Here is a 60,948-nt window from a genome sequence, read left to right on the forward strand (position 1 = left end):
CCTTCCCTCCCTTCCAGTTTCTCTCGGTTCTGGCTCTGAGTCAGTTTTTGACCGTCTGGGTAGACCTGGTCTCCGCCTGTCTCTCTCACCTGCCTGTCTGCCCTGGGGGACCCAGCGGGGAGCCTGGACACATCCCTCCCTCAGGGGCTCCCTGTCAGGTTGCGGGGACAACTGTGCGAACAGACACACAATAAGACAGCGTGCCGACGTTTGCGGGACACGGCCGGGGCTCTGGAAGGCGGGACCATTCCAGCAGGGTCCGCAGAGCAGCCGCTTGGCCCAGCTTGGGTGGGAGGCAGAGGCCTTTGCTGTCATCTTGATCTTGCCTCTGTCTCTGGCTGGCTGAGTTCTAATCCCCGGCACCAAGGACCCCCACCTCTCTGCAGACGAGGACCTGGAGTCGGGAGGCGTGGGACCTACCCGCGGGCTGCGGCCTCACTCCCTGCCAGGGGAGGGCCCTGCCTCTCGCTCCCTCTGCAGCTGACCTGTGCTTGCCGTGGGGCTGCTGGTGCCCCAGCCAAGCACCCAGCTTCCTCTGGGAGGAGTCGTGGCTCTGATGAGTAGAAGTGGGTGCCGCTGGGTGGCCTCCCTCCTCACCACTGAGCACACCGGCCAGCGGGGGGCGGGGGGCGGCGGGGACCGTGGCCTTCCTGGCAGCCCTGCGCAGGCTGAGGGCGCCTGAGGGGGCGGTGGGTGCCGCAGGACCCCTCTGAGCACCCCCGCCCCCCAGGTCGTGTATTTCACCGCTACATTCCCCTACGTGGTCCTTGTCGTGCTGCTGGTGCGTGGGGTGCTGCTGCCTGGAGCCTTGGACGGCATCATCTACTATCTCAAGCCTGACTGGTCGAAGCTGGCGTCCCCTCAGGTGAGGCAGAGGTCGGGCGGGGGGACACGGTGCGGGAGCAGGCCAGCCTAGCAGGGCTCCTCACACCTGCTCTCCCCTCGCTCACCTCCAGGTATGGATAGATGCCGGGACCCAGATTTTCTTTTCTTACGCCATTGGCCTGGGGGCCCTCACGGCCCTGGGCAGCTACAATCGCTTCAACAACAACTGCTACAAGTAGGCACTACAGCCCTGCCACCCCTGCCCTGCCTGCCCGTGGGCAGCAGGCAGTCTCACCAGCCCACACGGTCCCCTCTGCCCCCAGGGATGCCATCATCCTCGCACTCATCAACAGCGGGACCAGCTTCTTTGCTGGCTTCGTGGTCTTCTCCATCCTGGGCTTCATGGCCACAGAGCAGGGCGTGCATATCTCCAAGGTGGCGGAATCAGGTAAAGACCCCCAGGCCCCAGCCCGGCCTCCGGAGCAGCGGCAGCTGCTGTCGTAACGTGCCGCATACACGAACGCACACAGAGCGACGTTCTGAGACATGAGAGCAATTCAAACTCCATTTGTCACATCACCCTGGGCCAGGAGGCCTGGCTGAGCAGCTGCGAGGCACAGCTGCTCAGCCATCTCAGGCCAGGCCACGTGGAGCCCCGAGCCCCCATCCGTCTGTAGCCAGGGGCCTCGGGGTATGTCCTCACGCTTGCCTGAGTGTTGTAGAGGGAAAGGTCGGCCTTTTCTGGGTCAGTGGTGATCTGTGGCCACAGTAGCTGCTGGAACCCAGGTCCAGAAGGCTGAGCCAGACACGCCACTCTTATGGGTAGAGGTCTACCAAGGGCTCACGGGAACCTTCCAGCCCCTGGTATGGCATGCGCGCGCGTGCGCGCACACACACACACACACACACACACACACACGAGGGCTCGAGCGGCCCGGCAGTGTCCCGACACAAGTGGAAAGGCCCTTGGCCACAGGGTGCCCTGGCATCGTCCATTACGCTGGTACTGTGGTGCAGGGTGGAGGGGGACAGGATGTGGGTGGGGGGCTCCAGGTGTCCACACCTCGCCCCTTCCCCCTCAGGGCCTGGCCTGGCTTTCATCGCCTATCCCCGGGCCGTCACGCTGATGCCTGTGGCCCCGCTCTGGGCTGCCCTGTTCTTCTTCATGCTGCTGCTGCTCGGCCTCGACAGCCAGGTTTGCAAAAGGGGGGGCAGAATAGAGGGGGCTGGGAGGTGGGGGGGCGGGGGGCTGGTGCGCAGAGGGCACCCTGGGCGACGGGAGATGGCAGGTGGGGGGGGAGGGGCACGGCCTGAGTTGCCCGGCCACAGTTTGTAGGTGTGGAAGGCTTCATCACCGGCCTGCTGGACCTCCTCCCGGCCTCCTACTACTTCCGTTTCCAAAGAGAGATCTCCGTGGCCCTCTGCTGCGCCCTCTGCTTTATCATTGACCTCTCCATGGTGACCGATGTGAGTGGGGGCAGGGTGAGGGAGGCCCCTGGCCTCAGGCTGCCGGCTGCCACCTTCCCTGACCTGGCTCCATCCCCAGGGCGGGATGTACGTCTTCCAGCTGTTTGACTACTACTCAGCCAGCGGCACCACCCTGCTCTGGCAGGCCTTCTGGGAGTGCGTGGTGATCGCCTGGGTGTACGGTAGGTCTGGGCCGACAGGCAAGCCGGGGGTGCGGCGCGGTTGGCGGGGTGCGTCTCTAGCTCCGGCCCTCCGGCCTCACGTTACCCCAGGAGCCGACCGCTTCATGGACGACGTGGCCTGCATGATCGGGTACCGACCTTGCCCCTGGATGAAATGGTGCTGGTCTTTCTTCACCCCGCTGGTGTGCATGGTAAGGGCCGGGGGAGGCTGGGCAGGGCGAGGGACTCCAAGGGCCTGCGGCGGTGGCTGCCGGCTGAGCGCGAGGCTTCTCGCCCGCAGGGCATCTTCATCTTCAACACGGTGTACTACAAGCCGCTGGTCTACAACAACACCTACGTGTACCCATGGTGGGGCGAGGCCGTGGGCTGGGGCTTCGCGCTCTCCTCCATGCTGTGTGTGCCCCTCCACCTCCTGGGCTGCCTCCTCAAAGCCAAGGGGACCGTGGCTGAGGTCAGTTCCCCGCGCCCCGTCTCCCGCACACCATCCCTCCCTCCCGTTGGGTGTGGACATGACCTCCAGAGCGCCCTGCCCCTTCTCCCACCCACCCGCCGGGACAGACCCATTGTGCCCAGAGCCTCTGGGCCAGCTCGGAGGGGGGTGTACGGGAGGAGAGTTGGCCCTCCAGGGCCTCGCTCGGGTGGTGGCGGCGGAGGAGAGGCCTGTCCCTAGCCTCCGTTCTAGCAGCCACCCAGCCCTCCACTGAACCCTATTTCCCTAGCGTAGGGAGCGGGGCCTGGTCAGGAGGGGCGCGGCCCCGGGCCGCAAGTTGGTGGCAGGCGGCGGGAAGTGGAGAGAGGCCAGGGACAGGCAGGTGCCCCTCCCCAGGGACTCAACGTGTCCCTCTCTCCCGCAGCGCTGGCAGCACCTGACGCAGCCCGTATGGGGTCTCCACCACTTGGAGTACAGAGCTCAGGACTCGGATGTCAGGGGCCTGACCACCCTGACCCCAGTGTCTGAGAGCAGCAAGGTGGTGGTGGTGGAGAGCGTCATGTGACAGGTGCCCCGGCTCACATCACCAGCTCACCCTCTCGTAGCCATAGCAGCCCCTGCTCTAGCCCCCCACCCCCCCAGGGGGCTTGCCTTTCCCTGCCACCTACGGGGTCTGCCGGGGGTGGGGGGAGGGGAGGAAGCACCAGAGTGCTTATAACTAAAATAACTTTTTCCATTTTTAATAAAATGCCAAAAATATCACAACCCACCAAAAATAGATGCCTCCCCCACCCCCCTTAACCAAGCTGGTGCACACGCTGCTTCCCAGGCCCTGCCACCCGCCCTCCAGTGCCCGCTACAGTCACGTCTCACCTGACCCCACCAGGCCCTGCCTGCCTCTCTCCAGGCTCTGCCCAGCACACCCTTGGGTGGCCCCTCACCCCAGGGGCAGCAGTGGCAGCTCGGGAAACGGGGGGACTGGAGAGCGGAGGGGGCAGGTGAGGGAGGGGCAGCAGAACCAAGGCGAATGAGTACTTCAGCTGGGCTAGACCCCTCTCCCCATCCCTACTCTAGAAGCGTAGAGAGCCAGCCAGCAAGGGAACCTTCAGTTCCTGAGCCAGTTGCCACCAATATCAGTTGTGTGAGCTTGAGTGCATGTGTGCGTGAGTTCATAGGGTACAGACATAGACCTCTATTTCTCAGCCAAGGTGAATACCAGGTGTAAATCGTGCCTGTGGGCAAACGAGGCTTGTATTTTGCACATTTTATAAAAACTTGAGGAGATTTCTGCTTGTATATTTCTAAGAGAAACACCCCAACGTCCCTCTCCTTGCCGCGCCCCATCCCTTTCAGCCCCTCTTACACCTCTGCCCCAGCCAAGGAGTGTGAATTTAGATCTCATTTTCATAGGCAAAACAGAAGCTTCAAGCTGTCGAGTGTGTGAGTCTGTCGTGTGGGTATGCACGTGTAGTCCCTGGCCCCAGACTGGGGTGGAAAAGTGCATGGCGGGGACCTCAGTGGGTGTCCGCACACTCCCCGCTCTGCCCACAGGTCGGCAGGGTGAGCCGACGCAGGGCTCTGCGGGGGGATCCGGACCTGGGGCCGCTCACCCGGCATGCTCAGGCTGGCCCACACCCTGCGCCCTGGGCCGGGCGCTCCCGCGGCAGGGATCTGAGGTGGGCCTCCGTCCCCCGCCCCAGGGATCCTGCGCGCGGCTCCCACCTGCGAGCTTAAGGCTGACGCGCTTTCCACGTCTCAAGTCCTCCGCGTAGCAGCTTCACTTAACCCACGTCTGTGTCACGTCCGATCCCGAGACAGCCGAGGGGGCCCTAGAAAGGCTTCCCTCACACCCTGACGTGGGCTGGAGGGGTGGGGGGCGGGTGAGGGCGGCGGTCCAGCGGGGACACCCTTACTGTGCTCAAAAGCCGCTGCAAACATAGCAATAAAAACATGTCATTTTCCAAAGCTGGCTCCTGCTCCCCCTCTGTTTGTCAGGTGCCAGGGTTGCGGGTGGAGGCCTCCCCACCTCCAGCAGCTTCCTTGGGCAAGTATTCGCCCTGAGGGTCTCTGCACCCGGCACTGTTCTGGGAACTTGGAACAGAGCAGGGAAGGAAGCCGGCAGGAAGCCTTTTCCCCACGGAGCTGACATACTTGGGGGAGCAAGGATAACGGTGCGCTAAAGAGGAGCACGCCGAGCAGGGAAGGTGGGTGTGAAGTCCAGGCGCTGAGGTTTGCGAAGGCTGCCCAAACGCTGCACTGAACAGGTGCTCTTCCCAGGGCAGGCGAGGTAGAGGGCTGGGGAGGAGACTCCGCCAGAGCGCCCGGAAGGTGGAGATCACTGGGCGGGACCAGGGCACTAGCAGTGCAGGTGAGAAGTCTCCAGGTTAGGGACCTGTTTGCAAGGCTGGGATGCTGGGGACGATGGCAGTTGCCAGGCCCTGCACCAGGGAGACGAGGAAGTTTGGAGGGGACGGTGGTGTCAACTGAGTAGAAATGTCCAGTAGGCAGGTGGACAAGGAGTTTGAAGTTCTGGAAAGAGTCTGGGCTGGAGACAAATTTTGGAAGTTCTCATTACATAAAGATGGCCCCGAGAGCCCAGAGCCTGGATGAGCTCCCCAAGGGGGGGGGGGGGGGCGCCACGGGCACCTGGAGAGGGAGGTGTGGCCCAAGCACTGAGCCCTGGGACACTCAAGAGGTGGCAGAGAAGAGGGGGGACCGGCTGCAGAGTCTGAGGAGGCTCGAGAGGGGCCCCCGAGTGCCAGACGGGTCCTGGAACACGCGTGAGGACCCCCCCACCCCCACCCTGGGCGTCAGGGAGGAGGGAGCGATGGGCTCTGTCAGGTGCTGCCCATGGTTAAGGGAGGTGAGGCCCGAGATCGCCAGCTGCGTTTGGCGACAAGATCGCGGAGACCTGGATGAGAGAGCTCTGGTGTGGGAGGAAGGGCCAAAGCCTGATTGGAGTGGTATTTGGAAAGGAGTGGAAGCAACCCAAGTGTCCACCGACAGAGGAACAGACGAAAAAAATGTGATCCATCCACACGATGGAACAATATTCAGCCTTAAAAAGGAAGGAAATTCTGACACCTGCTACAACACGGATGCACCTCAGACATCACGCTCAGTGGAAGGGAAGAAGCCAATCACAAGAAGACATAGTGTGTGACTCCACTTCTATGACGGCCCTAGAAGAGTCAAATTCAGAGACAGAAAGAACGGTGGGTGCCAGCGGATGGGGGGAGAGGGAAGGGGAGTTAGTGTTTAATGGCGAGAGAGGCCACACACAGTGTAAATGTACTTAATGTCACTCAGCGGTAATCCTAAAAATGGTTAAAGCAGAAGTTTGAGATTACACACTTTAGCCCAGTTTAAGAGGAGGGGTGGGGAAGACCTGGAGAAAGTGAACCCATTCAGGTCCTTGGCTCCATCCCGAGTGATGGGAGGAGGGGCATGACGAGGCACGGACACGGGGTGGCCAGCACCAGCCCGGTCATCATCTGAGGCAGGCCTGGGGTGGGGGTCAAGGTTGGGAACCTGCTGCCCACTCTGAATGCCAGCCTGGGCAAAAGGGAGGGGGTGGCCCTTCAGAGAAAAGTGACAACTTGCTCCTCTTCAGTCCCTCCCAGGCCAGTCCCTCTCTTTAGCAAGGCACAGTCCCCTTAGAGAGGAGGGGGCTTTAGCCCTCAACCGTACAGCCGGAGATGGGCTCTGGCTTGTGACACGGCCATCAGCCCATGCTCTGATGGTCACCAAGAAGAACCCGGACAGAGCGCAGGTCACCGCAGAGCTTGGGAAGGAACGTCGGCCGAGCAGGCCCAACCCCAACTCGACCTGGGCCTTTAGAGCCTTTGCTGGCGCAGAAGTGCCTCGCCGGTGAGACGGTGGCCCAGGCCCTGCAGGCCCTGCAGTGCCAACACCTGATGACCGTTCTTCCGACCCAACCCCTGTCCCACCCTTCTCTTAAAAGACTTTTCACCCTACAAACCTCTGCTCTCACCACGCCCACAACTCCAAGAACCCCGTGTGCTGGCAGTTCCCCGAACCTGCAGCCTGGCTGTCCTGAGCAGGCCCCTCACACCGTGCCCAGCCCCCACCCTGCATCCGCTCATCCATCAACAGTCCCTGCCTCCCCTGCGGCCGGGCCTGCCGTCACCCCCAGGCCCTCGCCACTCCCCACCCTGACTCACACCGACTCCTTAATGTCTCCGTTCCCCCGACCACCGCCATGCCTTGGCTCAGGTCCTCATCACCTCTTACCAAATGGCCTCCAAGCCACCTGCCACAGGCCAAGACAGACTCAGAAAACATCAACAGCACAAAAAAGGGAACTTAGGGAATTCCCTGGCGGTCCAGTGGTTGGGACTCTGTGCTCCACCGCAGGGGGCCCGGGTTCGACCCCTGGTCGGGGAACTAGGATCCCACAAGCCATGCGGTACAGCCAGATAAATTAATTTTAAAAATTTAAAAAAAAACAAAAAAGGGAACTTGACAGAGGTCATGCTGCTTGGGCAGGGCCCTGAGAGCAGTGGGCTGGCCCCATTCACTTGGGAATCTGTCCCTCCAGTAGGGGCTGAGAACCCAGTGACCAGCAGCCTAATGGGGGAGACAGGCAAGGAAATGGAACAGCCCAGACCCGTGGAGCCCACGGTGTTACCAGAGCTGGAGGCAAGACGGGGGATACTGACAGGCACAGTCCCACTCGGAATGGAGGCTGCCGGAGGAAAACAGCCCTCAGGATGGGCCAGAGGGGGCCAGTTTCTGCAGGCGGCCCTCCAGTCTAGGCTGGGCGAGCACCTGGCTTTTCACCTTAAAGAGTCTGCTGCCCCTGTCACTGTCTCTTCCCGTCCCCAGCTAGATGGGGTGCTCCAAAAGTGGCCTTGTGCAGCTTTTTCCCCTCTGCCCAGCCCGGGGCCTGATGCCAAGGGGGTTCAGGGACCACCTGGGGCTGAACAGGGAAGAACCTAAAGGCACACTGTTTGGACTTTGGCCTGTAGAAGTTCAGAGAAGAGCAAGCTCAGGGAGGCCGAGGTAGTCAGAGAACACTTCCTGGAAAAGTGGGACTGGCCCTCAGCCTCTGCATAGCAACCAGAGGGCGTCTCCTGTGGGCTCCCTCCCCGGCAGACACCACCTAGAAGGCTGCCCAGAAAGGGGCGGCATTCCTCATGAGAACGTGGGGAAAAGGACAGCCCTGAAGGGAGCCACCAGCCTGAGCCTGGCAGGAGGAGCAGGTACGCGAGGCTGGGTGTCAGCACCAACGTTTTCAGGGGCCCCTTAATTCCAAGAGAAAACACCTCCGACCTTACCCCAATTCCCCTCGCCCAGCCCTCAGGGCCAGCAGAGGATGAGCACTAGGGCCTGCCCAATGGCGGCCACCTGCCAAAGCCAGCCCAGGGGGCCGCCAAGGGGGAGCCCGCTGCCAGAGCAGGCTCTCCGATCAGGGCGGTGCACCTACATGTTCACGGGCCGCAGGTGGCAGAGGGGCACTTTACCCGCCCGGAGGCCTTCCCCACTGCCTCGCTCTGCCCTGGGCCAGTCGCAGGTCACTGCCAAGGGCAAGTCTCCTCTCTCGCCAGCACTAGTCAGAGGTCGTCCTGCAAACCTTCGGGAGGGGGTGGGGCAGGGAGTGACTGGTGGCACTCTGCCATGCTCTATCTGTCCTAAATGTGATGAACAGGACCCAGAGGAGGCAGGCGAGTCTGCCACCCGGAAGCCCCAGCGGTTTACCTTGCCTCCCAAGCTTCCCCGGGCCCAGCAGCCAACCCCCAGGAAGACCGACAGGATGGACACGCCCCACGTGGCCATAAAGCGGGGCCTGGCCTGGGGAGCAGGAGGCAGAGGGGCAGAGAGGGCAAGTGTGAGCCTGCACCCAGCCTGGGATGAGGGAGCCTTTTAGGGGTTTGAACAAATGGAGACAAAATGTCTGGAAGGCCTCCAGGGCAAAGACTGGAGCGGGGGTCTCTGTCCGAGCTGCCTGCCGCCACCTTCCCAGCCACTCCAGGGAGAGGGATCACAAGGAGGTCTCCCTGCGGCCTCAGTTATACGCACGCACCACGGACACAACACAACAACGTTTATTGCCCCAAGAGAAACTCTACTCTTCCTGCTCCACCTGCCCTCCTGCAGGACCAGAGAAAAGGGGTCTTGGAGCCCCGAGCATCAACGCGCAACATGAAGGGGCTTAACCCAGCGGGAAGCAAGACCTGCCGCAGCCTTACTCATCCTGCGTGGGATCTGAGTCCCCTACAGAATGCTGGGAGAGCGTGGAACTGCAAGCGGCGTGAGGGAACGGAAGCGGAAGGGAGCGAGCCGAAGTACCGAGGGAGGCCGGGCTCTCGGGAAGCAGCCAGCCACGGGCGGGGAGCAGGGGCCCTCACTCCTCCTTCTTGTCCGTGGGGCCATCTACCGCCGCCTGCAAAGGGGACAGAAATTGCAAAGCAGTGGGTTGGCAGGCACACTCCTCCCCTTCGCCTTCCAGCCCCTCCACCCCAGAGGCCCGGTGGGGTGCCCCTTTCCCCAGATGCCAGGTGGTCAGATGAGCAAGGGACCCCCCCGCCCTCAGTAGCACCTCACAGTCTGCCAGGGTGGGAGTGGCCCCACTCCACGAGGGCTGTAACCCTAACTCCAGCCAGGCGGGGGCGTGGGGCGAGGGGGCGAGGGGAGACAAGCCTCTGCTGTCGCTCTTTTCTCAGAGCCCAAACCCTGCAGCACCACCTTCTCCTGGGCCTCACTCACCCCCACCCTCGTGCCCACGGCTGTCTCCGAACTTGAGTCCCTTCCAAGTCCCAGTTCAGGCTCTTCCCAACTCTGCACACCTTCCACAGGTCCTGCCAGTGAGCCCGCCCTGCACTGAAGCTGTTGGTCCCCCTTTGGGGGCCGGGCCCTCCTTCTCCACCTTCCACAGTGCCCAAACTCAGGCCGCCAAGCACTGAATCAAACCGTCAGAACTTAGGGGTGTTTACCTAGCCCTCATGCCCAATTTCCAGGCCACCTGAGCTTCCAAATGCAGGTAGCCTGGGGACTCAGACCGGGCCTGTGGGCGTAGGTGGTGGCAGTGACTCGGACCTACTGGGTGGGGGCTGGCTGTGATGTCCCCAGCTCTCGGCCTCACATCACCCCGCAGCCCCTACAGAGGGAAGGCCAGCAGCCAGCAGTGGAATTTCCCCTGCACGTCTCTGGCTGGTACTTGATGGGGCCCTTCAGTAAACCTAGACGAGAGTCAGGGGCCCCACACCATGGACCAGGGGGTACGCGTAAGGGAAGGAGCTCTTCTCAAGGGCACTGATGCTGGGCACGAGGCTGGGCAGGCCCACAGTGCAGAGGGCTGACCCGACTGCCCAGGCGACCTTAGTAAGTGGCTGCCATCTGCCAGGCCACACCCCTCCTGCTCCAGAAGGGGTTCCGGCTGTTGGGCCCACGCTGGCCCCAGACTCAGCGGCAACAAAGGAAAAAAGGGGGACTGGGAGAGAAAGCAGCCAGCTTGCTGCCGAGGCCTCTCGAAGGGGACAGGTTGGCCCTGAGGCTAAGGGAGTGGGAGGCCTGCTCTGCGCCTGCGCGGGGTGGGGGGGCTCGGTTACAACAGAGCAAGCTGAGCATGCTGACCTGCAACTTCGCGTGCTCCTCCAACAGGCGGTCATACTCCTTGGTCAGGCCCTCAGACTGCTTCCGCATGGCCAGAGCCTCATTTTCAGCTTTCTCCAGTTCTGGGGATGATGCACGTGGTGAAGGAAGGAAAATTACAAGATGAGGATTAGGGAGAAAAACGCCATTTGCTGTAGACAGCAGATGCAGCCGCCCCAAATCTGTCCCCAGTGAGGGTGTCTGGGAGACCACTCCTCTCAAGAAAGCTCCTCTGCCAGCTGCCTCGAAAGCCTCCAAAAGTGGGGAAGGGCTGGCCAACAAAGCTGGGACAAGCAGGAGAACACCGAGGATCGCCCCCCAACCCCTTTAATGGAGGGACCCTGCATGGCTCTCAGCAGGGGTGACTGCAGGGAGGCTGACAGCATGGGACAAACATTTTGAAAAGGTTGAGGGTGAGAGCAGGAGGCAAGGGAGCAGAACCCCAGCCTCAAAGCTGAGAACGAGAGGTGTGTCGAGAGAGGCCTTCAGGAAGGGAGCAGATGGGAACATCTCAACCAGCTCTGATGCAGCCTTTCCCTCCCCACCCACCAGGCCCCTGGTGACGAGGCACAGAGCGCCACTCGCCACGCCTGGCGCTGGATGAGATGCTCCGGAGTTAGCCCATGGGCCTCTGGGGTTCCTGGGCCCTCCTTGGTGGGACCCTGAGTGTACTGCTAAACCACTAAGCCCCACTGGCTGGGGCCGAGCCCGGCTGTGTTTGGGCTGGACGAGCAGGGAGCCATTTGTTTGTTTTCACGCAGCTCCTGAGCCTGCGTGTGAGTTTGTTATTAATACTTTGGCAAGAGAGGTGTGGCAGCCACCAGCAGAGGCTCCCGAGTTCTGGGGGCCGGGGGCAACCCGACGACAGTGCTCACTTTGCTTGTTGACAGCCAGCTTGTCCTTCAGACTCTGCAGATCAGCCTTCAGGCTCCTGTTCTCTTCCTCCACCTTCACTTCAGCATCCTTGCCATCCAACTTGACTCCACCAGCAGCTTCCTAGGAACAGTGCCAAGGGCCTGGGTTACTCAGGAGGGAGGAGGGAGGGAGGGAAGGAGGGAGGGAAGGAGTCCAGCTCCGTCCTCCCCACTGAGCTGTGATTCCTCAAGCTGCCCTGGGCACTTGCCCCTTCGGAAATGTCAGCACAGAACTGGGCCACTGCTTGTTCCCAGCCACCAGGCAAAGCCCGGGCCAGCAGGGCCACCTGCTACAGCTCCCAGGCCACACGCCCTGCCTGCCCTGGCCCCCAGCCCTGCCTCCTTTCTCGGCAGCTCCTCCAAGTTGACCAGTCCATCCAACGACTCCATTTGCTGTCATCTGGGGATTGCTGCCAGTGACCCCCAACTGACCAATGCCATCGCTTCCTCTCCCCAAGCTCCACAGCTCACTCCAGCCGAGGAGCCCCCAACTCACCCCTGCCCGTCCAACTCTATCCTGCCTATGAATCCAAGTCCATCTGTCTCCTTCCCAGCTTGGCTCACACCTCACCTCCTCTGACAAGCCTTCTAGGACTACCCCGCCTCGTCCCCAGTTGATAGCAATCCTCAGGGGACCAAGATTGGTCCTATCCTATCTTGTGTTCTTCTGTGCTAACTTGCCCAATGTTCACAGCACAGGGCTCGGCTCCTTAAGGAGTCAGTTCATCAGGGAAGAGTCTGGCCTGGATGCACAGCGGGTAGAGGCAAGAGAGCAGCAAGGGCGCCCCCTTTCCCATCGCGTCCCCCAGACCCCTCCAGTACCCCCCCCTTCATCCCTCCACCCAACTCCTCCGCTTTTCAGACAACAGCAGTGTTGCACGTTTCCCGGCCTGATAGGCTAACGGCAGCTGCTGTGGCCCATAAAGAATGTCACATGGGGGGGTCGGGAAGGCCGAACTCACCTTCTTTAGCTGGTCATTCTCTTCCATGTACTTCTTGGCCGCTTCACTAGCACTCTCTGCCTGCTTTTTAAAGGCTTCATTGGAGGCCAGCAGCGTGGCCTGCTGGGAGATAAGAGTCACCAGGCGTCTAAGCAGGCTGTAATTGTTTACAAAAAGAAGGGAGAAGTGAGCACAAGAAAGAGGGCACGATGGCTAGCATGAACTTTTTTTGTTTGCTCCCACCCCACACCTGCCTGCAGCCTAGACCTGTCCTTCTGGATTGCCAGGGCGGCGAAGCAAAACACACCGGCAACGTGAGGGGAAAGATAGAGCCAGGAGCTGTCCTCTGCCACCAGAATGATTACTAGTGCGCCCAAAAGGCCGCTCACAGCCCTGGGGCTCTCCTCCAGCCCAGAAGGCACAGGAAGCAGGAGCCTGACAGGACACAAGGGGCCATGCCTAGATACAGCCTAAAGGCCTAGAACCCGGCACTTTACAGGGCAGGGCCTAGACGTGCCAAAGCAGCCATGCTGCCACTTTCCTCGCTGCAAGGCTGGGCTCGCCTTGATAAACAAGAGCAGCCCAGGACTTCCCTGGTGGTCCAGCGGTTAAGACTCCGCGCTTCCAATGCAGGGGGCGTGGATTCGATCCCTGGTTGGGGAACTAAGATCCCACATGCCATGCGGCAAAACAAACAAACAAACACACCACACAAGAGCAGCCAGTGCTGCGGGGGCTTCCAAAGGGCCGGCCGAATCCTCCAGCCCACCTTGTGAGACAGTTGCTACTACTGCCCCTGTTTCACAGAGGGGAAACGGAGGCTCAGCATGCTGAAGCAATTGGTCAAGAGCCAGAAACGAATGTGGCTGGAATCTGCACTCCTGCCTGTCTGATCCCAAGGCCTGAGCTGCCAACCACTACATGTGCTCGATTTCCAGGGAACCACTACCCGGGCCAAACGAGAGAGATGGAAACAACTCTTCTCTCCTCACCCCCTTCCCAAATGCAGTCTACAGGCAGCTGCCAGACCACACCTGTTAGAAAGCATCACCACCTTGAGGTTTCCCCAGGCGAGGGGGACAGAAAATGAAAAATCAGGGCCCAGGCACACATCTCAGGTTCAGACCAGCCACGAGAGGCAAGCGCGTGGCAGCTGAGCACACGCTGCTCCGTTTCCCAACAGCTACCCTGCCCTGAGATGCTAGCTGGCAGGAGAGAGGACGGGAGGACTCAGAGTGGGGGGCGGCGGGGGCACTTCCCCACATGCCTGGGACGTGTCTGGCCAGCCACTGCCCCGAGGAGGGTGCAGAATGGGCAGGCCCCGGGGGCAAGGGGAGGACTCAGCATGTGCAGGGTGTTTCCACAACAAAGTGCTCGCTCAGAGGAGACAAAGCAGCCGAAGCTGCCTGCTCCGAGCCATCTTCTCTGGCCTTTGCAGGGCTCTTGTGGACACCTGCTGCTCATCAGGCCCAAGGGGACGAGGGGACTAGGGAGGGACGGGAGAGCAAACAAGTCACCCAGCTCTCCCTGGCCAGGCCCTGGCAGAGTCCCTGCTGGGAATGAGCCGTGAGGGGGAGCGGCTCGCAGGGGCTGTGAGGCACCCATCACACTTCCTGGTTTAGGGAGCGGCTCCAGGGGCCCCTGTCAGGACGGGGAGAGCCAGGCTACTGGTTCCTGGCAGGAAGGGAGAGTTTCCAGTGACATGTGCTCTCTAAAATTAGCGACCGGGACCTCGTGGCCCAGGGCTCAGGTTTCCCTGTCTCAGCCACAACTGCCCACCAGCCTGCCCCCCACCGGGCTGAAGCCCTGGAGGTGGAGGGAGCTCCCGAGTGCCCCAGGACCCAGAGAGAAGCAACGTGCCTGAGTCACACAGGCAAAGTGGCAGTCACCGGGGGAGCCCAGAAAGAAAGGCAAGTCTGACTAAGCCCCAAGCTCGCAAGCACAGGGTGCTCAGGCAGTTCTGAGCAGATCCTGGCGACGTGGAGGAGGCCGCTCCTCCCAGCCGGAGACTGGGTTGGGGGGAGGGCACATGTGCCACCTGGCGGACCCAGCCAGCAAAGATGGAGCAGGCAAGCCCAAAGGTGACGCTCCCCCTTCGCCTGCCCCCCCCCCGACGAGGCTGTGCAGGCGGCTGACATGGGGCGGGACTCCAGCAGCACTGTGAGCGACCACAGCTGTCGCCCCAGTTACCCAGGGAGGCCAGGCCCAGGATGGTGGTGGCAGTGAGGACCACGGCAGTACAGCAGGGGCCGAGCTCTCCTCGGCGCCGTCCCAGCCCATCCCCACTTATGGAGAACCAGGGTTGCCAACAAGAGCCCGGGCAAACACGCGGTACCCAGCGCAAGAGCTGTCCAGGGGGCCTCCCGCCACCTCAACCTGCTCAGCCCCCCGCCCGCCCTCAGGGCCTCCCCCTCAGCGCAGGGAAAGAGCCTCCAGGGTAGATGCCCCACCCCGACCACGTGTCTTTCACACCATCCATCCACGCCATCCATCCACGTCCTCTCCCTTCCTGTTAGACCTGTTCCTCCAACCCAGCCCCAGACGATTCTGGGTAATTCCTCCCTCCAGAACCTCACCCCTCGAGGCTCTGCCTCCCACCAGCCCAAGCCCCTCCTCTCTTCCTCCATTCCTCAACCGACACCAACCTATATCTTGCCCTGGCCACGCCACCAGCATGATCACCGGTGCCCTAACCGCCCAATCCAAGGAGCACCCTGGAGTCCTTGGGGCACCCACTCTGTAGCACTTGGCACAGCTGACGGGTCACCCCTTTCAACTCTCCCCTACCCTTGCCTCAAGCAACCCTCACCGCCCGCCAATCCCACCCCAGACAGGGGTTTATCTCAGCCAAATCCTGACACCCAGCTGCCTACTCACCGGTGGCTCCTGCATGTCCCCGAGACATGCCCGACTCAGCCCATCCATGACAGGCCAACTGCCCCTGCACCGCGCTGTGGTGGACGCCGTCACTGAGCTACCCAAGCTCTTGGGCCTGCACGCCACCTTGGGCCCCAGTCATCCTGTGGCCTCACTGCTTCTTTCCTGGGTGACTTTAATAGCTCTTAAGTGGCCTCCTCCCTACCCTCCACCATACAGCTTTGCAATCCATGCCCCCAAGGAAAGCCAGTGATCTTCCTCCAAGACAATCAGATCATGTCACTCCTCTGCTTCCATCCCTCTGACGCCTGCCCACTGTTCTGGCTGGCACACAGCCCTCTGCGAGCTGGCTCTTGTCCCCTCACCACCCGCATGGCCCTCTGCTCTACTAACACCAAACCACTGGCTGCTCTTGAACATGCCAGTCCTCACTTGCCTCATCTCCTGTCACTGCACGTCAGCCCACCAGTCTGCAGGGGTGTCTCCCCTTCTCTTTGAGAACTCTCGCTGATGACTCAAGACCCAGCTCCAGGGGACTTCCCTGGTGGCGCAATGGTTAAGAATCTGCCTGCCAGGGCTTCTCTGGTGGCGCAGTGGTTAAGAATCCGCCTGCCAATGCAGGGGACACGGGTTCGAGCCCTGGTCTGGGAAGAGGCCACATGCCGTGGAGCAACTAAGCCCGTGCGCCACAACTACTGAGCCTGTGCTCTAGAGCCCACGAGCCACAACTACTGAGCCCGCGTGCTACAACTACTGAAGCCCATGCGCCTAGAGCCTGTGCTCCACAACAAGAGAAGCCACCGCCATGAGAAGCCCGCGCACCATAACAAAGAGGAGTGCCCGCTCACCGCAACTAGAGAAAGCCCGCGTGCAACAACAAAGACCCAATGCAGCCAAAAATAAATTAAAAATAAATAAATAAAATTTAAAAATAAAAAAGGGGACATTTAAAAAAAATCCGCTTGCCAGTGCAGGGGACGTGGGTTTGATCCCTGGTCCGGGAAGATCCCACGTGCCGCGGAGCAACTAAGCCCGTGCACCACAACTACTGAAGCCCACGAGCCACAACTACTGAAGCCCACGAGCCACAACTACTGAAGCCCGCGAGCCACAACTACTGAAGCCCGCGAGCCACAACTACTGAAGCCCGCGCGCCTAGGGCCTGTGCTCCGCAACAAGAGAAGCCACCACAATGAGAAGCCCGCGCACCGCAACAAAGAGTAGCCCCCCGCTTGCCACAACTAGAGAAAAGCCCATGTGCAGCAACGATAGACCCAATGCAGCCAAAATAAAAAAAAAAAAAAAAAAAAAAAAGACCTAGCTCCATTACCACTCTCCCCTCAAAGCCTCTCCTGAACCTCCCAGGTCCCCCTTCCACATGTTCCCGCACCAGCCCCTGGGCCCCCTCATCTGATTGCATGGTTCTTGCTCTCTTCTCCTCCCAATCATCTCCCCGCATCACACTGTCACTTGCTCCTCAACTGGCTGCCCAGCCACAAACGCCTTCAGACCAGGGAATGCACCTTCAATCTCTACACCCCCCCACCTGGTCCACTGGGAAGGGACCCTGCAGATGACTCCCCCCGTCTCCCATGTGTGTGATGCACACCTCAGGCCAGGACAGAATGTGAGTCTGGGGCCCTGGCTCTCCCCGGACTCAGCCTTCCCTCGGCCCAGCCGCACAGAGGGGGACACAGGCAGACACGGGCGGGGCTTGCCAGTCAGTTGAGCAATAGGGTGACGAGAAACAGCAGCAGGAAGGCGCCATGTCAGACCCGTGTTGATGAGCCAGCCAGGCTTGTGACTGCAGCGGTAGCTGAGTAGGCACTTGGGAAAACACTCATCACCAAAGCTGGGGGCAAAGCCCAGTGCCCCGGCCCAAGTCCAAAGGGTGCCCCTGCAGGGCCCCTGGCTAAGCCAAGAGCAGCATTCCCTAGCACGGCCGACTGGGACTGCCCAGGAGCTGGTCTTCTAGAACTTCTTAGTGCCCCTCACACATTAGGCCCCATGCTCTTGTGCCTGCCCCCAATTCACCCAAGATCCAGTTCCAACACTCCTCGAGAGCCTCCACCCTCTCCCAGGCACATCAACGTGCCCTTTTTGTGTCTGTCCCCTCAGTGTTCTGAGTCTCCACCGAGACCCAGGACAGAGCAGGGCACACGGTGGAAGGTGCTGAGCTTCAGAATCTCCAAATCTCAATAGCCCAGAGACGTCAGCCTAGAGAGAAGGCTGACGGACTGCTGTCCCCACTCCTGCTGGCCATCCTCCACCGTGCTCCACTTGACTGTCCAAGTACTGTTATGCAGGTAACTATTCCTAGCCATTTCTGGACAACAGGTGAGAAGCCACAAGTCGAAGGGATTTCCCAAAAGTTCAGGGCTGGTAGAGGGGCCAGGGTCTGGGTTAAACGCACCCAGCGACTGAGAGAGAAATCAGTGCAAGAACGATAAGAGAATCCAGATGTGTCCTTGGCAGACAAATGTCATCCCCAAATACCTGAATTCAACTGGGTTTTCTTGGTAAGATGTTTCTGGACGCTGAGTGGGGCTTTCATGCTTTTATAAAAGGTTGAGTAAACAAGGATCGGCAGGAGAAACAGAGCCAACCACATCAAGCTATGGAGACGTGGTTTCACATGTGCTTTACACCCATCCTGTCTCCCTCCTGTGGGCGAACAGGGGGAGGCAGACTTGGACTTAACAGGAAGTGGGACGAGAGCAAGGGGGAGGGTCCTCCCAAGTCCCAAATGGAATATTCTATGTTTGTGCCCCCCCCTTGCCAATCCTGCCCACTAGCATTTACCAGGCATCTCCCAGGTGCCACGCCCTCGGGTCGGTGAGATAGGTGGGCAGGCAACTCCCCTCACCCTGCTGCCCTGGGGAAGCGGGAAGCTGGTGTCACAGCGCCACCTGTTGACTCTCCAGGCCGACTACAGCTCTGCCTCTGGCGTTGCTCCACAGGGTGGCAGGTGGACTCCGGGTGAACTCGGCCCAGCTCGCCAGCAAAAAACACTGAGGAGGCGGCGGCGCGGCGGCGTGGGGAGGTGGCCACCGTGGCGAGGAGCCAAAAGCCAGGTGCTGCCCCAGCAAAAACTTCGGACAAAGCAGACCGGTAATAACAGGGTGGAAGCCGCCCCAGGAAACTCTCACCCTACAGAGTCTGGAGTCATGAAAATAAGGAGGCAGCAGAATAGGAAGAAGGAGAGTTTACTCAAAAAGATCCAGGGAAAATCTTCCAAGGGCTGCCCCCGTCCATCTCAGGAGTACATCTCAGCACACGTGCTCGGCCTTCCTCTTAACCCTTGAGGTCGGACAAAATGGGAGGGGGCCAGGGTCAAGGAAAGGCCAAGGCCCTGCAGCAACTCCAGCTTAAGCCCAGGTGGTGCCTGTCTACCCTGGGGACAGCAAGGCCAGCTAGAGGGAGCGGGGGCGGGGGGCCCTCTGGAGTTGAAGAGAACCAGCGAACAGGAGTGAGCCTGTCACGTTGCCTTCTTGAAACCAGGGAGCAGAGGGATTCTGCATAAACTGGGGGACAGAGAGCAACCAAAAGAGGCCAGACAACCTAGGCAGATGTTCCAGCGCTAAAATATGCTGGTGGCCTCCTGGCTACTTCGAGGGAATGGGAAGGAGGGAGCTGTGGAGCCCAGATGTACCCCATGCGGTACTCCAGTCCAAAGGCAACAAGGCAGTGTCTCCAGTGGGCGATGGCGATGTGCTGTGGAAAAAGCCCAGGAAATAGGCCTGGCCCGGGGTGGAGAACCAACAAAGCAAAGAACGAGAGGTGGCATTGGCTATGCCGTCCAATACAGAGGCCACCAGAGGCCCTTTCAGTTCAAATAAATTAAAATTACATTAAATGAAAAATCCAGCTCCTCAGTCACACCAGCCACATTTGTTCACAGTGAGTGTTTCCAGCCTGCAGGCAATTGGTCACAAGGCGCTGGGCTGGAGGAGCCAATCGCCCTTCCCATCTCCAGCCCTGCTCTCCACTCCCCCCTACCCTCTGCCTTCAGAGAAAGGGGCCCTCCTGGAACGTCAGGCTTCCGATGACCTTGGAATCAGGAAGACTGAACCCCTGTAGTTTGGCACCCTGCCCCCAAAGAGGTCATTCACCATTTGCCTTTATAGAGTATGAAGAGAATTCTTAGGCCAAAATCCAGTAGCTGAGCAAACGATCCATATTTTAAAAGAAGCCGATGCGTGTCAGATGGTCTTCCGTGGCCTCTTCGTAGCAACTCCCCCCGCTTTAACACAGTCCCCCCTTTATCAGAGCCCCCTCCTGGGCCCAGCACCCACAGGACACCAGCACACTAGTAGCTGGGGTGAGTCTGGCTGGGGGAGGGGGGAACTAGAAATCAATGGACTTATCAAAAAGGCTCTTACCCAGTGCTGAGCTGTGAAGCACTACTGTATTTGTAGTCTTAGAAAATGATGGCAGGGCTTCCCTGGTGGCGCAGTGGTTAAGAATCCGCCTGCCAATGCAGGGGACACGGGTTCGAGCCCTGGTCTGGGAAGATCCCACAGGTCACGGAGCAACTAAGCCCGTGCGCCACAACTACTGAGCCTGCGCTCTAGAGCCCGCGAGCCACAACTACTGAAGCCTGCATGCCTAGAGCCCGTGCTCCACAAGAGAAGCTGCCACGATGAGAAGCCCGTGCACCGCAACGAAGAGTAGCCCCGGCTCGACGCAACTAAAGAAAGCCCGCACAGAGCAACAAAGACCAACGCAGCCAAAAATAAATTAATTAATTTTTAAAAAAAAAGAAAGAAAGAAAATGATGGCAGCTGATGGATGGATCGTTGGATCAAGAGGAAATAAAGGTCAGAAATCCCTTTACCTGGCCTTCTAAGGTCAGTCCTCCACTTAAATCACTTTATCTTTGGGTTGGCCCCGAGCATCAGATTTTAAAAACCCCTTAGGTTCCCTTATCTAGATTTAAACAAACAGTAAAAAAGCATAAACAAAACCTGCAAAGTAATCTGGGAAACGTGAGCGATCACTACTGAGTTGGTTACTAAGGAGTTACTGTAAGGTTCTTGTAATAAGCAAGATGCTAGCGTGCTTATGATTTTTTAATTAAGTCCCTCTCTTTTCAAAGCGATAATCCAAAATACTATTTTGCCTGTAAACATAATATTTGGGATTGGTTTCAAAATAATCCAGAGAATAATGGGTAAGGGGGCAATGAAACGAGACTGGCCAGGGAGACACTCACTGTTGAAGCTGAGTGACACCACAGGGGGTTGGCTCTTCTATGCTGCCTCCAGTGCTGAGAACCGGATGCCCAGGGTCCTGAGGATTCCTCGGCTTGGCCGCCTCCAACCCTTATTCGGCCTCTCCCTGGGGCAGCCCTCCCCCACCCTCTGCTCTGGCTGCAGTACCCGTCCTCTCTGTCCTTCTGTCCCACTCTGCTCTCCCGCCCCCATGCTCCCCACCCTGTGCCCAGCCTGGAATGTAAGACCCCTGAAGGCCAACACCAGCTTTCTCTTCAACTCCCTACCTAGGCCCAGCACAGCCTACCACACGAGTGGGAAAAATCCCACAAAACCCTCTCACTACTTGGGGTGATACCGGTAACAACCACCGTTTATTAAGCACTCCCCACGTGCCAGGCATGATGCTGAGAACATAACCCAAGCCACCTCCATCCTCACACCAAGCGCTTGAAAGAGGCATCCTCAACCCCTGCTCAACAGGTACGGAAAAAGGCTCCGGAGAGTAAGTGACTTACCCGAGATCACACAGCTAGACAGTAACAGACCCAGAATCCAAACCCAGCCAATTCCAAAGTCCACTCTCACTACGCCCATCTGTCTCTCAGGACCACCATGGGCTGTTATACTCCCTTGGGCAAGGGAAGAAAGCGCCCCATGGCCACTGCAGGCGGCAGAGCCCAGGCTGGACGTTCATCCCCGCCTGCTGGGCCCATGTGGCCTCCATGGACACAGTGGCTCTGGCTTGTCTCGCCATCGACACAAGCCCCAGCGGTCGCCTGGGCATCAACTATCTGCAGAGCTGAACGCTGGCAGCAAGCAGGGCTGACCCAAAAGCAAAGAAAGCACAGCAGAACGTCCCGCTCACCCCATCAGGTCCGGATGGATTCCGCCCCACCAGCAGTTTAAAGGGCACGATCACCTTCCAGGAGACAACCCAGCCCTCAAGTCACTGGCAGTTAAGCAGAGGAACTTTGTAGCAAAGCACGGGCAGCTCCATCTGGACTGACTGTGGTGACACAACCCAGCCCCAGAGAGGTAGGCAGAAAACAAGAGGTAACTGTGGACCAAGTTCAGGTCACTACAGATCGAGGGGCCTCACGCACAAGGGTGGACCTTCCTGGGTCTGCATGACGACCACTACTTGGGTCCTGACCAGTAACATTTTAGCAAAGGCGGAGAAAACAGAGCACTGCTCTCAGAACATGCAAAACTCAGCCCAGCAAGAGCTGCTGTGCAGCCACACCTGTAGCTCCAGAGGGATGCCGACCAGAGGAGGTCCCAGAGCAGGCAAGTAAGCACTAAGGCGACGGATGAGCAGGAGCATGCGGGACAGAGCCCGCGCTGCCCGCGTCCGCGCTAAATGGTGCCCTGCACCACACCCATCACAGACCAGAGGCCCGCTACGCAGTGCTGGGACCAACGGCGTCCACATCCACATCCTCGGGGCACCCAGACATGTGTGTCTTCACGAGCACTGCCCCCACCCCCCGGCGGTCCTGCTGTCAGAGCTCAGGAGACCTGAAGAGCTGGGCATCCAACCTAAAACACTCGACACAGCAGTTTGATGAGTTCAACCTGGACATGGGCCTGAAGCTGTCCCTGTCTGCCCAGGACACTCCATTCAGTTCCTAAGGTGAAGGCGGCACAGAGCCAACCAGACTAAAGGGGGTGAGCCCAGGTCCCCATGCTGCCCCTCACAGGCCGCTGGGGCCCTTGGAGGACAGCTCTGTAGGCCAGCCCACAGCACAGCACGGGCCTTGCACGGCAGAATCAGGAGGGAAGGCCCAAATAAGCATGAAGGGGAGGTCTTGGCTAGACCGGCAGGCAAGAGTTGGGGGGTTCCAGGCAGGGGCCACAGAAATACTCAGAGAAGGGGACCCACGAGGCTGGTTCACGACACGGGGAGGCCGAAGCAGAGACTGCAGAGGGCTGCAGGATGTAGGTTTCAAGCCTTGATGCCACAGGTGCTCTGAAGGCACTGGAAGCAGGGGGTGGTGGAGTCGGTTTTACATGCCAGAAAGGTCACTTGGCTGGGGCAAGGTGGGCAGGCTGGGAGACCAAAGCCGGCGGCAGGAAGCCTGCTTGGGATGGCGCAGCCCCACTGTGGCAGCACTTCCCTGGGTAACGAGGAAGAGAGGCTCAGGAGGTGAGATCCCTGGCTGTGGAGTGGGGACAGAGTTTCAGTTTTGAAGATAAAGAGTCCTGGAGGCTGCCTGTACAATAGTGCGCACGGGCCCAACACTACTGAGCTGTACACTTAAAAATGGTTCAGATGGCCAGTTTGATGTTAATGCATTTTACCGCAATTAAAAAAAACACACAGGAGCAGGGGATCACATGGGACAAAAAAAAGAGTTAGAGCACCCCCAGGCTTCTGAGTAGAGACAGCTGTTCTCAGACTTTGGGGCCCAGCCCACAGAGAAAGGAGCGTGAGGACCGGGGAAGGTAGCAAGCTGCCCCACGTCAGAGTGACCACGAAGCAGATGCAAGACAAAAGCCCAGACCCTGCCCCTCCCGCCCCGCCCCAGCAGACTGTTGCAGGGAAGTGCAGGCTTGTTTAAGTATGTGATGCGTCCTTTAAGCCTGGGGCCCCTGTTTTCAATTATGAGGGCTGCTCAAGGCTCCCCCCAGGTGCTTTTTTTTTGGCCGCCCCGCACAGCCTGTGGGATCTTAGTTCCCCAATCAGGGATTGAACCTGGGCCCTCAGCAGCGAAAGTGCAGAGTCCTAACCACTGGACAGCTAGGGAATTCTCCCCCAATGTGCTCTTGACCCCAGCCCCATGAGGAACCAGCGCCACCCCCAGCCTCTCTTCTGAGCATTGCTCTCTCCCCCTGTGGTCCCCTCACCCACTAACCTGCTGTCTCTCCCCCAGTCTTGCCTCTCCCTGCATCTGCTTTCATTCCCCTCCATCTCACTTCCAGGGAGTGCCCACCCCGCCAGCACCTCCCTGTCGCCCATTCCTCGACCCCTCGGTGAAGTCATCCCCCTCCTCTACCCCGGCTTCTTCATTCCTTCCAGCAGGCCTCACCGGCTCCCTTCCTTCCACGCGGGTGGGTGTGCAGCCTTCCTCTGGGTTCTGCCACAGCTGCCACTCTGTGGGCACCCACAGGAGAACCACCATCACCTCAATCTCAGAGGCTTGGCATCCCCACTAGTTCCTCCCCTTTCTTCCACCAGCACCTCTGAAACCTGGTTCAGGCCACCAGCATCTCTCAGTTCAGCGACCTCTGACTTGGTCCCCCTGCTTGCAGGCTCTCCTGCTCTACTCCATCCCAGGCGCCAAGTATGAACACGCAACTCTGACCATGGCGCAGCACCACTGGAAAAACTCAGTGCTCTACCACACAGAGGTCGGGTACAAACCCTGAAACTGGCATTCAAAACCCCCCACCCTCTCTCTGGCCACTCCTGACCCATCCACCCTGATCCACGTGCTGTTTCCCAAACAGCCTATGGGGGTTCAGGGACTGAGCCAGTACCTGCAAGTGAGACTTGCACAAATACGGATGAGAAAGAGACAGACAGTTAAGAGGGGCAGAGACACTTTGAAGAGTACCAGGCGGTCTAGCTGAGAGGCACGCAAAGTGACAATTGAGAGGGGTTTTCCCGGTTTATGATATCAGAATAATGGGGAGAGCGGCCTGATGTTCACCAGTGGGGAACTGGTAGACACCTAAGAATGCTGGAAACAGATGGGTTGTCCTAGAACAATGTTAATGACAAACTCAGTGGAAGACCCATGTTTCCACGTGGTAGTTACAACTTGACCCTGTTCTGAAGAAGCATGTGGCTGCTGAGGTCCCATCACTTTAAGTCTGAATTCTCAGCTCTGCTGACTAGTTCTGGGAACTGGGGTCTCTGAACCTCAGATGTTTCTTCGCAAAGCTACTATAAAAATTAATGTGTGCTTGGCACACTGAATGCTTAACAAGTGGTAGCTGCTATTAGGCATAGAAAAGTCTAGAAAAGTACTTAACAAACATATGTGTCAACAGTGGTTACAATAGCATTTTAGAGGATGTATTTTCTTATTTGTTTATTTAAAGCCTCAACTTCCGCCAAAGGTTTTATACTACCAGATTACTTAATAATCTTCAGACATACAAATGGGACTAAGAGATTAAAGTCGTTGGACTCCTAAAACTTAGACTAGTAAGGCTGATGTACAGATCATGTACTTGATCCAGGCACCTTCCTACCAAAATCCAGGGGAAAAAAGCAGCCCACTATCCAGTCTACGGTCAGAGGCAGGCTATACACCAACAATCTGGCACTAATTGCTCACTCCAATGCACACTAGCTGGCATCTGAACAGAGGGTCAGAACTAGGCGTGAGCTCGGGCTGGCCACTTGGAACCTGTGCAACGCAGGCCGCTCCATCTCTCTCGGGCTGCCCTTTCCCATTTATAAAGGCCCGCTGAATTATGAAGGGTTATTAACGTCCTTACTGACCTCAAGCAGAACCAGAGCCCAAACAGCTCACACGCACACAGGCGAGGCCACCTGGCCGTCCAGTCTTCAAGGTAAGTTTTTTTTTTTCTTTTTTTTTTTGGCCATGCTGCGCGGCTTGTGGGAATCTTAGTTCCCTGACCAGGGACTGAGCCCAGGCCCTCGGCAGTGAAAGCGCAGAGCCCTAACCACTGGACAGCCAGAGAATTCACAGGTAATCTTTTTTCTTGGATGGTTAATGTCATGCAAATAGAGAAGTTCCTCAAGGGCCACAGCTGCCATACAGGATCTGACCGCTAGACTAGGGAGGAGTATATCACCTCAGAAAATTCCAGAAACAATTAAACAGCTCATTTGTAGGCAACCGATGAATCCACACTGATCCTTGGGGTCACTGTTTCCTTTTCTAAGTAGTCACACAAGACCAACCTCACGTCCTTTTTTTGATCAGCTACCGGCCAGGGACACGAGAGGGTATGGCAGGCACAGCAAGCTAAGATGGACAGGCAACAGATGTATGGCTGCTGGAACAACCAGGCCCAAGAAGTTACTATGCCCGACCCGTTTTAAAGGGAATTCGATGAAGCCTTCCTTACACGCCTGTCAAATGGAGAGGTCAGAGCAAAGTGAGGGAGGCAGATGACACAACAGAGCACAGAGCGGGATTGTGAAGGAGCATGGGACCGGTGGGCCCAAATCTCACTCTCTTCTCTCAGCCTCCACGCGTCCCTTCGGGAACAGCGGAGGTATAAATGAGGACTGCTCTTCTTTGAATTCACCTGTTTGGGTTAGGAGACTGACAACTGCTCTGCACCCTGACGGTAGCGGTGTTATTCTACTCTGCATCTGTCACTCACAGAACCAGATGCCGATTTGTGCTATATGTCAATTTTTTAAAGTCAACTGCAGGAGTTAAGCTGGAACACCTCGCTTCACAGTGTCGCAGAAAGGACAGAGCTGCGCACACACTCACTCGTCTGGTACACCTGGCTACCCACTGTCCCCTGGCCTGGTCAGATAATACCTGCCCTGGAGATTTCCTTCTGGAAGAGATCACAAAAGCAGAGCAGTCAGGAGAGTCTCAGCCACAAGATCATACTTCTTTTTTGGAGCTTCCTGAAACCCTAAAACTCTAAGGTATGCGTCCAACTCCTCCCAGCCTTCTCAGTTCCTGACTCTCAGAAGTTGGAAAACAGCAGCCTTGCAGATCACTCCTGTGATCAAATGTATCCCCCTGAAAAGCCCTTTCCAGCTCCACCACCCGCCACTTTCCAACTTTGACCCAGAGAGGCCACGCTCAGCTGAGCAACTAACCTTTTTTTTCTGAAAAACTGAAACCCAGACAGTCATTCCAATGCCCAAGAATCCATACACTCACCCTACTTCTCAGTAACCTCACGGTAGGCTCTTCCCAAAAACTCCGGAAGCCCTTGGCCCCCAGGCTCCAATAGGTCTCATGCTCCTGTGACAGACAGGTCTACATCTGGGAAGGCCCTGGGGACAGGGTCGGTCTCAGCCCCTTCGTGCCATTTCTGCCCACTCTTCTCAGGACAGGACCCCATACACAAAAAGCCCCTGTTCAACTGGTCCCTTTTAAGCTGGGCTCCAAAGAGCCTCTCCCAGAGGAGGGTAACGCCCGTCATTTACTTCACTCTGTGTACAGAAAGCGAGCTGGTAATAAGACATTTGTCCTAAAAGAACGTGTTGCAGGTTACGGCAGAGCCAGAACATGGTCTTCTGACCTTCTAGTCAGCCCTCTCCCACCCTCCATGCTGCCTCCGGAGGTCAGGAGAAAAATCAGAGGCCTCTGGGGAAACTGTGTGGTTCCCCTAACACAGAAAGGGCCTCCAGTTCAAGGCCACAGACTGAGGAGGCAAAGTCATGGGCTAGCCCACAGGTCCCTTCACAGTCCCTCACCCCTCCCCACTCACAAGGACAGCAGCAAGGAAAAGCCAGCAATGTAGAGGTTCCTCTGGGCACGGAAAAGCTTCATGTGGAAGTGTTCCACAGCCCCGGGGTTGTTCTGGAGGTTCACCTTCTCCGTCACGTCATCATACTTTCGAATCTCGCGAACAGCATCTGTGGCGGAGCAGAGAAGAGATATGGGCATTTAGCTCCCGCTCAGACAAGGCTGGGTTGTCCAGGTAAGACAGGGGGCATGAGCTGGGGCAGCCTTGCTTCCCTCGAATCTGTCTCCCCTGCTATTCCCCCTTCTCTACACACCTTGGGGGATGCCTTGTCAGAAGCACAGCCCTTGGACCTCCTCTCTCCTCCAGCTTTCCTCACGTCACCGCCCCCCGACCCATTCGACCCAGGCCACGAGCTTGCTCTCCGTGTCAAGATGCTCACCGAATCTGAGACGTCACCAGCAACAGAGGCAGCTCCCCTTTCCCATGGTGCCCCCAATGCTTGGTTCTGTTTATCTCAAACTGAGCTGGCCATGGGCCATCTAACTGATAAGCCGGGGTACTCCTGTTTATGGAAATGCCCGCTAGGGAGGCGTGAGCTGCCTAGGAGTCAAGACCTGAAGCATGCCTGCTAAAGATTCAAGGGTTTTCATTTCTAAGCTTTATAACCCATTTTATTAAACTGTTTTATTCTGATTACAAAAGAAATTCACGCTCATCAAAGGTTCAAACATAGCAGAAATGCAGAAGGAGTAAGAATCCCATAACATAATCACCTCCAGCAGGACCTACTACATGTGGCCAGCTTAGCTAAAAAGCAGTCATTTTCAGTCCCATTACCTGATGTCATTCTCTTTGCAATACACACATCTGAAATTACCCCAATTACAGGTTTATTGTCCATCTCCCCCAAATTAGACTACAAATGCCACAAGAGCAGAAATCTTTTCTATTACACCCCTAGGGCCTAGCATAGTGCTAGGCGCACAGGGGGCACACAAACACCTGCTGAATGGTGAACAGCCTCTGCTCTGGAGAGCTGCTGCTGGCCACACAGCGCTCTGGTTCACCCGTATATTCACATCTATGCGTTTGTGGAATAGAAATGGAACCATCACACAGGGAGGGGGAAGGGTAAGCTGGGACGAAGTAAGAGAGTGGCATGGACATATACACACTACCAAAAGTAAAACAGATTGCTAGTGGGAAGCAGCTGCATAGCACAGGGAGGTCAGCTCGGTGTTCTGTGATCACCTAGGGGGCGGGATTGGGGGGTGGGATAGGGAGGGTGGGAGGGAGACCCAAGAGGGAGGGGATACGGGGATGTTATGTATGCGCATAGCTGATTCACTTTGTTATACAGCAGAAACTAACATAACGATGTAAAGCGATTATACTCCAATAAAGATGTTAAAAAAAAATAAGAAAAAAAAAAAAGAAATGGAACCATCCCATACCTACTGCTTTTCTTCCTCAACCCTGAAACTTCTTTTTTCTTGAGGTACATGACTTGTAGCGTTATATAAGTTTCATGTGTACAACATTTTATTTCTACTTCTGTATACCCTACAATGTGCTAAAAAACATGGACTGCTTCATGAATCTGTGTGCCATCCTTGTGCAGGGGGCATGCTAATCATCTCTATCTCGTTCCAATTTTAGGATATGTGCTGCCAAAGCGAACATCTGAGACATCTTTGTAAGTCAGTATGTAAAGATCTACCTAAAGAGGGCTCTTAACGGACCCCCATGGGAGAGGGTCAAAGTGTCACTGTATGGCTATTATCTGGTTCTTAATTTCTGGTTTGAGACTGCTTGTTTTTTAAGCTGATCTTACATTATAAAAATCTGCCTCCCTTTACTGGTGTTTTTGTGTTACATCTGTACCAAGAAGCAAACCCTCTTTCAACACTGTTAGCAGGGATATAAACCAGGGCAACAATGTTTTTTATGGACTGCGTGTTCCTGGCCCCCAAAATTCCTAAGTTGGCATCCTAACCCCCAACCAGATGATATTAGGAAGACGGGCCCTTGGGAAGTGAGCGCTAGGCCCTCGTGAATGGGATTAGTGCCCTTATAAAATAGACCCCAGAGAGCTCCCTTGTCCCTTCTTCCATGTGAGGACATGGCAAGAAGACAGCCACCTATGAACCAGGAAGAGAGCCCTCACCAGACACTGAATCTGCCAGCACCTTAATCTTGGACTTTCTGCCTCCAGAACTTTGAGAAATAAATGTCTTTTGTTTAAGCCACTCGGTCTATGGTCTATAGCAGCCCAAACTAAGACATAAATTTTTAAATGTTCATGCCCTTGGGTTCATCCATTCCACCTCTATGAATTTACCCTAGAGAAAGATTTGCATATATGTGCAATATGAGGATGCCTATAAAGAAGGAATTACAGTATAACCATATGATAAAATACTACCCAATCTTTAAGAAGAATGAGACTGCCATAAGAAAAAAAGCCTAAGATACAGTAAGTGGAAAAAGCACAATCCAAAACAGTGTGTACTGTGATCTGAATCCAAGCCAAAACGGTATGTACTAGTTTAATAAAGACGGCAGCATAGAAAATGCCTGTGGAAACATACCATTAACTTTTAACAATATTTACCTGTGAGACACGGGATTATGGGGGACTTTAACTTTCTAAGTTGAATTTGTGAATTTTTAAAGATGTGTTATTTTTGTGATTTAAACAAACAAACAAAAACCATGTTTTCCTACACTGTCTTCTGCATCCAGAAACCCCAGCACCTCCAGGACCACCTCTGGCTGATGGCAGAGAGCAGACTAGGGATGGGGGCATTGGGCCAAACTAGCCCAAGTCACGCAGCAGAGTGCTGCCCTCTATCTCAGGCCTCCAGCCCAGGGCAGTTGACCCTGGACCCTCATTAAGCCCACTCCCCCAGTGAGATGTGCCCTAGGCCCCTCCCAGTGATGGCTAGGGGCCAGCCAGGCCTGCAGATTCTAGCTGGTTATGTTATGTCATTAGTATTTGTTACTAGCTAACAACTTATTTAGGTAGGCCTCTCTAGATTATGCTTCTTACCCTTAGGACAGAAAGCAGCCTGTCATCATAGCAGGATGTCTCTCTAGAACATCCAAGCAGTTCCCTGACCCCCAAAAAAGAAGAATGACACCTTTGCCAACTACTGCCTTCTGCAAAGGGCCCCCCCGGCCCACTCTGCCATACTAGGAGAGTTCGTGGAGTCTGGTTTGCAGACGGGCAAGGCCCCAAGTGAACACCCCCAGCACGGTCCCTCCCCACCCCAATTCTTGCCCCCAGCCCACACCCAAAAGCAAAAGCACACACACCCAATTCCAGAACCCTGCAGCCTGGCTTTTCCTGCTCAGGGGAAGACACGCATAATCCCTATCTGTTCTGGACTCAGAGGCCGCTGAGGGAGAGAACCCTGACTGGAAAGAGCTGCCTCCTGGGGCTTTACCAAGTACTTCAAGAACAGTGAGATCTGTGGGCAGCTGGCACCCACCCTCCATGGCTGGGAATGGATAGGCTACATCTCACCTGTTCAGAGGCAGTCCTGCCTGAACCTATCCCATCAGGCCCCGAGACATCAGGAAGGAGACACGCCTAATGCTGCAGCTGGTGGGTGGGGCCCTGCACATTCCCCTGAACTATGGCCCCCTGGCCTCCCACCCCCTGCCACATTTCTGCTGGGGACTCAGGGAGACAGAAGTGCCCTGAGTCTAAGCAGGCATCACACCTTGGAGACAGGACCACTGCCTATGGCAGAAGTGAGCCAGTACTTTGGAGACCAAGCAGGGGGATATATTGATCACTTACCGCAGCAAAATGCACATTTAACAGACAGATGAGAGCTATATTGATTCCTCCGGTCTCCAAACAATCACGCCACCACCTGGCCTCAGGCCCCACCCCTGTTCCTCTTTCAAGCCCCTGCTGGTGTGTACCTCAATGCAGGGTTTATAGAACTTCAGAACTGGAAGGACTTCGAGGAACCTGAAGTCTGACCCAGATCCAGAGAGATCTGGGACTTGCCCCCTAGATATGCTATCAGACCTCTTGTCCGCCGTATACTTCAGGACATGGCAGCTTCTTTCCCAGCTTGGCTCCCTATCTACTTGGTAGCTCAGTCCCCTATTTGAGGCCCGTTTCAGGCATTGAGGGAGAGACTGACGCTGCTAAGTGCCCAAGGAGCAGCGCTACTTAGACCAGGGTCAGCATGAGCCAGTTAGCTTCTCTTGGTTTCAGCTCTGGAAGGACGTGAGGAGCTCCCTAAGACATGAGGTGGTCATCACCGGGTACACAAAGGCTGCTGGTCAAAGTGAAGGCCCTGCCAGCAGTCAGCATCGCCATCTTTGTGGATGAAAGGAGCCTCCTCCCCCAAGAGAAAGACAGGCGTACTTCAGTGGTCTGTCTCTGAGAAGCCAAAACTGTACACTGCTCATGGAACATGGCACGGGGCTTTGCAGCAGAGGCTACGTCAAAGGGCCTAGGTCAGGTAGCTGCCCTCAGCCGTAGCTCACTCACCAATGACCAGCAGCACAAGGATGACAATGAGAACCACAAAGAAGGTGTTGCCATAGGTCACTACCAACTCCACGAGGCGGGACTTGAAAATCTTCTGCCATCTGTGAAGAAGACAAAAAGGCTAAGGGCTGAAGAGAAAGAACGCACGCCTGGGATCCAGGGCCCTGGGAACAGAAATACAGTTTTGCACTCGTCTCCAACGGCTGAATATCACATACAGAGTCAGCCTCAGCTGCCTGCAATTCTCCAATTTATGACATCCATTCAAGAGCGTTAAAAAGAAAAAAAAGATACGTGTCCGTGTATAGAAATTTCTAGAAAACCAGTCTTAAACACTGGTAGGCTCTGGGGAGGGAAATGGGAAACTTACTTTCTCCTCTGTAGTATCAAAATGCTTGCCACCTACACATTTCTTTAAACTGTTTTCCCCCGTGACCAATCGTGGGTCACCTAGACTCCCACCACCCTAGATTACCATGAAGCAGACCCCAGACCTCTCTTCATGTCCCTCCATAAATACTTCAGGATACAGCTCTATCAGAGAAGAGCCTTCCAAAATACTAATCACGATGCCATCACCAGACCTCAAAAAAAATCAACAAGAATCTCTCATCATCAGAACTCCAGAGCCAGAACTCCAAAGCCCAACTGAGACAATTATTTTTAGTTGGTTTGTTTGAATCCTGACAAGATTCTGATTCTGCATTTAGTTGATAAGTATCTTAAGTCTCTCTTATTCTATAAGCTCCCTCTTCCCTTGCCCTCTTTTCTTTCCCAGTTTACTGTTTGCAGAAACCAGGTTGTTTGTCCTACAAAGCTTCCCAGATTGCAGCTCCAAGGGGGCCTCTGTTCTGCATGGTCTGTGAACTGTACGAGGTGACTCAGATCTCGCTTTTGTCAAGAATATTCCTTAAGCAATGTTGTATACTTTCTATCACATCACAACAGGGCCTACACTTTTTCATTAAAAGAGAGCTTTTAAAAAAATATCCGTGAGAACACAGCCTTATCTGTAATGTCCCAATTTAAGTCCAAACGTGTTCATATGGTAAATGTAATTAAAATTAATTTCAAGTTAACTTTTTACAGGTCCTCTGTTCATTGAAAAGAAACATGGCTCCAGCCTTCATAGGCTGAGTAATGCTCATGAGGGCACTACGCAATGCCAGTGAGACTAGTTAAGAGGACAGAAGTCACCAAATCAACGGCAACGTGACCCCGTGATGCAAGTTTTGCAGATCCCACAATGCCATCCCCTGAACGCCAGGGCCCCCGGGGGGCGGCAGGAGGGCAGCATTCCCAGAACCATAACTAGGTCTTCTCCCCTCTGGGACATTCTGAAGACCAGAAGGCAGGGCGCACAGGAAAGGAACTCGGCAAGATGTGACAGAGCAGAACTGTGGGGAAGGCTGGCGATAATCAACACAGCCCTTGCCACCCCTACCCCAGACAGGTTCTACCTGTTTCCATCTGGCCTCAACTCCAGGGCCCACCAACTCTGCAGGCATAAGCTGCGGAGCAACTCTCCCTGGCTCGCCTGCCCGCTCCACGGGCCATACCTCTTGGGAGAAATGAAGGGAATGCAGAGCAGCAGCACAGCGAAGACCTCTGCATAGAGGAAAGTGGCGACTGCAGTCCACTGCAGACTCATGCTGTTGCTAGCAGCTTTCCAACGGGGAGATGTGAGCCTGTTCCTGACGGAGCACAGAAAAAACAGGAGTCGTGACAGCTGGGCGGCCCCCGCACCCGACCTCAGAGCCTTCCAAGGCCTAGCTGACACGGGCTCGAGCCCCGGCAGTCCGGGCGCTAACACACCCAGAGCCGCCTTTTCGGACGGCTCCTTCCCGGTGGAGTCCGGGAGGCCCCTCACGCCTGCGGAACCGGGGCGGCGTCTGGAATCGGAAACTCGTGGAGCCCGGAGGCCGTCCTCGCCGCCTCGCCGCCCCGGGCCCGCCCCGCCCCGCCCCCCGCCCCGCCCCCCTCCCCCCGCCGAGGGGCGCGCTGCGCCAGACGCTCCCGCCCCCCGCACCCCAGCCCCGTCTCCGTAACGCCCTCGCGCTTTCTCCCGAAGCTGCGGCGCCCCCGTCCCCCGGGGAAGCCAAGGGGCCCTGGCGCCCGCGGCCCTCCCATCGGGGCCCACAGAGAACCAGCAGCCCCTCCCGGGGTAGGAGCGGGGCTCCAAGGTCTCCCGACCTCCGCGTCCGCCTCCGAAGGGGCGGAAGGACTCGGGGTACCTCAGAAAGCCCCGGAGAGCGACTCCTAGAGGACGGGAGTCGGGACCAAGGGAAAACGCGGGCCTCGACCCTGCACCTCACGGCCCCATCCAAAGAAAGTTCTAGAACACTGTCTCCTCAAAAGCCGGAGGAGCCCCTCCCGGCCGCCCGGGTCAGCCACGGCGTCCACCCCGCTCCCGAGGAACCCCGACGTGGCCCCGACCCGGCACGCCCTCCTAAGCCCCACCCCGGCGGCTCCTCCGAATAGACTTGGCCGCCGCCCCCGCCCCCGGAGACGGCTCCACCCGCCGCCGCCCCGACTTCCCTCTGCCCGGCCCTGCCCCCGCACTCCCGGCTCGGCACTGGCCCCGCGCCCCGGGCCTCGCCGCGCTGCCCGCCGCTCCCCCCTCGTCGAGGAGCCGGGGCACCTCGGCGACCCCGGAGCCCGGCCGGGAGCGCGGGCTCGCTCACCGAGTTTCCCACAGTCAACCGGCACGCCTCGTCACAGCCGAACTCTCCCACCTCAACCTCGGCCCCGCCCCTTCCCCTCAGCCGGAACCGGAAGTGCCCGCCGGGTCCCGCCCCGCTCCCAACCGCCGCGAGCCCCCGGAGGCCCCGCCCACGGCCGTTTTCCGCCCCGCCCCCGAGCCGAGGCTCCGACGCCCAGGACTGGGGAAGAAGCTGCGCCTCGGGCGCGCGGGGAGACGGGGCGAGGCCTTGGCGGGAAGGCGAGGTGCAGCTTCTCTAGCCCGCGCGGTCCTCCCACGTCTCTGTGGTCCGGGGAGGGGGCGGGGCCCAACCGTGGGGCGAGAACGGGGTGGGGCGCCCCGCGCCCTGGCTCCGCCTCCCACCCCTCCTCCGCCTCCCACCCCTCCTCCGCCTCCTCCCCTTCCCCCGAGTTCCCCCTGGGGAAGGGTGGGTGGGTAGGTGGGGATTCTGGGCGGGTGGCGGAGTCACAGTCGCTTCAGCCAGGCTGCGGAGCGGACGGACGCGCCCGGTGCCCCGGGGGAGGGGCGCCACCAGGGGAGGAGGAGGTGGAGAGGAAAAGACGCCCTCTCTGCCCGAGACCTCTGGAGGCTCTGACCCCAGGGACCAGGGGACTGACAAGTTCCTCCACCTCGGCTGCCTGAAGAGGCCGCGACCCTGGAGGGCCCTGAGCCCACCGCACCAGGGGGCCCAGCACCACCCGGGTGGCCTAAAGCGACAGTCTCAGGGACCACTGCGAGGTTTCCAGTTGCCTAGACAACGAGCCTGGGGTCAGAGCCACCACCCTTCCAGCCACCTGCCTCCTCTGCTGCCTCAGGCACCAGTCCCAGCCCCGTGAGTCCAGCCCAGGTGACATGACGGTGCTCTCGACCCCCCGGCCCTCGCGGGTGACCACGCTGAAGCGCACAGCTGTGGTCCTGGCCCTCACGGCCTATGGAGCCCACAAAATCTACCCCCTGGTGCGGCAGTGCCTGGCTCCGGCCAGGGGCCCTCAGACGCCGGCTGGGGAGTCCCCGCAGGAGGCCGCCGGGGCCACGGTGGGCGCAGCGGCCAAGGCCGGTGTCAACCGGGTGTTCTTCCAGCGACTCCTGTGGCTCCTGAGGCTGCTCTTCCCCAGGATCCTGTGCCGGGAGACGGGGCTGCTGGCGCTGCACTCAGCCGCCCTGGTGAGCCGGACTTTCCTGTCGGTGTACGTGGCCCGCCTGGACGGCCGGCTGGCCCGCTGCATCGTGCGCAAGGACCCCCGGGCCTTCGGCTGGCAGCTCCTGCAGTGGCTCCTCATCGCGCTCCCCGCCACCTTCGTCAACAGCGCCATCCGCTACCTAGAGGGCCGACTGGCTCTGGCGTTCCGCAGCCGGCTGGTGGCCCACGCCTACAGCCTCTACTTCTCCCAGCAGACCTACTACCGGGTCAGCAACATGGACGGGCGGCTCCGCAACCCGGACCAGTCCCTGACGGAGGATGTGGTGGCCTTTGCCGCCTCCGTGGCCCACCTCTACTCCAACCTGACCAAGCCGCTCCTGGACGTGGCTGTGACCACCTACACCCTGGTTCGAGTGGCCCGCTCCCGCGGGGCCGGCACAGCCTGGCCCTCGGCCATCGCTGGCCTTGTGGTGTTCCTCACGGCCAACGTGCTGCGAGCCTTCTCGCCCAAGTTCGGGGAGCTGGTGGCAGAGGAGGCGCGGCGGAAGGGGGAGTTGCGCTACATGCACTCCCGGGTGGTGGCCAACTCGGAGGAGATTGCCTTCTATGGGGGCCACGAGGTGGGGCAGGTTGGGGTGCCGGAAAGCGTGTAGCTGGGGGCTCAGGGGCAGGAGAGCCAGGGCTGCCTGCGGCTGATGCCAGAGGTGTGGGCCAACCAGGGCCTTGGGCAGCTCAGATGGCACAGTAATGGAGAAGCAGGAAGGCTGGGTGGGGACTGCCCTGGGCCACTTCTGCTTCCTCTCCGCCTCAGTTTTCTTGGCCTTAGGGCTGTGGACCCTGGCAATTTGAGACCAGAGTTCCCTGGTTGCCCCATGCCTGCAGCCAACAGAAAGGAGGCTCCTGCCATCTGGGGACGCGGCCTGCTGCCTGGCCCCTCCTGGGCCCCCAGACCCTTTGAAGGCTGGCCTCTGGCCCAGCTGGCCGGCCGGGCAGGCGGGCATTATGGGCATGACTCAGCCCAAGCGGAGGTTAACGAGCAGCACGCAGCGTGCCGGCCCCAGCGGTGGCGGAGCTCAGCGCTCCAGGTCAAGGCTTCCCCCATCCGGAGCCCGAAGGCCCGCCTGGCTGTGGGCTTGGCCGCCTCCCTCGCGAGGCCCCGGCCCAGGATGCCGGGCCCAGGCCGCCACTGCGGCAGGACGCACTTCCTGCCCGCCCGGCGGCCACCCTGCCCCCAGCGTGGCCGCCCTTCCGCCCGGGTCCCAGTCGTGCAGCTTCCCGGCAGGCCGGGTCGGGGGGCCGGGCCAGCTACGGCCAGTAGCCCGGGCCTGGGAAAGGTTACTCCAGGCCAGTGCTCCCTTTATCTCGCCTCGGCCCCTCCCCTTCCTCGTGCCTGGGGTTGCGGCTGCCTCCGGCTAGGCTCTCTGCAACTCTAGTTTCGGTTCCCCAGTGCTTCTCGGGGGAGGGGCACAATGGCATCCATCTCGTGAAGGCCCATGTGTCCTCCCCGGGTCAGGTGGCCTTGTGCCCCAGACCTTGTCTCACTGGCTGCGCATCACTTCAGGCAGAGAGGCAGGCTTGTCTCTGATTTTTAAAAAGGGTTTATTCCTGAGCAGATAGGGGGCATCCCGGGCATGGGCTGGGCTCCAGATTAGGAGAAAAAGTGCCTGGTCTGCAGCTGCAACCCCCTCTCCTCCTCTCCTGTCCTCTGGGCCGCAGGGCCTTGGCAGGCAGCCGTGGCCTTGGGTGAGGCACTTGGCACGTTCCCCGTAGCTACATTGTCAGCCCCAGCCAGCACTCCTGCCAGCTCCCAGCACGAGCCTGGATTGCCCGGGTTCTCAGAGTAGGCGTGCTCATTTCAGGAACAGGAGATCGGCTTGAGGCAGAGCCACTGAGCGGTGCCGCAGACCTGGGTGGTGGGGGTAGAAGAGAGATCACTGGCTCCTTGAAGGACTTCCTCTGGGGTAGTTTCAGCAAACTGCATGCTCACCGGGAGGATTCACCGGCCAGGGCAGGAGGGACCTTGTGAGCGTCCACAGCCTGTCTGTTTAGGCCTCAGCCAAAGGCCTGAAAGCAGTGTGGAGTGATGGGCCTTCATGGGTAGGTTGATTGCCCTTACTGTGTAGGCAGGTGGCTCACCTCAGTCCCATTGGCTGATGTCCCCATGCCCAGGCTCAGATCAACAGGCTAGGGCAGAGGTGACTGGCTGGAGGGCAGACAGCAGGGTATTCTGCTGTTATTGCGATCTCAGGGAGGAGGCTTATTTAGACACGTGCATACAAGCACACACAGCCTCTCATTGGCTTGTGCCTAGGTAGATCTTTCTTCATAACTGGAAGCATGAAGCATCGTTTTCAAGAATTTGGTCCTCCTAATGGCTCAGCCAATGTGATCCAAATTCCATACCTCTTGCTACCTCCAGGCTGTGTGAGCTCGGGCAGGTCACTTTGCCTATCTGGGCTGCAATGGACATGAGAATACACACACAGTGGGACATGGTGAGAATCAAATGGAGAGTCAGCTGTGAAACCACTTGGCAAAGGAAACGGTTCTAGGCTGGGCAGCTATTGTCAGTCAGGGGTGGGAAGGCGGGGCTAGGGCATGTGCCCCCCGACCAAGAAATCTATGCCCCAATGGCCACCTTGCTGTGACTGCTTCCTGACCACTCCAGCCCCCCGCCCGTCTAACTGCTGCTGTCACAGAGAGCCTCTTTCTCTCCCACTCCCTCCCCTCCTGTCTCTTCTCCAGGCCCTGCACAGGTCCCTCTCCTGAGATGGCAGGTAGTGGCCAGTGCAGGAAGGGGAGGGCAGGGGAGGCCCACTCACTGCTGAGCGGGTGGGCTGGAGTCCTCAGCTGGCTTGGGCGTGGGGCTGTCCACTGAGGGCGACGCCTGCACGAGCTGGCTTGGGAGTGTGCCCTGCAGGTTCTGGTGGGAGAATGCAGTGCAAGTTTCTCACCCAGAGGAACTGTGGAAAAGTAGAGGGAGGCGGGGCCTGAGCAGGTAGAGATTATTGAACCAAGTCCTTCAAAACCAACAACCGCTTTTTGCTTTCCTGTGCTGTCCTTCGCTTAGTTCAGGGTAGCCCCCCAGCAGTTGCCCAAAGAAATGGGCAAGGTGGCTGCCCTCAGCCCGTCTCGAGAAGCTGTCCAGGGCAAAGAGAGGGGTGTGGTAAGCACCCCAACTGAAGAGGTAGCGGAAACGGGATGAGCGCGGGCCTCGGGAGGTGGGGGGTTGAGCAGCCCCTTCACTGCCGCTGTACCCCAATGCTGTGATGTCGGTCCCATACCTCCCCCGAGTTTGAGACCTGTCCCCTGTAAACGTGGCCCAGTCCTAACCCCCGGCTCTCAACCTTGTCGTGGTCATCAAACAGCATGGCCTGTGTGAGCGACACTTGGGGACTCTCGCTGTCACCCCTGTGGGACTGACCGCCAGGCCTCTGGGTCTCCGGTGCCCCATCCCTGCAGGTGGAGCTGGCCCTGCTGCAGCACTCCTACCAGGACCTGGCTTCGCAGATCAACCTCATTCTGCTGGAGCGCCTGTGGTACGTCATGCTGGAGCAGTTCCTCATGAAGTACGTGTGGAGCGCCTCGGGACTGCTCATGGTGGCCGTCCCCATCATCACCGCCACCGGCTACTCAGAGTCAGGTGAGAGGGGGCCTGTCCTCCTGCACCACTGGGCTAGGCTTGGGGGGCCCCAGTGCTCAGCCGGCCCACCTGACTTTTCTACTGGGGTCGGGGGGCACCCGGCAGGTCACACTCTCCCGGAGCTCCTCGCTGCCTGCCACCCTGTGTGCGGCTCCCCTTTACAGCATCTCACGCTTCTTGGTCCCACTTGGCCAAGCCCAGGGACTGCAACTCAGGAACAGCCTTCACCAGGCGCGCGCACCCTTGCACAGCTGGCCCTGTCCTCGGCTCATCTTGGAAGTGGGAGGGTGGGGAAGTACGTCGAGGGAGCCCCTTCCTGGCTTGGGCTTTGGCTTTCCCACCCACGCCTACAATAGCTCTTGCAGGTTGTCGAGGGCAGAGCCCTCTTCCCCAAGGCCTTGGAGGGACTGGGAAGGATTCGCATTTTGTTCCTCTGCTGGTTTGCAAGGAATTCATTCTGTTTGCAGTCTTTTCGTGGTTGCCCTTCGAAGGTTAATGTGCTTACTTGAGAACAGTCTGGGTTAATCAATAGCTCCTCCTCCTCTGGGCCCTTACTTAGAGCATGTGGACTGCAGGACCAGCCCGCCTGGCGTGCTGATGCCCCCGGCAACAGCTTCGCCATTGCTTTATCCGGTTGGTGCGTGTTCAGATTCACCTGTGAGTTTCTGCTTTCTTGGCTTCCCAGCCCTTCCCCGCGGCCCAGTGACCCTCCTTCAGACAGCCGTTCTTCAGAAGTCCTTACTGTGAGGCTTTCATCATGGAGCTTCGAGATTATTTTCTTGTCTGAAAATGTCTTTCTTTATCCTCCCCCCTACCCCCGAACTGAAGTTCATTTGGGTGAGGGAGTTGAGACGGATGGTCGGTCTCTCTCAGCCCATTGACAACATCCCGTTACCTCCGTTGGAAAATCTGTTACCAGCTTAACTGCTCTCAGCAGCCTGCGTGGTCTGCCTGGTTAGACTTTTCTCTTTTTCTGCAGTTTCTTTAGGAAGCGTTTGCCTGTGCATTTCTGTCTATTTGGCTTGAGACTTGTATGGCCGTTGAATACTCAGATTGTTCCATTGTTCTGGAAAGTTCTCAGCTATTATCTTTTCAAATATTGCTTCTCTCATTCTTTTCACTTTTTCCTTCTGGAACTCTCACTACATGTTGGGCTTCTCACTCCTTTGTGGCTCTCCGTCTCTCTTCACTTTTCCCCATCTAGCACTATCTATGCTGAATTCTGGGAGGTTCCCTCAGATTTTCTTGCTCACGCATTTGCTAGTTTTCTCTTCAGCGGCATCTAATTTGAATTTTCCTTTTTTTCTGGCCACACCGCGCTGCATGAGGGATCTTAGTTCTCCGACCAGGGATCGAACCCGTGCCCCCCGCATTGGAAGCACAGAGCCTTAACTACTGGACCGCCAGGGAAGTCCCTAATTTGAATTGTTTTTTATTTCAATGACTATTTCTGTAAAGTTCTGCCGGCGACCATATTAATCATGCTCATTCCATGGTCTCTGTGCAGCTATTCGGTTGTCTGAATTCTTGGGGGTCTAAGCCAGCTTTATCTTCCATCTGCCGGTCTTCTTTGCTTGCGGTCGTTGTGGGTTCTGCGGCCTAACTGGAGGGTAGGATTCCCCTGCGCACATTTGCTTTACTTTTAGCCAAGCGGCTCCCCGGTAATGAACCAGTTGGAGGCCACTTTCATGTTAACTTCTCTGCTTGGGGGAGGAGGGGTCCCCGCACTTGCAGGTGATATTAATTTGCAGCCCAAACACATAATTACAGATTCTTAGAGGAGACCTTTTGGTCCTTGCACCTGGAGCCCTGTCTTCTCCGTCTCTGGGGATGTCACAGGAGCACCTGACTACTGGCTTCTCTTCTCACTCCTGGGAATTTCCCTTGCTTTCCCGCAAGCACAGTTCTGATTTAAAAGGTGTCATATTTTATGCAGTTTGGTAGTAAGAGGGTTTTCAGATATACGTAAAGAGAGGGAGCCTGACGTGCGTGTTTCAGAACCAGAAGTCTCTCTGATTCTCTCCCTATTGGTGTCTCTCCCTTGGGGCTTCCGTACCCTCAGCTGTCTGTCCCTCTCTGGGTGACCCCTAAGAGGAAAGATCTAATTGGAGGGGGTAATTGCTTCCACCAATGGACCTACACAGAGGGTGGCCTTGATTTAGGCCAGGAGCATGGGAATGGACCCAGGAGGAAACCAAGCTGTGGTTTCTGTGAGGAAGTGCCTGTGCCCGCTTCCCTCTGAAGCTGGCACTGGGCACAGCTCAGCCTGTCTAGTCCCCGAGGCCTCTGCCTCCTCTGAAGGCCTAGGACTTTTTGGCGCCTCTGCTGTGTCGGGCTCTGTGGGTGATTCAGAGCCCTGAGCTCCTGTCCCCACCCTCACGGCCCTTGTAGCCAGTCACCTGTGAACATGTGGACCGCTCCCATCCCCCTTCCTCACTCTGCTTGTCTCATTGGCCTTGCCCGCAGCACCAGGCCTGCTTCTGCCTCAGGCCCTTTGCTCCTTCTCGTGCTGCCAGGAATGCTGTTTCCTCTGCCATCCTGCGGCCCCTCCCTCCCTCTATGGGAGCTCTGCTCACAGGCACCCTCTAGGTGAGACCCCCCCGCCCCGCCTTTCTCTCCCCCTCCCCCGCCTCGCTGCTCTTCAAAGTGCTGAACAGCCCGTCTGCTCCACGTCTGCGGCTGCCTTATAGAGGCTCTGCCACTTTAAACTCAAGGAGGCCAGAGCTTTATCTGCTTTGTCCCTGCTGTGTCCCCAGTAACTGGACACAGAGAGCGCTGGGAACTGGATGAGGAGGCAAGCGATTATCCACAGGGGAAGGTGTAGCTACCTTTGCCTTTCTGGTCTGCCGGCATGGCGGCCTGGCCGGGAAGAGCTATCAGGCGTCTGGCTCTGGGGCACTCATCTTAGCCCCCAAGGCTCCGAGGAAAGCTGCAGAGGGTTATGCTGTCTCCAGGGAGGAGCCCACTGTTGCCAGGGCCCCCGCGCAGACCCTTTCCCTTTGTGCGCAGTCCCTTTCCAGCTCTCAGGATGTCCGGGGAGGAGGGTTTGTGTCCCCCCTGCCTAGGGACCTTAGACTGTCAGAATCACCACTCCCCTCCCCCGCCCAGTTCCCTGGACTCCTGGTGCTCTAGCCAGCTGTCTGGCCCTATCCACCCCACACTGCACCTGCCCTGACCTGACTCCCTGGCCCTTCCCAGCCCACCCCCACCATCACATCCTTGAGGCTCCAACCTCAGATCCATTTATGCCCCTGGATAGAGTTAGCCCTCAGAGTTGGCCTCCCCCGTGCTCCCCATCACCATTTCCAGAATATTCCTTGTGTAAAAACCTTGCCCCTCTAGGGGGTCCAACGGTCAAGGGAGTCAAGGCCATTGACAAGAGAGGGTTGAAGTGAGCGACCATGGGGTGTCAACTGAGACAGAAAAGAAAAAAGCAAGTCAAGACAGGAGCAGGCTCTCAGGGAGAAATAGTAGTACTGAGGATGGCCACAGAATACGGCAGCAAGGGGAGAGATGAGGGCGACACGGGGTAGACCGGAGGTCTGAAAGGGGATATTCCTGTTTGAGGGGCTCGGGAGGGGCTGCCGTTGTAGTGCAGGACACAATATCTGCGTTATTGAGATGTAATTAACATACCATACAATTAGGCCTTTTTACGGGTACAATTCAGTGGTTTTTGATATAGTCACAAAGTTGTGCAACCATTACTACTAAGTCTAGAACATTGTCACCACCCCAGCAAGAAAGCCCGGACCCATTTAGTGGTCACTCCCCACCCCACCTGGCAGCCCCCAGCGACCATTAATCTTCCTGTCGCTATGGGTTTGCGTCTTACGGACATTTCATATAAATGGAATCACACGATATGTGGCCTTCTGTATCTGGCTTCTTTTGCTTAGCATCGTGTTTTTACGATTCATCCACGCTGTAGGATTAATCAGTACTTTATTCCTTCTTATGGCTCAGTAACGTTCCACTGTATGTATATAGCTACCACATTGTGTTTATTCGCTCATCCATCGGTAGACATTTGGGTTGTTTCCATCTTTCGGCTCTTACGAATAACGCTGCTACGCATACTCATGTATCATTTTTTGTGTGGACCTCTGTCTTCACTCCTCTTGGATATATGTACACCTAGGAGTGGAATTGCTGGGTCATTTGGTAACCCTCTGTTTAACATTTGGAAGAACTGCCAAACTTGTCTTCCACAGCAGCTGCACCATCGTTCAGCCCCACCAGCGGTGTCTCATGGGCCCAACTGCTCCACTTCCTCACCAACACTTTTACTGTCTTTTCAGTTATAGCCATCCTAGTGAGTGTGAAGTGGTGTCTCATTGCAGTTTTGATTTTGTATTTCCCTGGTGACCAATAAACATCTTTTCCTGTGCTTCTTGGCCATTTGTATATCTTACAGAGGAAATGTTTATTCGGATCCTTTGCCCATTGTTTAATTGATTCGTTTGTCTCTTTATTGTTGAATTGAAAAAGTTCTTTATGTATTCTGGGACCTGGGCCCTTATCAGATATATGATCTGCAGATATTTTCTTCCAGTCTGTAGGTTGTGTTTTCACCTTCTGGATGATTTACTTTGGTGCCCAAAACTTTTTACGTCTGTCGAAGCTCCCTTACCTGTTTTGCTTTTGTCACTTGTGCTTTTTGGTGTCGTATTTAAGGAGCCATACCTAATCCCAGGGCACGAAGGTTTACCCCTGCTTTCTTCTAAGAGTTGTGTAGTCTTAGCTCTTCCGTGCAGGCCGGTGCTCCACCCTGAGTTAGTTTTTGTGTGTGGTGTGCGGTAGGGGTCCTTCTTTTTTTTTTTTTTTAAGAAACTTTTTTATTTTATTTTATTTATTTATTTATTTATGGCTGTGTTGGGTCTTCGTTTCTGTGCAAGGGCTTTCTCTTGTTGCGGCGAGCGGGGCCACTCTTCATCGCGGTGCGCGGGCCTCTCACTATCGCGGCCTCTCTTGTTGCGGAGCACAGGCTCCAGACGCGCAGGCTCAGCAATTGTGGCCCACGGGCCCAGTTGCTCCGCAGCATGTGGGATTTTCCCAGACCAGGGCTCGAACCCGTGTCCCCTGAATTGGCGGGCAGACCCTCAACCACTGCGCCACCAGGGAAGGGGTCCTTCTTTTGCATGTGGATACCCGGCTGTCCGAGCACCATTGGCTGGCCAGACTTCCGCTCTCCCCCAGTGGGTCGGCTAGGATTTTCCACTGTCCTTGCCACTCCCTGCCCCACTGTGCTCTGCAGACTCGGAGGTGGCAAAGAAGGCGGCCCTGCAGACGAGGGGGGAGGAGCTGGTGAGCGAGCGCACGGAGGCCTTCACCGTCGCCCGCAACCTCCTCACAGCTGCCGCGGACGCCATCGAGCGGGTCATGGCGTCCTACAAGGAGGTAACCCCTGCCCAGCCCCTGCCCCTACCGTCTCCCCTGCCTCCCTGCCCCCAATGGCAGGGGCTGAGCCAGGGTCACACTCCCTGCAGGTGACAGAGTTGGCTGGCTACACAGCCCGGGTCCACGAGATGTTCCAGGTATTTGAAGACGTCCGGCACTGCCGTTTCAAGAGGCCCGGGGAGCCAGAGGACACTCAGGCGGGGTCCGGGGCCGTGGTGAGGTCCGGTGTCCGTGTGGAGGGGTCCCTGCAGATCCGAGGTAAGGGTGCCCTCCCCAGAGAGGCCGCCCTGGTCCCGGCCCTCCCGCGGCAGGCTGCCCGGCGCCCCACGGAGGGCTTCCTGGGCACGTTGCGGCCCCCGCAGCCCTCACTCTCAGAGCAGTCGCCGCTGGCCACCGCGCTCACGTGCCCAGTCCCTTCCAGGTGCCCCGGCCAGGGTTTCCCTTTGCGAGAGAGGGGGGCGTGGTCCCTGAGCGAAGGGGCTCACTCACCCACGCAGGTAGCGAGAGAAAGTTCAAAGCTCCAGTAGGGGCTGGGGCGCTGTGCAAGAGGCCCCAGGCGTCGGAGCCGCCTTTCGGATGGTGTGGCGTTGAGGGGCTACAGGAGCGGACCCACGCTCAGGTTCCAGGGGCCAGGGAACCGGCTTTGGCCCTCCGCCGCCCGGAGCACAGCAAGGGGGCTGTAGTCAGCTGGCGGGCAGCCGCACTGTATTCCCGAGGGCCCCTGGGCCGCACACTGGCGCGCTGGCGCGGGTTGGGGGTACACGGCACGCACTGGAGGTGGAGGGAGAGCTCTGCTCCTTCTCTCCCTCCTCGCGTTCCCTCTCCAGGCCAAGTGGTGGATGTGGAGCAGGGCATCGTGTGTGAGGACATCCCCATCGTCACGCCCGCGGGGGAGGTGGTGGTGGCCAGCCTCAACATCAGGGTAGGTCGAAGGGCGGAGGCGAGCCCCAACCTGGAGGCACGGGCGGGGCCGAGCCCAGCTCTGGGGCCCGGGGCCTGGCCTTCTGCACCCACCTCAGCCCTCAGCATCCAGCCCGGCCAGCCTGCCTGCACTGCCAGTAGCCATTGACCCCAGGTCTATGTGGCAGGCAGGCTAAGCTCAAGGTGAAAGACCGACGTGTCTCTGACTGACTGTTAGTTCTGGGGCAGTGGAGTCAGAGCTGATTAAAAGAGACCAGTGATTACCTGGATTGGGCTGGAGTCACCCAAAGGTTCCTGGCCCTGTCGTTGCCAGCACCCCACGCCCACCCCTATCCCTGAGTAGCCCAGGACTTTGGGACTCTGGTCCAACTCCAGCTGTGATGAAAGAGATTCTATTCCACTGACCCGGGCTTGAGGTCCCACAGATCTGCTGTGAGAGGCCCCCAGGGCGCGTGTGTGCCGGGCGCAGCCTGGCCCACTGGGAGGGCTCTCAACCATTACGCAAGCTGTCTGTGGAGAGGATGCCCTGGGGGCAGACATCCACCAGTGACCTGTGTCCCCAGCCAGGGCTTTGGACAGGGTCAGGGAGTGATAGAGTGAAGGGGAGTCCTGGGTGCAGGAGTCATTCATTCATTCATTCATTCATTCAACTAATGTTCCCTGAGCTCCAGGCTGGACACTGTAAACCACAGGTAAATCAGGGGAGCCCCAGAGGGTTACAGAGATCCCGGATTTGGGACTTCCCTGGTGGTCCAGCGGTTAAGACTCCACGCTTCCACTGCCAAGGGCGCGGGTTTGATCCCCGGTCAGGGAACTAAGATCCCACATGCCGCCCAGTGTGGCCAAAATAAACTTTAAAAAAAAAAGAAAAGATCCATGGTTAGACGGCTGTCCCGGGTCCAGCGAGGGCCACAGGAAAGGTAGAGCAGAGGTCTACATCCCTGGGGGAGTAGAGGTGACATGAAGCTTCACCCAGGAGCCTCCGGGCGGGCAGGCGGGCAGCGTGGTGAAGAAGAGGGCAGGGACGAGGAGCCAAGGGGCTTCGGGTCCAGGTCCTGCACGGGCCACATGTGCCCCACTGAGGAGCCAGGGCAGCGGAAGCCATGGCCAGGCAGGGAATGAGCAGGAAGGGCCAGTGCCTAGAGCTCCTTTCCTTGGTGTGCTGAGAGGGGACCTGAGAGCCAGTTGGAGGCTGGACGCAGGCCAGTGGTGCGAGGCCCATCGCCCCTGGCAGTAGTCACCCTTGGGGTGTGGGGCTGCCACTGACGGCCAGTTTATGCAGGGTGAATGACTTCCAGGCAGGCCCAGTGGAAGCCCAGCTGGGCAAAGCTCAGAGGCCATGGTGAGCAGGGGCGCAGCTGGTTAGAGAGCGAGGTCAGGCGAGGAACGGGTGACCAGGAGCTGAGCAAGGGCTCTGTCCTGGCAGAGCCGCTGGTGGAGCTGGGCTCTGGGGCTGGGAGATGTTGGGGATGGGGAGCAGTTCCTGGCCCCGATCAGCCAGGTGATAGGGTCAGAAGGGCGGTCGGAGAGATGCAGGGAAGGAGACAAGGGAGGCAGCCGTGGAGCTGGCTGGGGCCGAGGCAGCTCTACCGGAGCCAGGCACACAGAGGAGCCGGGGCCTGACCAACCAGCCCTCCCACATCTGCACGGAGGGAGGCCTGGGCCCTGCCCAGGGGAGTTTATAGTCTAACGAAGGAGCAACAGCAAACGAGGGGCTCAACCAAAAGAAGTTCAGATCAGGGTGTCTAGGCCTCTCCCAGCTTCTGGTGTTTTGCCTTCATCTTTTTTTTTTTTTTTTGGCTGCGTTGGGTCTTCGTGGCTGCGCGCGGGCTTTCTCTAGTTGCTGCGAGCGGGGGCTACTCTTCGTTGCGGTGCACGGTCTTCTCATTGCGGTGGCTTCTCTTGTTGTGGAGCACCAGCTCTAGGCGTGCGGGCTCAGTAGTTACGGCACTTAGGCTCAGTAGTTGTGGCTCGTGGGCTCTAGAGCACAGGCTCAGTAATTGTGGCACACGGGCTTAGTTGCTCCGCGGCATGTGGCATCTTCCCGGACCAGGGCTTGAACCCCTGTTCCCTTCATTGGCAGGCGGATTCTTAACCACTGCGCCACCAGGGAAGTCCCTGCCTTCATCTTCACATGGCACTCTCCCTGTGCACGTGCCTCTGTGTCCAAATGTCTCCTATTTATAAGGACACCAGGTCACACTGGATTAGGGGCCCACTCCACTCCTCATCTAAATTTCATTATATCCGCAAAGCCTCTATTTCCAAGTAAGGTCACGTTCTGAGGTCCTGGGAGTTAGGACTCCAACATAGGACTCTTTGAGGGGATACGGTTCAACCCATGGCACTGACCGAGATAAAGCAGACGGACGCGCGTATCCGCCACACTCTGGGATCTCGCGAGGACTGCACTGGCTGGAAGGCCCTTAGGGTTGCTGTGGTGTCACACATGGCGGTGGGCGGCGGGAGCTGTACCCCACGTGCCTTGACTCCGTGCCTCATGCTCTCCCCACCCCGAGGACGGCGGGCTCCCTGCCATCCGCACGCTCCCCGCCTGCTCGGGCAGCCTTTTTCCTGTAGCAGGTGTTTCCAGAACACCAGTGGACACGATGTAATCGGCTCATGGGGGGCCTCAGGCGCTTGACGCTTGGCTTCCAGGTGAAGTGGGGTGGCTGGGCTGCAGGCTGACGTTGACCTCCTGGGGCACGTAGCCGTTTGTTGGACTGTGGCAGAACAGGCCCTCCTCCTGCTAGCCCCCTGCTCTCTGGTGCATGTCGGGGCCGCCATGCCTCACCTAGAGACGGGGGACGGCGCGTGCTGGGCGCGGGCGGGGCTGTCAGGCAGGCCGCGGGTGGGGGGGCCGGGCCGGGTCCCACGGCCACTGCCTCTGCAGGTGGAAGAGGGCACGCACCTGCTCATCACGGGCCCCAACGGCTGCGGCAAGAGCTCCCTGTTCCGCATCCTGGGCGGTCTCTGGCCCACCTACGGCGGCGTGCTCTACAAGCCCCCGCCCCAGCGCATGTTCTACGTCCCCCAGAGGTGAGCGCTGGGGTGATGGGGCCACCGGCGGGGGGTGGGGGGGGAGGGAGGGAGCCCGAGTCCCCAGGTCCGCCCCCACCCCCCTGACCTGCGGAACCTGACGTCCCGGAGGTGGCAGGGCCTGAGGCCTGGGCAGAGGACGGCAGGGTGCTGCCACTCCACCCCAACCCGCTCGCCCAGTGGCTTCACAGCGGGGGGGTGCGTGTGCACGCATGAGTGTGTGTGGGCGAGTACCTGCACGTGTGCCGTGATGCGTGCGTGCAAGCTGAGTGTGCGTGCGTGTGGGAGTGGGTGGGCGCGGCATGCTGCGCGGCGGCCTTCCGGCCAGCCCCTCTCACGCAGGCAGGGCCCACGCGGAGCCTGCTCGGGCACAGGGCGTCGGCAGGGAAGCCGGGCTGCCCTGCCCTCGGTGGACACGTGGCTCTCCCGCAGGCCCTACATGTCTGTGGGCTCCTTGCGCGACCAAGTGATCTACCCGGACTCGGTGGAGGACATGCGAAGGAAGGGCTTTTCAGAGCAGCACCTGGAAGCCATTCTGGACATCGTGCACCTGAACCACATCCTGCAGCGGGAAGGAGGTAGGAGGAGGGGCACCCCACTCGTCAGCGCCACAGGGGAAGCCATCAATCGATCGTCCTTTGTCCCAGGGCTCAGCCGGGGAATCTGCTGCTGCCCCTGCCCGTGCCCCCCTCCTGGCCCCCGAGGGATGAAGATTACCCCAACCGACGTTCGGGAGTCCGAAGTGCTTTGTGGCCTGCAGAGCCCCGCCCCCTGGGGAGGACCGACAGGAAGCGGCGGCCCCAGACGGCCTGAGTGCGCTCCACTCAGGAAGGGAGCCAAGCCTGGCAGGGGCCATCCAGCGGGGCACCCTCTCCAGGCTCTGGGCTCCGTGGCAGGCAGGGCCTCTTGGGCCAGGCAGGGAAGCGACAGGTCAGTTATGCATTTCAGGGAGAGGGCAGAGCATGGCTGTGGGCAGGGCAGCCTGGAGTGTGCATGGCGGGAGCAGAGGTGGAGGGGACGCCTGCCCACCCACGTGTCTGGCTCGAGCCTGGGAGGTGTGTCCCCTGGGAAGAGACCGCAGGAGGGAGGGACAGGCCGATGGCCAGAGAACGCATCGCTTGGGGACTTCTCAGGTTGGTCTTTAATTGCCTATCGTGCCCAGAGGGGCGGAAGAGGAGAGTGCGGCCCAGCTGCCAGATTTTGGATTTTTATACTGAAAGCTGAGTGGCAGAGCTCCAAGTCCTACCTAGGCTACCAAGGGGCAGCTTGACCTTGAGCAAAACCTGACCTCTTGAGATGCTTTCCACCTGTAGAAGGGGCCCGGTACCAGTCTCAACCTCAGTGCCAGCAGTAAATGAAAGAGCGCCTGTGAGGACCCATGGGGGCTCTGCAGGACATGGCAGGTGACTCATGAGAGTCCTTCCCAGGTGTTGTCACCTGTGCAGAAAGGGGGCCGCAGGCGGTGGATTCAGTGGGGCTGCTCCTCCCGGGCCTGCCCTGCTTGCCATGGTCCCTGCAAAGCTTCATCCCCAGCTTCCCCCTGGCCTGGTTGGGCCTCTTTCGCTCGCCCTGGGAGTGTACCCCTCCTGCTGGGCTCCACACACCCCTGAGTGCCTGGGGCCCCTGAGGCCGGCCATTACACCCATTAGCATCGAGTTCAGCTGTGAGTAATAGAACCATCAGCCAACAGTGGCTGAAATAATTTACACGTTCATCTTACCGTGACATAGAAGTCCTGAGGAAGGCAGGCTGCAGTTGGTGGGGGCAGCCCCAATCGACGAAGGCCCCCAGGTCACTCTGCTATATGTGGCTTCCTTTCCCAAGGTCACCTCGCGGTCCAAGGTGGCTGCTCCAGCATCACATCATATCCCAGGCCATAGGATGGAGAAAGTGGCAGAGGCGGTGGGGGGGGGGGTGTGCAAATCATAGAGTGAATGCCGTCTGTCTTTTAAAGAAAGTTCCAGAAGCTGCCACGTGTGTAACACTTACACTTATACCCCATTGGCCAGAATTCAGTCCTGTGGTTAAACCTCTCATCAAGGCAAGCTGGGGGATTTTGTCTTTTTTGTGTGTGGCCACATGCCCTGCCAAAATCGCTAGTTTTCTGGGAAGGCAGTGGAGGGAGCAGGCGAGGAGGCGTTTCCGATGAATCACCCACTCGCCTCCTGAGCCTCGCTGACGTGCTCTGCCAAGCAGGGACGCACAGGCCTGGCGCCTGGGGGTGAGAAGCCTTCTGGAAAGCCCATCGCAGCCATCCTTGAGGCTCTGCCATGACTGTTTGATGCCCACTGGCACTTCATTAGCACCCCATTAGGCCCTGTGTGAGTTCGCTGGCGCCACAGATTGGGTGGGGCAAACGACAGAGACATATCGTCTTCCCGTTGTGCAGGCCGGGAAGCCAAGATCCAGGGGCGTGGGCAGGGGCAGTTCCTTCTGGGGACCATGAGGGAGGGTCTGTTCCAGGCCTCTCTCCCCAGCTTGGAGTTGCCGTCTGCTCCTTGTGTCTTCACGTCGTCTCTCCTCTGTGCGTGTCTGCGTCTCCAAATGTCCCCTTTTTATAAGGACACCAGTCCCATTGGATGAGGACCCACCCCGGTGACCTCACTTCAATTCGATCACCTCTGTAAAGACCCTGTCTCCAAATGCAGTGGCATTCTTATGCCCTGCGGGTGAGGGCTCCCATGTATCTTTTCTTGGAGGGGATGTAATTCTGGTCCCAACTCTTTTGAACTATTCCGGTGTCCCCACAGACGGACAGGTACCCAGAGCACACGTCCCCAGTGGACAGCCTTTCCCCGAGCCACGTGCGCTGCCGTGTTCCGCTATCGTGGTGGCCCGGGCCCTCTGCCCATGCTGCCCGGCCCCTGTTGAACTGAACGGCGACCTTTGTCCCCTGCCAGGCTGGGAGGCCGTGTGTGACTGGAAGGACATTCTGTCCGGGGGCGAGAAGCAGAGAGTTGGCATGGCCCGCATGTTCTACCACAGGTGAGCCGCGCTGCCCTGAGTGGTCGTGCTCCCTCGGGCACTGGGAGTCCTCCGAGCCGGCGGCAGAGACAAGGGTGCTCCCTGGGTGCTCCCTGGGACCCCCTTAAGCGGGGAGGGCAGCGCCACCAGGAGGCCTTGCCCTGCCCCCCAGGGCCCAGCAGGGATGGGACCGCAAGGACGGGGGTCAGCACACAGATCAGGCTTCCCGCCCCCACTGGGGCCTGGGGCCGGCCCGGGCTGTTGGCCTTGAAGGGTCCACAGGCTCACCCACTCAGCCCCCACCCCCAAGGCCCAAGTACGCCCTCCTGGATGAATGTACCAGTGCCGTGAGCATCGACGTGGAAGGCAAGATCTTCCAGGCGGCCAAGGATGCAGGCATCGCCCTGCTTTCCATCACCCACCGACCCTCCCTGTGGTAGGTGCCGTCCCTTCCGGTGAGCGACGCGCCCGTGGCTTTGCAGCTGGGGAGGGGGCGGTGCTGCCAAACAACCTCCCGCTCCCTCTCCTGGTACAGGAAGTACCACACACACTTACTACAGTTCGACGGGGAGGGTGGCTGGAAGTTCGAGAAGCTGGACTCCGCCGCCCGCCTGAGCCTGACTGAGGAAAAGCAGCGGCTTGAGCAGCAGCTGGCGGGCATCCCCAAGATGCAGCGGCGCCTCCAGGAGCTCCGCCAGATCCTGGGCCAAGGCCCCGGAGTCCTCCAGGCCGCTGCCACCTGACACACAGCCCTGGCTCCTAGCCCTTGGCCCACGCCCCACACCGAGCCCTCGGATCATGTGAAGGAAACGGAGCGCCTGCCCACCAAGCTTCCCCCCCCCCCCGCCCCCGCCCCGCTGCGGGCCCACCCTGCATGCTTTGCCGTCCTCCCAGGCTTCCCAGAGGACAGCCAGCGAAACCCGTGCCCACTTCCCAGCCCCACCAGACTGGGACCCGGGCGAGTGGAAGGGGAGAGGGGCCAGAGGCGCGGCCCCGCTCACAGCACCTGCCCGTGCCCAGGAGCCTTGGTGTTTGCAGGGCAGCGCCTCCTCCTGAGTCTGGAGTCCCCCCATTCCCTCCTCTGCGGTCCCTTGGAGACATCACGGCCGGTCCATCTCTCTACTGCCATCATCCCAGTGGCCTGCCGAGGCTCCCGTCCCCCGGAACACCCTTACTGCCATAAAAACGGCCAAGTGGGCCCCGCGATGAGGCAGGGCCCCCTCATCTGTGCCCCTTCTCCCCACCAGTCATCCCAAAGAGCCCTCGGGAGAAAGAATTGCACAGCATTTCCTACCGAGCAATGACAGGAATGTAGTCCCGTCCCCCTCCGTCCCCAGCCCTCTCTCCTTCAAGGTAATTTATTGCATTCCTCTTTGTAGCCCTCTCCGGCGCCAACATGAGCACCCTGCCAGCGGGGGAGGTGGCCTGGGCCCCTCAGCCAGCCCCCAGCCAGCCCGCCACCCCACCAGCCTACACTGCCAACCGCCAGGGCGTGGGTGGGGGCGGGCCAGGCGGGGGGCGCAGGGACGCTGGGGCTGCCGGGCGTGAGGGCACCGCTGTGCCCAGTTCAGTGCCAAAGAGGGGTCAGTGGGGAAGCTGTCTCTGCAAAGACGGCCCCCACCCGAGGGGGAGACCCCGCCGCCGCGCCGCCGTGTGCCTTTCAGGCCCTCAGCCCTCGGGTCGGGGAACCTCCCTCAGTTCCTCAGTAAAACCTCCTGTGGAAAGTGCAGTCCTGCCTCCCAGCCTCTTTGTCCGTCGGGGCTTGGGGGAGGGGCTTGGGGGAGAGGCGGGAGGGGCCGCAGTGGCCTGGGTGGGGAGGAGGAGCCTTGAGCCCCACCCCCAGCCGAAGATGCTGCCTTGCACGTTCTCCGGCAGACACGGCCGTGGGCAGGCGGCGCCAGCAACATGTCACAAAAAGAATGGCTGTGACCACCTAGAGGGGTGGGATAGGGAGGGTGGGAGGGAGGGAGATGCAAGAGGGAGGAGATATGGGAACATATGCATATGTATAACTGATTCACTTTGTTGTAAAGCAGAAACTAACACACCATTGTAAAGCAATTATGCTCCAATAAAGCTGTTTAAAAAAAAAAAAAAAAAAAAGAATGGCTCAGCTGGAAGAGGACCCAGCCCGACCTTGTGCCAGGCTGGAGAGGAGAGGACCGAGGTCCGGTCCACCTGTGACGAGCTCCGAGAGAGATACTGAGAGAAAAACAGCGAGCTGCCAAATGGGCTGGCAGGGGACACGGAGGAGGAAGAGTCCTGAGCCAGCCGGGCAAGGAGCAGCGGGGACACAGTGCTTCTAGACCTTCTAGGAGGGGGTAACGCTTGTGCAGAGGCCCAGGGGTGAATCAGGAGCAAGATGCAGGATATCAATGCCAAGTGCAGGGGGAAGGGAGGGGCCTCGCTTACAGAGCCTGGACTTCAGAAGCAATGAGAAGCCACTGAAGGGTTTTCAGCAGGATGGAAACAACATGGGGTCCACGCTTAAAGGAGGCTGCGTTGAGGGTTGCTTGGAGGGAGGCAAGAGCACTGCGCTTGGCCCTCACCCACTGCTGGTGGGACAGAGGTGGGGCAGCCATCATGGGGAACAGTGCGGCGGGTCCTGGAAAGCTAGGCAGAGTTCCCATGCGACCCAGCACTTCCACTCGGAGATGTAGACCCAAGAGAATGGAAAATAGATGTTCAATCAAAACCTTATACATGGGGCTTCCCTGGTGGCGCAGTGGTTAAGAATCTGCCTGCCATGCAGGGGACACGGGTTAGAGCCCTGGTCTGGGAAGATCCCACATGCCACGAAGCAACTAAGCCCATGCGCCACAACTACTGAGCCTGTGCTCTAGGGCCCACGAGCCACAACTACTGAACCCACGTGCCACAACTACTGAAGCCCGTGCACCTAGAGCCCATGCTCCGCAGCAAGAGAAGCCACCACAATGAGAAGCCCGCGCACAGCAACGAAGACCCAATGCAGCCAAAAATAATTTTTTTAAAAAGTCTTAAAAAAAAACCCAGGGCTTCCCTGGTGGCGCAGTGGTTGAGAATCTGCCTGCCAATGCAGGGGACACGGGTTCGAGCCCTGGTCTGGGAAGATCCCACATGCCGCGGAGCAACTGGGCCCGTGAGCCACAATTACTGAGCCTGCGCATCTGGAGCCTGTGCTCCGCAACAAGAGAGGCCGCGATAGTGAGAGGCCCGCGCACCGCGATGAAGAGTGGCCCCCGCTTGCCACAACTAGAGAAAGCCCTAGCACAGAAACGAAGACCCAACACAGCCATAAATAAATTAAAAAAAAAAAAAAAAAACCCAAACCTTATACATGGGGCTTCCCTGGTGGCACAGTGGTTAAGAATCCACCTGCCAATGCAGGGGACACAGGTTCAAGCCCTGGTCTGGGAAGATCTCACATGCCGCGGAGCAACTAAGCCTGTGCACCACAACCACTGAGCCTGCGCTCTAGAGCCCATGAGCCACAACTCCTGAGCCCGCATGCCACAACTAATGAAGCCCGTGCACCTAGAGCCCGTGCTCCGCAACAAGAGAAGCCACCGCAATGAGAAGCCTGCGCACCACGACGAAGAGTAGCCCCCACTCGCCGTAACTAGAGAAAGCCCGTACGCAGCAACGAAGACCCAACGCAGCCAAAAATAATAAATAGATAAATAAAATTTTTTTTAAAAACCCTTATACATGAACATTCTTAACAGTACTATTGATGGTAACCAAAAGTGGAAACAACTCCAATGTCCATCAGCAGATGAATGGACAAGCAAAATGTGGTCTGTCCATACAATGGAGTATTATTCAGCTTGACAAAGAAAGCAGACCAATGGGTGCCAGGGGCTGGGTAGTGACTGCTGAATGGGGTCAAGGTTTCCTTTTGGGGTAATGAGAATGTTCGGGAACTATAGAGGTGACAGTTGCACAATACTGTCAGTATGCTAAATACCAACAAATTGTGCACTTTAAAAGGGTTAATTTTGTGTTATGTGAATTTCACCTCAAAAAATAGATAATAGATGATGGATACATTGATCATAAAGAGGTAGAAGTGATCGATGATTGATAGATAATAAAGAGAGATGATAGACTGGTGATGATGATAGATAGATGGATGGATGGATCACAGGTAAAGAGATAGATACATAGACATAGACGGAGGAGCACACTGCTTGACGCAACCCAGGCCAGATGTGCTGAGGCCTGAAATCCCAGATGCACTAGAGAGATTAGAAGAAAGTCACGTGGGGGGTACCTCAGACTCTGGGGGAGGGGACAGGTGGAGTGAGAGTCAAGGTGACCCCTGGGTTCTGGCTTGGGTGGCCGGTTGGGCGACGGCATCCATTGCGGAAGAAGGGACAGGTCGGGGAGAAGGTGCTGCCCGATTAGTGCTTGCTGGGCCCAGGCCCTTGGCCCCAGCGGAAATGATGAGTAAGCGCTAGGAGGGTGCGGCTGGCTGAGAGCTCCACGCTGGAGGTGGTCCGAGGGTGCATTGGCCAGCAGAGAGGCAGCTGGTGGTTGAAGAGACGCGTGGATGCGAGGTGCTTGGTCTCTCATCTGGGGGATGGGAGATAGACTGCGTTTTCTTTGAGTTTTTTTTTTTTTTAATTTATTTTTGGCTGTGTTGGGTCTTCGTTGCTGCGCGCGGGCTTTCTCTAGTTGCGGCGAGCAGGGGCCACTCTTCGCCGCGGTGCACGGACTTCTCATTGCGGTGGCTTCTCTTGTTGTGGAGCACCAGCTCTAGGCATGTGGGCTCAGTAGTTGTGGCACTCAGGCTCAGTAGTTGTGGCTCACAGGCTCTAGAGCGCAGGCTCAGTAGTTGTGCCGCACGGGCTTAGTTGCTCCGCGGCATGTGGGATCTTCCCGGACCAGGGCTCGAACCCGTGTCCCCTGCATTGGCAGGCGATTCTTAACCACTGCGCCACCAGGGAAGTCCCTTAGCTGAGTTTTGAGGTTAGGATTTGTTCCTGATCCAGGACAAGTGGCAATTTGGAGGGTTAGGAGCTGTTCCTCCATCTCTGCCCAACATTGTGCAAGTCGTCCCTACCTGATAATAAATCCTTTTTTTTTTTCAACTTACAAAGCTAGAATGGTTCTGTGGTCTGCCACCAAACCCTAATTGATACAAATGGAAACAGACATACCCAGGGAATACCATTCAAAAGGAAGTTAGTGAAGAGAAATTAACATCAGACAAAGTACACCTCAGGGCACAAATCGTTATTAGGAATAAAAGAGGTTGCTGCCCAATGATTAAAGAAATAATCCATTCAGAAGCATTAACCATTCTGAATGTGTGTGTAGCTGCCTAATGACAGAGCCTCAAATGTACATCAAACAAAAAAGTAGCAGTAAAAGGAAAAATTAATAAATTAGTAAATTCACCACAGTAAATCACACTACCTCTCACTCCAATTGGTAGCTCAAGCAGACAAAAGTAGGAAGAATATAGCACAAATTGAACATGCTTGATTAACAGACATCCCAAAACTAGAGACTACGCACTTCAAGTTCACCTTGAACACTTAATAAAACCCACCATGTTCTCAGCCACAAAACAAATCTCAGCAAATACTAGAAGAATGGGTATCATACAGATCATGTTCTCAAACTGCAACAGAATAAAATCATAAATGGATAATAAAGCTAAAATTAAGTCCTCCCATATGTTTGAAAATTTAAATTTACAAATTTAAATTTAAAAATACACTTCCCAATAATTCATCGGTCCAAGAAGAAATATAATGAAAATCTAAAAAAATGTTAGAACTGAACAACAATGAAAACGCTACATTTGAAAACGTGTGGAGTGTAGCTCAAGCAGTACTTAAGAGTAAATGTATAGTCTTAAAAAAGTAAGCTGAGCCCCAACCCAGGAAGTTAGAAAAACCACAGTAGAATAAACCCAAAGAAAGTAGAAGGAAGGAAATCACAAAGACAGCAGAAATTAATGAAATAGAAAAAACAAAGATCAATAAAACCAAAAGTTGGTTCTTTGAAGTTAGTAAAATAGACACAAGGCTCTGGCAAGAATGAAAGGAGAGGAAAAGACGGGTAGAACCACAGATACCATAGCCCTTTCCAACATAATGAGAGACTCTGGCTTAAGCATGGGAGTTTGGACGCCTGTGTAAGAGGCTGCTAGATCACATATATTTCAATTATATATATATGTGTATATATATATAATTGAATATATATATATATATACATATATATATAGCAGCTTTATATATATGAAGCTGCTAGATGCTCACATCTTTACCCCACCTCATGCAGAAGACCAGACTTTTATTCTCTGGCAAGTTAGAACAGAGGGTCTTTGGAAATGCAGATTAAAGCCACAGTGAAATATCTTTTTATTCCCATCCACTGACTGACAGAAATTAAAAAGTCAGACAATACCAAGTGTCGGCAGTGATGTGGAGTAGCAGGAACTCGTACACTGTGGTGGTATACAAACTGGTACAACAGCTCTGGAAAACAATTTGGTGTTATCTAGTAGAATTAAAGATGTACATATTTATGGCCTAACAAGGTCACTCTTGGGCACACCCTAGAGAAGGTCCTTCACAAATACCCCAGATTACACGTACAGGTTGTTCACAGCAGCATTGTTTATAATAAGCAAAAGCCAGAAAAAACCCAGGTGTCCATTAACAGGTGAATAAACAAACTATGTTGCAGTCATATGATGGAAAACTATTCAGCAATAAAACTGAACAAACTCCGGCTAGGTGCATCACACTTGGATGCGTGTCACAAATGTAATATGGAACTAAAGCAACAGGTTACAGAAAAATACATCCAGTATGATTCCATTTATATAAATTCCAAAAATATAAAACCAAACTATGTATACTGTTTAGAGACGATACATATATGGGACAAGTAAGAAAAGTAAGGAAAGGCTAGTGGTTGCTTATGTCAAGGGAGGAACAGGGTATATGGGGGCTTCAAAGTCATTGGGAATATTGTCTTCTGGTTGACAGTAGGGACACGTGTAGCAACAAAGTATACAATAAACAGAGTAAAAAGGCCTCCTACAGAACGGGAGAAAATATAAGTCACATATCTGATAAAGGGTTAATATCCAGACTATACAAAGAACCCCTACAACTCAACAACAAATCAAATTACCTGATTAAAAAATGTGCAAAGGGACTTCTCTGGTGGCACAGTGGTTAAGAATCCGCCTGCCAATGCAGGGGACACGGGTTCGAGCCCTGGTCCGGGAAGATCCCACGTGCTGCAGAGCAACTAAGCCCACACGCCACAACTACTGAGCCTGCGCTCTAGAGCCCGCGAGCCACAACTACTGAGCCCGTGTGCTACAGCTACTGAAGCCCGCACGCCTAGAGCCCGTGCTCCACAACAAGAGAAGCCACCGCAATGAGAAGCCCACGCACCGCAGCGAAGAGTAGCCCCCGCTCGCCGCAACTAGAGAAAGCCTGTGCATGGCAACGAAGACCCAACGCAGCCAAAAATAAAATAAATTAATTTTTAAAAAAAGATTTAAAAAAATGTGCAAAGGCCTTGAATAGACATTACCCCAAAGATGATATACAAATGGCCAACAAACATATGAAAACATGCTCAACATCACTAATCATCAAGAAATGTAAATCAAAACCACAATAAATTACGTGACACCCATTAGAATGGTTACTATTTTTTAAAAAAACCAAAAAAACCCAGAAAACATCAAATAGCGTCAAGAATGTGGAGAAATTAGAAGTCTTGTGCACTGTTGGTGGGATTGTAAAATGGTGCAACTGCCATAGAAAATGGTAAGGAAGTTCCTCAGAAAATTAAATATAGAACTACTATGTGATCCAGCAATCCCACTTCTGAGTATATATCTAAAAGAATTGAAAGCAGAGCTATTTACATATCCATGTTCATGGCAGCACTATTCACAATAGTCAAGAGGTAGAAGCAACCTCAGTGTCCATTGACTGACGAAAGGATGAACAAAATGTGGTCTATACACAAGATGGAATATTATTCCTCCTTAAAAGGAAGGAAATCCTGCCAGATGCCACAACATGGGTGACCCTTGATGACATTATGTTATGTGAAATAAGCCAGTCACAAAAGATAAATATTGCATGATTCCACCTATGTGAGGTCCCTAGAGTAGCCAAATTTATAGACACAGAAAGTAGAAGGGTGGGTGCCAGGGGCTGGGGAAAAGCAGAGTTGTTTAATGGATATAGCATTTCAGTTTTGCAAGATGAAAAAGTTCTGGAGATCTGTTTCACAACAATGTGAGTGTACCTAACACTACTTAACTGTACACTTAAAAATGGTTAAGATGGTAAACTTTATGTTATGGAATTTTTACCACAATAAAAAAAAATTGACTCAAGAAGAAGCAGAAAACCTGAACAGTCCCATAATTATTAAAGAAATTGGCAATGTAATTTAAAATGTATGGATAGAAGGGCTGGTGGCTGCAAAAACAAGGAAGGCCTAGATAGTTTTACAGATGTATTCCATCAAGCCTTTAAGGAACTGATAACCCTTGTCTTAGATAAATTGTTCCAGGGAACAGAAAAAGAGGACATGCTCCAAAAACAACAACAACAAAACCAATCCAGCCAATACACCATGACAAAGTTGAGTTTAGCCCAGAAAATGCAAGGGTGGTTTAACATTAGATAATCAATTAACACAATTTAATACATTAACTGATGAGAGGAGGAACATTCTGTCATTAACTCAGTGCTTTTTCTGAATGCATTTGATAAAATTCAACATATAGCAAACTAGGACTGGAAGGGAACTGCCTTAATCTCATAAAGGTGTCTATAAACACCCTCTGCAAACATCTTAATTAATGATGAAACCTTAAGAATATTCTCTTTGCTTCCATTCAACCTTGTACTGTCCAGGGAAGTAAAGTGAGAAAAAGAAACTGTAGTTAAAAGGACTAGAAAAGAAGAAACAAAACAGTCATTCCTGCTGGATGGCATGACTGTGTAAGTAGAAAACCAAAAAGAATCCACAGGGGACTTCCCTGGTGGCGTAGTGGATAAGACTCTGAACTCCCAGTGCAGGGGGCCTGGGTTTGATCCCTGGTCAGGGAACCAGATCCCACACGCATGCCGTAACTAAGAGTTCACAAGCCGCAACTAAGGAGCTGGCGAGCCGCAACTAAGGAGCCCGCCTGCCACAACTGACACCCAGCGCAACCAAATAAATAAATTAATTTTTAAAAAAGTCACCTTCCTTGGAAAAACATAAAAAGAATCCACAAAGAATTATTAGACCTAATACAAGCATTTATGAGGTTGCTTGATACAAAATCCATATGCCAAAGTCAATTCTGTTTCCTTTGTTGTACACCGGAAACTAACACAATATTGTAAATCAACTGTACTTCAGTTTTTTAAAAAGTCAATTGTGTTTCTATGTACCAGCAACACAATCAGAAAGTGAATTAAAAAGAAGACAGCATTTATAATGCCATAAAAAAGCAAGTCCTGGGACTTCCCTGGTGGTCCAGTGGCTAAGACTCTGCACTCCCGATGCAGGGGGCCTGGGTTCGATCCCTGGTCAGGGAACTAGATCCCACATGCCTCTACTAACAGATCCCACATGCCGCAACGAAGATCCCTCACGTGGCAACTAAGACCCGACGCAGCCAAACAAATAATAAATAAATAAATAAATATTTTTTAAAAAGCAAGTCCCTAGTAATAACTCTAACAAACATGTGATGTTCAAGTCCTTAGGGGAAAATGTATTGAAAGGATCTTAATAAATAGAGAGAGATGCTACGCTCAGAGATG

At 56.6% G+C, this 60,948-nt stretch overlaps 3 protein-coding genes and 1 non-coding gene across 7 annotated transcripts in view; 2 read left to right on the plus strand and 2 right to left on the minus strand.

The window, feature by feature from the left end:
* Nucleotides 1-4,851, plus strand: part of SLC6A8 (solute carrier family 6 member 8) — an 8,993-nt gene extending 4,142 nt beyond the window's left edge. The window contains exons 5-14 of one of the 2 annotated variants that reach the window (XM_036839846.1): nucleotides 731-865; nucleotides 957-1,060; nucleotides 1,149-1,273; nucleotides 1,908-2,020; nucleotides 2,155-2,292; nucleotides 2,372-2,474; nucleotides 2,565-2,665; nucleotides 2,755-2,925; nucleotides 3,329-3,472; nucleotides 4,315-4,851. In XM_036839846.1, coding sequence (XP_036695741.1) covers nucleotides 731-865; nucleotides 957-1,060; nucleotides 1,149-1,273; nucleotides 1,908-2,020; nucleotides 2,155-2,292; nucleotides 2,372-2,474; nucleotides 2,565-2,665; nucleotides 2,755-2,925; nucleotides 3,329-3,469 — 1,131 coding nt within the window. In that variant the 3' untranslated portion in view covers nucleotides 3,470-3,472; nucleotides 4,315-4,851. Of the gene's footprint in view, nucleotides 1-730; nucleotides 866-956; nucleotides 1,061-1,148; nucleotides 1,274-1,907; nucleotides 2,021-2,154; nucleotides 2,293-2,371; nucleotides 2,475-2,564; nucleotides 2,666-2,754; nucleotides 2,926-3,328; nucleotides 3,675-4,314 lie in introns of those variants that run through there. The other variant, XM_036839845.1, reaches the window with a different exon arrangement.
* A 4,103-nt stretch (nucleotides 4,852-8,954) lies between these two features.
* BCAP31 (B cell receptor associated protein 31) lies at nucleotides 8,955-34,125 on the minus strand. 3 transcript variants are annotated; one of them, XM_036839479.1, is made up of 8 exons: nucleotides 34,027-34,125; nucleotides 32,902-33,036; nucleotides 31,343-31,443; nucleotides 26,848-26,995; nucleotides 12,395-12,530; nucleotides 11,394-11,514; nucleotides 10,501-10,601; nucleotides 8,955-9,310 (listed from the first exon to the last, which is right to left on the minus strand). In XM_036839479.1, the coding sequence occupies exons 2-8, from the start codon at nucleotides 32,991-32,993 to the stop codon at nucleotides 9,272-9,274; spliced, it is 738 nt and encodes a 245-aa protein (XP_036695374.1). In that variant the 5' UTR covers nucleotides 32,994-33,036; nucleotides 34,027-34,125; the 3' UTR covers nucleotides 8,955-9,271. The 3 variants fall into 3 exon arrangements, with proteins under 3 accessions (XP_036695374.1, XP_036695376.1, XP_036695375.1); XM_036839481.1 differs by having other exon boundaries at nucleotides 34,078-34,098; XM_036839480.1 differs by lacking the exon at nucleotides 34,027-34,125 and adding an exon at nucleotides 33,577-33,784.
* LOC118889393 lies at nucleotides 28,403-28,507 on the minus strand. Its single transcript, XR_005018527.1, has one exon. It is a non-coding gene; the product is annotated as a U6 spliceosomal RNA (small nuclear RNA).
* Nucleotides 34,126-34,500: 375 nt separating the features above from the next.
* On the plus strand, nucleotides 34,501-53,075 carry ABCD1 (ATP binding cassette subfamily D member 1). The gene is made up of 10 exons (XM_036839478.1): nucleotides 34,501-35,804; nucleotides 38,647-38,827; nucleotides 44,085-44,227; nucleotides 44,317-44,485; nucleotides 45,055-45,149; nucleotides 48,042-48,187; nucleotides 48,620-48,765; nucleotides 51,088-51,172; nucleotides 51,462-51,587; nucleotides 51,687-53,075. The coding sequence occupies exons 1-10, from the start codon at nucleotides 34,896-34,898 to the stop codon at nucleotides 51,892-51,894; spliced, it is 2,208 nt and encodes a 735-aa protein (XP_036695373.1). The 5' UTR covers nucleotides 34,501-34,895; the 3' UTR covers nucleotides 51,895-53,075.
* The last annotated feature ends 7,873 nt before the right edge of the window (nucleotides 53,076-60,948 follow it).

The sequence above is a fragment of the Balaenoptera musculus genome, chromosome X, assembly GCF_009873245.2.
Source record: "Balaenoptera musculus isolate JJ_BM4_2016_0621 chromosome X, mBalMus1.pri.v3, whole genome shotgun sequence".
Classification (NCBI taxonomy): Eukaryota; Metazoa; Chordata; class Mammalia; order Artiodactyla; family Balaenopteridae; genus Balaenoptera; species Balaenoptera musculus.

Bases quoted from the DNA above. Each gene is read 5' to 3' on its own strand.
- ABCD1 (XM_036839478.1), top strand. From the start codon at position 34,896: ATGACGGTGCTCTCGACCCCCCGGCCCTCGCGGGTGACCACGCTGAAG. The intron at 35,805-38,646 runs GTGGGGCAGGTT...CCATCCCTGCAG, and splicing joins CCTTCTATGGGGGCCACGAG to GTGGAGCTGGCCCTGCTGCA. The intron at 44,228-44,316 runs GTAACCCCTGCC...CACTCCCTGCAG, and splicing joins TCATGGCGTCCTACAAGGAG to GTGACAGAGTTGGCTGGCTA.
- BCAP31 (XM_036839479.1), bottom strand. From the start codon at position 32,993: ATGAGTCTGCAGTGGACTGCAGTCGCCACTTTCCTCTATGCAGAGGTC. The intron at 31,444-32,901 runs GTATGGCCCGTG...TCTTCTTCACAG, and splicing joins CCCTTCATTTCTCCCAAGAG to ATGGCAGAAGATTTTCAAGT. The intron at 9,311-10,500 runs GTCAGCATGCTC...TCCCCTTTGCAG, and splicing joins AGGAGCACGCGAAGTTGCAG to GCGGCGGTAGATGGCCCCAC.